Source organism: Gopherus evgoodei, unplaced genomic scaffold (assembly GCF_007399415.2).
Source record: "Gopherus evgoodei ecotype Sinaloan lineage unplaced genomic scaffold, rGopEvg1_v1.p scaffold_80_arrow_ctg1, whole genome shotgun sequence".
Taxonomy (NCBI): Eukaryota; Metazoa; Chordata; order Testudines; family Testudinidae; genus Gopherus; species Gopherus evgoodei.
In genome coordinates this window covers 99,375-160,322 of record NW_022060101.1, presented here as the reverse complement: position 1 = coordinate 160,322, position 60,948 = coordinate 99,375, and the positions used below count along the sequence as shown (strand labels likewise).

The 60,948-nt window shown below is 61.2% G+C and overlaps 4 protein-coding genes and 1 pseudogene across 6 annotated transcripts in view; 4 read left to right on the top strand and 1 right to left on the bottom strand.

Moving 5' to 3' along the window:
• Window positions 1-10,246: 10,246 nt before the first annotated feature.
• Window positions 10,247-13,520, top strand: LOC115643962 (antigen-presenting glycoprotein CD1d-like). The gene is made up of 6 exons (XM_030547987.1): window positions 10,247-10,292; window positions 10,526-10,804; window positions 11,825-12,106; window positions 12,447-12,743; window positions 13,033-13,132; window positions 13,217-13,520. Exons 1-6 carry the CDS (start codon window positions 10,247-10,249, stop codon window positions 13,518-13,520), a joined length of 1,308 nt encoding a protein of 435 aa, XP_030403847.1.
• Window positions 13,521-17,966: 4,446 nt separating this feature from the next.
• On the top strand, window positions 17,967-20,574 carry LOC115643961 (annotated as a pseudogene).
• An 11,004-nt stretch (window positions 20,575-31,578) lies between these two features.
• Window positions 31,579-37,708, top strand: LOC115643965 (antigen-presenting glycoprotein CD1d-like). 3 transcript variants are annotated; one of them, XM_030547991.1, is made up of 6 exons: window positions 31,579-32,188; window positions 33,295-33,552; window positions 34,667-34,948; window positions 35,615-35,911; window positions 36,373-36,483; window positions 36,557-37,708. In XM_030547991.1, exons 1-6 carry the CDS (start codon window positions 32,140-32,142, stop codon window positions 36,646-36,648), a joined length of 1,089 nt encoding a protein of 362 aa, XP_030403851.1. In that variant the 5' UTR covers window positions 31,579-32,139; the 3' UTR covers window positions 36,649-37,708. The 3 variants fall into 3 exon arrangements, with proteins under 3 accessions (XP_030403851.1, XP_030403852.1, XP_030403850.1); XM_030547992.1 differs by having other exon boundaries at window positions 31,580-32,188; window positions 33,274-33,552; window positions 34,667-34,889; XM_030547990.1 differs by having other exon boundaries at window positions 31,581-32,188; window positions 33,274-33,552.
• An 11,568-nt stretch (window positions 37,709-49,276) lies between these two features.
• Window positions 49,277-54,111, top strand: LOC115643960 (zinc finger protein 628-like). The gene is made up of 4 exons (XM_030547985.1): window positions 49,277-49,334; window positions 50,120-50,226; window positions 51,228-53,046; window positions 53,125-54,111. The coding sequence occupies exons 2-4, from the start codon at window positions 50,154-50,156 to the stop codon at window positions 54,071-54,073; spliced, it is 2,841 nt and encodes a 946-aa protein (XP_030403845.1). The 5' UTR covers window positions 49,277-49,334; window positions 50,120-50,153; the 3' UTR covers window positions 54,074-54,111.
• A 2,933-nt stretch (window positions 54,112-57,044) lies between these two features.
• LOC115643959 (class I histocompatibility antigen, F10 alpha chain-like) overlaps window positions 57,045-60,948 on the bottom strand; it is a 4,836-nt gene continuing 932 nt past the window's right edge. Inside the window, exons 2-7 of the mRNA XM_030547984.1 lie at window positions 59,884-60,177; window positions 58,638-58,916; window positions 58,120-58,239; window positions 57,998-58,039; window positions 57,426-57,464; window positions 57,045-57,140 (exon numbers count right to left, since the gene is read on the bottom strand). Of these exons, the coding sequence (XP_030403844.1) occupies window positions 57,439-57,464; window positions 57,998-58,039; window positions 58,120-58,239; window positions 58,638-58,916; window positions 59,884-60,177 (761 nt within the window). The 3' untranslated portion in view covers window positions 57,045-57,140; window positions 57,426-57,438. The remainder of the gene's footprint in view (window positions 57,141-57,425; window positions 57,465-57,997; window positions 58,040-58,119; window positions 58,240-58,637; window positions 58,917-59,883; window positions 60,178-60,948) is intronic.

The following is a 60,948-nucleotide window of genomic DNA, read 5'->3' as shown; positions in this document are numbered from 1 at the left end:
AAAGCCGCAGCAATGCTGGGCAGGCCCTGCAGAGTTCAGCTGAGAATTACCAGGGAGTCGCTGCCGGGCCAGAGGGCACCCCGCTCCTGAGCCCGAAAGCCGCAGCAATGCTGGGCAGGCCCTGCAGAGTTCAGCTGAGAATTACCAGGGAGTCGCTGCCGGGCCAGAGGGCACCCCGCTGCTGAGCCCGAAAGCCGCAGCAATGCTGGGCAGGCCCTGCAGAGTTCAGCTGAGAATTACCGGAGAGTCGCTGCCGGGCCAGGGCATCCCGCTGCTGAGCCCGAAAGCCGCAGCAATGCTGGGCAGGCCCTGCAGAGTTCAGCTGAGAATTACCGGAGAGTCGCTGCCGGGCCAGGGCACCCCGCTGCTGAGCCCGAAAGCCGCAGCAATGCTGGGCAGGCCCTGCAGAGTTCAGCTGAGAATTACCGGAGAGTCGCTGCCGGGCCAGGGCATCCCGCTGCTGAGCCCGAAAGCCGCAGCAATGCTGGGCAGGCCCTGCAGAGTTCAGCTGAGAATTACCGGAGAGTCGCTGCCGGGCCAGGGCACCCCGCTGCTGAGCCCGAAAGCCGCAGCAATGCTGGGCAGGCCCTGCAGAGTTCAGCTGAGAATTACCAGGGAGTCGCTGCCGGGCCAGGGCACCCCGCTGCTGAGCCCGAAAGCCGCAGCAATGCTGGGCAGGCCCTGCAGAGTTCAGCTGAGAATTACCGGGGAGTCGCTGCCGGGCCAGAGGGCACCCCGCTGCTGAGCCCAAAAGCCGCAGCAATGCTGGGCAGGCCCTGCAGAGTTCAGCTGAGAATTACCGGGGAGTCGCTGCCGGGCCAGAGGGCACCCCGCTGCTGAGCCCGAAAGCCGCAGCAATGCTGGGCAGGCCCTGCAGAGTTCAGCTGAGAATTACCGGAGAGTCGCTGCCGGGCCAGAGGGCGTCCTGCTGCTGAGCCCGAAAGCCGCAGCAATGTTGGGCAGGCCCTGCAGAGTTCAGCTGAGAATTACCGGGGAGTCGCTGCCGGGCCAGAGGGCACCCCGCTGCTGAGCCCAAAAGCCGCAGCAATGCTGGGCAGGCCCTGCAGAGTTCAGCTGAGAATTACCGGAGAGTCGCTGCCGGGCCAGAGGGCGTCCTGCTGCTGAGCCCGAAAGCCGCAGCAATGTTGGGCAGGCCCTGCAGAGTTCAGCTGAGAATTACCGGAGAGTCGCTGCCGGGCCAGAGGGCACCCCGCTGCTGAGCCCGAAAGCCGCAGCAATGCTGGGCAGGCCCTGCAGAGTTCAGCTGAGAATTACCGGGGAGTCACTGCCGGGCCAGAGGGCACCCCGCTGCTGAGCCCGAAAGCCGCAGCAATGCTGGGCAGGCCCTGCAGAGTTCAGCTGAGAATTACCGGAGAGTCGCTGCCGGGCCAGAGGGCACCCCGCTGCTGAGCCCGAAAGCCGCAGCAATGCTGGGCAGGCCCTGCAGAGTTCAGCTGAGAATTACCGGGGAGTCGCTGCCGGGCCAGAGGGCACCCCGCTGCTGAGCCCGAAAGCCGCAGCAATGCTGGGCAGGCCCTGCAGAGTTCAGCTGAGAATTACCGGAGAGTCGCTGCCGGGCCAGAGGGCACCCCGCCGCTGAGCCCGAAAGCCGCAGCAATGTTGGGCAGGCCCTGCAGAGTTCAGCTGAGAATTACCGGAGAGTCGCTGCCGGGCCAGGGCACCCCGCTGCTGAGCCCGAAAGCCGCAGCAATGCTGGGCAGGCCCTGCAGAGTTCAGCTGAGAATTACCGGAGAGTCGCTGCCGGGCCAGGGCACCCCGCTGCTGAGCCCGAAAGCCGCAGCAATGCTGGGCAGGCCCTGCAGAGTTCAGCTGAGAATTACCGGCGAGTCACTGCCGGGCCAGAGGGCGTCCCGCTGCTGAGCCCGAAAGCCGCAGCAATGCTGGGCAGGCCCTGCAGAGTTCAGCTGAGAATTACCGGAGAGTCGCTGCCGGGCCAGAGGGCGTCCCGCTGCTGAGCCCGAAAGCCGCAGCAATGCTGGGCAGGCCCTGCAGAGTTCAGCTGAGAATTACCGGGGAGTCGCTGCCGGGCCAGAGGGCACCCCGCTGCTGAGCCCGAAAGCCGCAGCAATGCTGGGCAGGCCCTGCAGAGTTCAGCTGAGAATTACCGGAGAGTCACTGCCGGGCCAGAGGGCACCCCGCTGCTGAGCCCGAAAGCCGCAGCAATGCTGGGCAGGCCCTGCAGAGTTCAGCTGAGAATTACCGGGGAGTCGCTGCCGGGCCAGAGGGCGTCCCGCTGCTGAGCCCGAAAGCCGCAGCAATGCTGGGCAGGCCCTGCAGAGTTCAGCTGAGAATTACCGGCGAGTCGCTGCCGGGCCAGAGGGCACCCCGCTGCTGAGCCCGAAAGCCGCAGCAATGCTGGGCAGGCCCTGCAGAGTTCAGCTGAGAATTACCAGGGAGTCGCTGCCGGGCCAGAGGGCGTCCCGCTGCTGAGCCCGAAAGCCGCAGCAATGCTGGGCAGGCCCTGCAGAGTTCAGCTGAGAATTACCGGGGAGTCGCTGCCGGGCCAGAGGGTACCCCGCTGCTGAGCCCGAAAGCCGCAGCAATGCTGGGCAGGCCCTGCAGAGTTCAGCTGAGAATTACCGGAGAGTCACTGCCGGGCCAGAGGGCACCCCGCTGCTGAGCCCGAAAGCCGCAGCAATGCTGGGCAGGCCCTGCAGAGTTCAGCTGAGAATTACCGGAGAGTCACTGCCGGGCCAGGGCACCCCGCTGCTGAGCCCGAAAGCCGCAGCAATGCTGGGCAGGCCCTGCAGAGTTCAGCTGAGAATTACCGGGGAGTCGCTGCCGGGCCAGAGGGCACCCCGCTGCTGAGCCCGAAAGCCGCAGCAATGCTGGGCAGGCCCTGCAGAGTTCAGCTGAGAATTACCGGAGAGTCGCTGCCGGGCCAGAGGGTACCCCGCTGCTGAGCCCGAAAGCCGCAGCAATGCTGGGCAGGCCCTGCAGAGTTCAGCTGAGAATTACCGGCGAGTCGCTGCCGGGCCAGAGGGCACCCCGTTGCTGAGCCCGAAAGCCGCAGCAATGCTGGGCAGGCCCTGCAGAGTTCAGCTGAGAATTACCGGGGAGTCGCTGCCGGGCCAGAGGGCACCCCGCTGCTGAGCCCGAAAGCCGCAGCAATGCTGGGCAGGCCCTGCAGAGTTCAGCTGAGAATTACCGGCGAGTCGCTGCCGGGCCAGAGGGCACCCCGCTGCTGAGCCCGAAAGCCGCAGCAATGCTGGGCAGGCCCTGGAGAGTTCAGCTGAGAATTACCGGAGAGTCGCTGCCGGGCCAGAGGGCGTCCCGCTGCTGAGCCCGAAAGCCGCAGCAATGCTGGGCAGGCCCTGCAGAGTTCAGCTGAGAATTACCGGGGAGTCGCTGCCGGGCCAGAGGGTACCCCGCTGCTGAGCCCGAAAGCCGCAGCAATGCTGGGCAGGCCCTGCAGAGTTCAGCTGAGAATTACCGGAGAGTCACTGCCGGGCCAGAGGGTACCCCGCTGCTGAGCCCGAAAGCCGCAGCAATGCTGGGCAGGCCCTGCAGAGTTCAGCTGAGAATTACCGGAGAGTCACTGCCGGGCCAGGGCACCCCGCTGCTGAGCCCGAAAGCCGCAGCAATGCTGGGCAGGCCCTGCAGAGTTCAGCTGAGAATTACCGGGGAGTCGCTGCCGGGCCAGAGGGCACCCCGCTGCTGAGCCCGAAAGCCGCAGCAATGCTGGGCAGGCCCTGCAGAGTTCAGCTGAGAATTACTGGAGAGTCACTGCCGGGCCAGAGGGCACCCCGCTGCTGAGCCCGAAAGCCGCAGCAATGCTGGGCAGGCCCTGGAGAGTTCAGCTGAGAATTACCGGAGAGTCGCTGCCGGGCCAGAGGGCACCCCGCTGCTGAGCCCGAAAGCCGCAGCAATGCTGGGCAGGCCCTGGAGAGTTCAGCTGAGAATTACCGGAGAGTCGCTGCCGGGCCAGAGGGTACCCCGCTGCTGAGCCCGAAAGCCGCAGCAATGCTGGGCAGGCCCTGGAGAGTTCAGCTGAGAATTACGGGAGAGTCACTGCCGGGCCAGAGGGTACCCCGCTGCTGAGCCCGAAAGCTGCAGCAATGCTGGGCAGGCCCTGCAGAGTTCAGCTGAGAATTACCAGGGAGTCGCTGCCGGGCCAGAGGGTACCCCGCTGCTGAGCCCGAAAGCCGCAGCAATGCTGGGCAGGCCCTGCAGAGTTCAGCTGAGAATTACCGGCGAGTCGCTGCCGGGCCAGAGGGCACCCCGTTGCTGAGCCCGAAAGCCGCAGCAATGCTGGGCAGGCCCTGCAGAGTTCAGCTGAGAATTACCGGCGAGTCGCTGCCGGGCCAGAGGGCACCCCGCTGCTGAGCCCGAAAGCCGCAGCAATGCTGGGCAGGCCCTGCAGAGTTCAGCTGAGAATTACCGGAGAGTCGCTGCCGGGCCAGAGGGCGTCCCGCTGCTGAGCCCGAAAGCCGCAGCAATGCTGGGCAGGCCCTGCAGAGTTCAGCTGAGAATTACCGGAGAGTCGCTGCCGGGCCAGAGGGCGTCCCGCTGCTGAGCCCGAAAGCCGCAGCAATGCTGAGCAGGCCCTGCAGAGTTCAGCTGAGAATTACCGGGGAGTCGCTGCCGGGCCAGAGGGCACCCCGCCGCTGAGCCCGAAAGCCGCAGCAATGCTGGGCAGGCCCTGCAGAGTTCAGCTGAGAATTACCGGAGAGTCGCTGCCGGGCCAGAGGGCGTCCCGCTGCTGAGCCCGAAAGCCGCAGCAATGCTGGGCAGGCCCTGCAGAGTTCAGCTGAGAATTACCAGGGAGTCGCTGCCGGGCCAGAGGGCACCCCACTGCTGAGCCCGAAAGCCGCAGCAATGCTGGGCAGGCCCTGCAGAGTTCAGCTGAGAATTACCGGAGAGTCGCTGCCGGGCCAGAGGGCACCCCGCTGCTGAGCCCGAAAGCCGCAGCAATGCTGGGCAGGCCCTGCAGAGTTCAGCTGAGAATTACCGGAGAGTCGCTGCCGGGCCAGAGGGCACCCCGCTGCTGAGCCCGAAAGCTGCAGCAATGCTGGGCAGGCCCTGCAGAGTTCAGCTGAGAATTACCGGCGAGTCGCTGCCGGGCCAGAGGGCACCCCGCTGCTGAGCCCGAAAGCCGCAGCAATGCTGGGCAGGCCCTGCAGAGTTCAGCTGAGAATTACCGGAGAGTCGCTGCCGGGCCAGAGGGCGTCCCGCTGCTGAGCCCGAAAGCCGCAGCAATGCTGGGCAGGCCCTGCAGAGTTCAGCTGAGAATTACCGGAGAGTCGCTGCCGGGCCAGAGGGCACCCCGCTGCTGAGCCCGAAAGCCGCAGCAATGCTGGGCAGGCCCTGCAGAGTTCAGCTGAGAATTACCAGGGAGTCGCTGCCGGGCCAGAGGGCACCCCGCTGCTGAGCCCGAAAGCCGCAGCAATGCTGGGCAGGCCCTGCAGAGTTCAGCTGAGAATTACCGGAGAGTCGCTGCCGGGCCAGAGGGCGTCCCGCTGCTGAGCCCGAAAGCCGCAGCAATGCTGGGCAGGCCCTGCAGAGTTCAGATGAGAATTACCGGGGAGTCGCTGCCGGGCCAGAGGGCACCCCGCCGCTGAGCCCGAAAGCCGCAGCAATGCTGGGCAGGCCCTGCAGAGTTCAGCTGAGAATTACCGGCGAGTCGCTGCCGGGCCAGAGGGCACCCCGCTGCTGAGCCCGAAAGCCGCAGCAATGCTGGGCAGGCCCTGCAGAGTTCAGCTGAGAATTACCGGAGAGTCGCTGCCGGGCCAGGGCATCCCGCTGCTGAGCCCGAAAGCCGCAGCAATGCTGGGCAGGCCCTGCAGAGTTCAGCTGAGAATTACCGGAGAGTCACTGCCGGGCCAGAGGGTACCCCGCTGCTGAGCCCGAAAGCCGCAGCAATGCTGGGCAGGCCCTGCAGAGTTCAGCTGAGAATTACCAGGGAGTCGCTGCCGGGCCAGAGGGCACCCCGCTGCTGAGCCCGAAAGCCGCAGCAATGCTGGGCAGGCCCTGCAGAGTTCAGCTGAGAATTACCAGGGAGTCGCTGCCGGGCCAGAGGGCACCCCGCTGCTGAGCCCGAAAGCCGCAGCAATGCTGGGCAGGCCCTGCAGAGTTCAGCTGAGAATTACCGGGGAGTCGCTGCCGGGCCAGAGGGCACCCCGCCGCTGAGCCCGAAAGCCGCAGCAATGCTGGGCAGGCCCTGCAGAGTTCAGCTGAGAATTACCAGGGAGTCGCTGCCGGGCCAGAGGGCACCCCGCTGCTGAGCCCGAAAGCCGCAGCAATGCTGGGCAGGCCCTGCAGAGTTCAGCTGAGAATTACCGGGGAGTCGCTGCCGGGCCAGAGGGCACCCCGCCGCTGAGCCCGAAAGCCGCAGCAATGCTGGGCAGGCCCTGCAGAGTTCAGCTGAGAATTACCAGAGAGTCGCTGCCGGGCCAGGGCACCCCGCTGCTGAGCCCGAAAGCCGCAGCAATGCTGGGCAGGCCCTGGAGAGTTCAGCTGAGAATTACCGGGGAGTCGCTGCCGGGCCAGGGCACCCCGCTGCTGAGCCCGAAAGCCGCAGCAATGCTGGGCAGGCCCTGCACAGAGTTTCGTCCCGGGCTCCTGTTTCCCCGCAGTGAATCTCATGCAGAAGCCAAGGTCCCTGCTCTGGATGTTTGCCACCAGGCCGGCAGTCACTGGAGTTGTCTAGAAACGCTCAGCTCCCATCTGCTCCCTTCCCGCCTTCCCAACCTCCTTCCTCCCCAGACAGCTGAACCCCAGGCAGACAAAACGCGCGGTGCACGGGCGACGGCGAGAATCGACGGGAAGTTCAGAGTGCAGAGCCAGCGCTTGCAGCAAAGCCCCTGGCGATCGCAGGCACGCTCTGGGGGGTTGCTGGCTGGGAGCTGAGCCCGGGATTTAGGGAGGGGTGACCCACTGGGGGGATTTGATCAGCACAAAGAATAACCTTTTCTATGGCTGGAGAGAGCAAATGGCCTCTCCTGGGCAGCGCGGGGCGATTTGCACCAGAGCTTTTCTCAAGGCAACATCTGCTCCGGGGGAAGCAGGTTCACTCTGCCTGGGGCAGCTCAATCCCGCTGGGGCCAAGGGAATCTGGGCCAAGCAGCCAGGGAGCGGAGCCCCGAAGGGAGGGCTGGAGGGGCAGCGAATGCCAGGCTAAGTGGGGTACCCAGCTCTGCCTCATGTAACCAGGCCAGCCAGAAACCCTTTCCCAGCCCCTACCAGCTGAGAGACACGAATGAGCTGCCCAGACTATGCAGCCGGAGAAGGGGCACCCAGCATGGCGGCTACTTTGTCCTCGGCCCGGCAGGGGGAGCACAAGCTAGTCCCAGGGGTGGCCCAGCAGAGACCCAAGGACTCACCCAACTAGACAGGCCGGCTCTCCCCACCCCACCCCCGGGAGCAGGTTTATGGGTTTTCCTGCCTCACCCTCGCCCAGGGCGCGGCACCTGCCTGGATCACGGATGGTTTTTACTAAGCAGAAGATCATAACTTTCCTCCCAAGGGCAGTTGTGGCCTCCCCTCTTCCAGCCTCTCCTGCCGCTAGCTCTGGCTTTTCACCTCCCTCCCCACCCCAGGGAGTCGAGGCTGAGCCCTCCCAGGAGCAGGAGTCAGACCCAGCCCCGGCCGTCCTCCCAAGAAGCCCGAGGAAGATGTAGCGCCACAGAGGAATGGCTTTAATCAACGCTACAGAGCAGCTGGAGAACGATTTAGAGACGAGACAAACTGGCAACGCCGCTCTCTGACCCCTGCAATTGGCAGGGAGAGTCACTAGCTCTGTCCCGTATCACCTGGACACTTAATTCCTCGCTAGAGACACCGAAAAGTCACTAACTCGAGGGAGAACATTGCTAAGTTGGCAACAGGGTTTACGGAAGAGCCCAACACCCGAGGATGAATTTGGGGGAGATTCTCTCTGGAAAAGCAGCGTCTCCTCCAGGGCCAAGTGGGGGAAAGCAAGCAGGGGGCTCCCCCTGCACAGTGAGGTCCCCCCGGCCCCAGAACAGCCGCACCTGATATGGGATCCCTCCCACCAGGGGCGATTTGCACCCATCACCAACCGGGCATGGTCATTGCATGTCTCTGTTATCCTGAGACCAGTGTTAGACAGCCCAGCGCTGCCCAGCAACCCTACAATAACAACCCAGCCTGTCTATAGCCCCAGCGCTGCCCAGCAACCCTACAATAACAACCCACCTGTCCACAGCCTCAGTGCTCCCCAGCAACCCTACAATAACAACCCAGCCTGTCCACAGCCTCAGTGCTCCCCAGCAACCTTACAACAACAACCCAGCCTGTCCACAGCCCAGCGCTGCTCAGCAACCCTACAATAACAACCCAGCCTGTCTATAGCCCCAGCGCTGCCCAGCAACCCTACAATAACAACCCAGCCTGTCCACAGCCCAGCGCTGCCCAGCAACCCTACAATAACAACCCAGCCTGTCTATAGCCCAGCGCTGCCCAGCAACCCTACAATAACAACCCAGCCTGTCTATAGCCCCAGCGCTGCCCAGCAACCCTACAATAACAAACCACCTGTCCACAGCCTCAGTGCTCCCCAGCACCCTTACAACAACAACCCAGCCTGTCCACAGCCCCAGCGCTGCCCAGCAACCCTACAATAACAACCCAGCCTGTCCACAGCCCCAGCGCTGCCCAGCAACCCTACAATAACAACCCAGCCTGTCTATAGCCCCAGCGCTGCCCAGCAACCCTACAATAACAACCCAGCCTGTCTATAGCCCCAGCGCTGCCCAGCAACCCTACAATAACAACCCAGCCTGTCCACAGCCCCAGCGCTGCCCAGCAACCCTACAATAACAACCCAGCCTGTCTATAGCCCCAGCGCTGCCCAGCAACCCTACAATAACAACCCAGCCTGCCCACAGCATTAGTGCTCCCCAGCAACCTTACAACAACAACTCAACCTGTCCACAGCCCAGCACTCCCCAGCAACCCTACAGTAACAACCCAGCCTGTCCACAGCCCCAGCGCTGCCCAGCAACCCTACAATAACAACCCGGCCTGCCTACAGCCCCAGCGCTGCCCAGCAACCCTACAATAACAACCCAGCCTGTCCACAGCCCAGCGCTGCCCAACAACCCTACAATAACAACCCAGCCTGTCCACAGCCCAGCACTGCCCAGCAACTCTACAATAACAACCCAGCCTGTCCACAGTCCCAGCGCTGCCCAGCAACCCTACAATAACAACCCAGCCTGCCCACGGCCTCAGTGCTCCCCAGCAACCCTACAATAACAACCCAGCCTGTCCACAGCCCAGCGCTGCCCAGCAACCCTGCAATAACAACCCAGCCTGTCTACAGCCCCAGCGCTGCCCAGCAACCCTACAATAACAACCCAGCCTGTTCACAGCCCAGCCCTCCCCAGCAACCCCACAATAACAACCCAGCCTGTCCCCAGCCCCAGCGCTCCCCAGCAACCCAAGAATAACAACCCAACCTGTCTACAGCCCAGCGCTGTCTCTCGCCCCGTCAAACTTCCCCCCCTTCAAGTTTGGGGTGCAAGGGCTAGGGCTGCTGCTGCTGCATGATGGGGGGCCCTCAGCGGGGTGAGGAGCAGGACTTTGCCCCAGGGCAGCACTAGGGGCTGGGCTGCAGGGAGCAGGAGGGGGCAGCAGGGGGCTCTCCCTGGGCAGTCAGGGCTCCCCATTGCCCCAGGGCGGCGCTAGGGGCTGGGGTGCAGGGGGTGGGGCAGGGGCAGCAGGGGGCTCTGCCCGGGCAGTCAGGGCTCCCCATTGCCCCAGGGCAGTGCTAGGGGCTGGGCTGCGGGGGGTGGGGCAGGGGCAGCAGGGGGCTCTCCCCGGGCAGTCAGGGCTCCCCATTGCCCCAGGGCGGTGCTAGGGGCTGGGCTGCTGGGGGAGGGGGGCAGCAGGGGGCTCTGCCCGGGCAGTCAGGGTTCCCCATTGCCCCAGGGCGGCGCTAGGGGCTGGGCTGGGAGCAGCGGCACCCCAGGCTGGAGGAGATGGAGGGGGGGCGTCTCACACACACTGACCCTGGGACAGGGCCTGGTTCTGACCTTGCTGCCGGGATCCCCCTCCCGCGCTGCCCCCGCTCCCCGACTCACCCTGCCCTGATTGGCTCGGGGCTGGCAGCTGCGGGGACAGGTCTGCGCAGACACAGACAGAGAGAAGTTGGCAGAGAGGCGTGTGCCCTGGGGCAGAACCAAGAGAAATTGGCAACTCGGGGCCTCCCGTCCCAGTGCCTGACACCCACCAGAGCCCGGATCTCCCTTCCCCTGCCAGGATGCTGCTCCCTCTGCTGCTCCCCTGGGCATGGGGGGCCCTGGCCGGTAAGTGGGGCCCCCCCCTGCCCTTTTTGCTACTGGGGTGGGGTGGGGATGGTGTAAAGCCATGGCCGGGAGGGAGGTGAGCACCACACGGGGCTAGTGACCCTTGCTGGGGTGAAGGTGAGGGGGGAGGCAGGTTAGGGGTCAGCACGGAGACGCTGGAGCCCAGCAGACTCGTTAATCTCTCCCCACCCGCTTTGTTCTCCACTTGTTTTCTCTTACTTCCTGCCCCCCAGCCTCCCCTCCTCTCCCCCCAGGGATCATCACCCTCCGGGTGCTCCTCACCTCCCAGTTCCACAGCGCCAGCTCCACAGACACGGTGGGGACGGCCCTGCTGGGCGACCTGGAGACCCACTCCCTGGCCTGCGGCACCTGCAAGATCCGCTTCCTGCAGCCCTGGGCCCAGCAGGGCCTGACCCCGAAGCAGTGGGGGGACCTGGAGCTGCTGTTCCATCGCTCCCTGGCCGACTTCATCCTCACTGTGAACACAATGGCCCAGCAGCAGGGAACGGGCTGTGAGTATGGAGCGGTTTGAGGGGATCCCCCACCCCACAACCTGGGGTGCTGAGAACTGACACTTAGTGTGTCACTGGGGGCAAGACAGCCAGTCCCTGGCCCTTGGGCTGATTGGAGCCGGCGTCCCCGAGGGGAAACACCCGTGTCCCATTCTCCACCCCAGAGTCAGCCAGCCAGGTCTGGGCCAGACTGTAGCCTGCACTCCCTAGAGGGGAAGGGCCCCGTGTCCCGCTCCCTGAGCCGAGGCTCCTGGTCTTTCCTGACATACCCTGAGCCTTGGAAAGCAGGTCATTTGGGTGGGGGTCTGTATCTCAGCAACCCCGTGACCAAAGGACTCCAAATTTGCACCAGAAGCTCTGCCTCAGGCCCCGATGTAACACAGCGATTTTCGAGCCAATCTGACTATGCACATGAACCTCAGAGCACTTTGAACAATCAATTTTAAACAAACTGTAACTTACCCTTAACTCCAGCCGGGGCCACCCCACAATCCTGCCGCCATCTTGTGGCCAAACATCCTCATTGCACCTGTCATGGACCTTTATTGCCCCGTCTCTCTGGGTATGTCTACACTACAGGATAAATTCAAATTAGCTTAAACCGATTTTATAAAACAGATATTATAAAGTCGATTGTGCGCGTCCACACTAGGCACATTAATTTGGTGGTGTGCATCCATGGTCCGAGGCTAGCGTCGAATTCTGGAGCGGTGCACTATGGGTAGCTACTGTAAAATAATGAGGCCAATAACGTCGATTTGCGTCCACACTAACCCTAAATCGATATAGTAATATCGATTTTAGCGTTACTCCTCTCGTTTTGTAGGAGTACAGAAATCGATTTAAAGAGCCCTTTAAATCAATATAAAGAGCAGTGTAGTGTGGATGGGTGCAGCGTTAAATCGATTTAATGCTGTTAAAATCGGTTTAACAGCGTAGTGTGGACCAGGCCTCTATTTCTGCCCCCCCCCCAGTGACCTCTGGACCCCCATCATCGTCCCCCTGCCCTTCCTGTCCCAGACCCCTTTGTTATCCAGGGCTCCCTTGGCTGCGAGCTGAGCCCCAACGGCACCTCAAGGGGATTCTATGACACTGCGGGGAATGGCGAGGACATCGTGAGCTTCGACGTGGACATGGGCACCTGGGTCGCTCGGTCGGAGGATAAGCTGGCACTCAACGCCCGGGACCTTCTCAACTGGGATAAGAGCGCGTCCACCAGGCTTCAGTTTTTTTTTAGAATAACTTGCATCTATCTGCTCAATAACTTTGCCCAGTACGGGAGAGAGTCTCTGGAGAGGCAAGGTGAGGCTGGTCACCACTTCCCGCTCACTGAGATGCAGCCACCTCTGGGGTGGGGCAGGGGGCTGTTTGTACAGGGACCCCTTGCCTGGTGTACAAATGCAGCTATAGCTGGGGTGCAGCGCAATAGCCGTTCATAGCCGCACTGCACAGCAGTTTAGGACAGGAAGTGAAAGGGGATCTGTCACTACTGGTAACAGCAGGGGATAGAATTGGGGTCTGGCCAGAAGAGCGGGGCCAACGCCTGACCCCGGGGAGCGGAGCTGGGCTTGGCTAGTGAGTCCCTGAGGCTCAGGCTGAATCGTCCCCTCTCCCCCGCCCCGTCTCTCTCCTCCTTTCTCAGAGCGGCCGGTCGCCGTGGTGTTTGCCCGAGCGCCTCCCCCAGCCGGGACCCCCGCGCCGGTACTGCTGGTTTGCCGGGTCACCGGTTTCTACCCCCGGCCCATCCGCGTGGCCTGGCTGCAGGACGGGGAGGAGGTGGCACCGGGCTGGTGGCTGAACTCCAGCGGGATCCTGTCCAACGCGGACCTGACCTACCAGCTGCACAGCTCCCTGGCTGTGGAGCCAGGCGCCGGGCACAGCTACGCCTGCCGGGTGCAGCACAGCAGCCTGGGGGGCCAGAGCCTGCTGATCCCCTGGGGTAGGTGCACGTCCCCGGGGGGTGGGGTGGTCGTGGTCTCTGGGGGCGTTTCCTGAACGTCCTGAGTGGGACACGGGTGGGTCCAGGCAGCGGGATTGGGGTGGAGGGAGGCAGAAGGGGAGAGTTGGGCAATGGATCAGGGGGAGCAGGATGGAGGAGCTGAGGGGGACGGGACAGGACTGGGACTGAGGGAGCAGGATGGAGGAGCTGAGGGGAGTGCGAATGGGACGGGGTGGAGAGATCTGTGTGGAGTATCCCTGTTCCCACTGTGTCATCCCCTGTTTTACAGAGCAGAGCAGGCCCTGGGGCCCCGGCCTGGCCGTGGGCATCACCCTGGGGGTTCTGGCCATAGCCGCCGTGGCCGTGGTGCTGTGGTGGACCAGACGCAGGTCAGTCCGCCTCTCTCTGGGGTGAGGTGGGGGTGGGGGGGCTGTTACACCCCCTAACCCATCCCCTCTGCTCTCTCCTTCCAGGAGCTACCAGGACGTTAGTCCAGGGGAGTCCAGGGCCTCAGGGGGCAGCACCAGCCCAGGCGTGGGGATCGGCCCCTCTCCTGGGGACATGGAACTCAGGGCTGGGTCTGTGCCTGGCTCCAGAGCTGAGAGCCCCAAGGGCAGGACTGGATCGGGGCCCTGGGAGATTGGGGCCCTGGATGGGGGGTGGGGGGATTCTCCTCCCTCTGGGATGTTCGGGGCACGTTGGACACTTGGGGGCACTGTGGGATTGCTGGGATCCAGGATCCGCAGGGAGCCGGCGCGGGCCTGTGCCCTTCAATAAACCCTTCAGGGAGGGGCTGCCCAGCGGGCCCCCCCGGGGCTGTAGGAGCCAGGCCTGGGTGCAGGGGTCAGGCCCAGCTACGTACATAAAGGGGGTGGGCATGCCTGGGGCGTGGGAACCAGGACGCCTGGGTTCTATCCCTGGCACTGGGAGGGGAGTGGGGTCTAGTCAGGGGCAGCACTCGTGTCCAGCATCACCAGGATCTGGAAAGTCCAGTCTCCGTTCTGGAGCAGCTCCGTGGCCACCACCCCGGCCATCTGCTCCTGCCCGTTCTTCAGCCACTTGATCTCGATCCCCGAGGGGTAAAACCCCGTCACGGAGCAAACCAGCAGGTGGGAGTGGGGCTTGGACCCCGATTTCGTGGGGGAAACCTTCACCTTGGGCTGACCTGGGGGGTCGGAGAAGGGTGGGAAAGGGCCAGAGACAGAATGGGGCCCTGTTCTCATCCCCCTGCCCCCCCATGCCCTGGTGTGGAGGCAGGGCCTACAGTGGGGGGAGGGGGGCAGGAGCAGGCAGTTTGGTGGCTGAAGAAGCCTGGCTCCCAGCCCCCCTGCTCTGACCCACTAGACCAGGTGGGCAAACTACGGCCCAGGGGCTGCATCTGGCTCCTCAGACCTTTGAATCCGGCCTTCGAGCTCCTGCTGGGGAGCGTGTGCCGTGGCCCCGCGCGGCTCCCAGAAGCGGCAGCACGTCCTCCCTCCGGCTCCTACGTGTGGGGCCAGCCGGGGGCTCTGCACGCCGCCCCCACCCCAAGCACGGCTCCTGCAGCTCCCAGTGGCCGGCAACTGCAGCCATTGGGAGCTGCAGGGACGGTGCCTGTGGACGGGGCAGCGCGCAGAGCCTCCTGGCTGCGCCTCCACGTAGGAACCGGAGGGAGGACGTGCCGAGCTTCCAGGAGCTGCTGGAGGTAAGTGCTGCCCGGAGCCTGCACCCCGCCCCCCTGCCATGCTCCAACCCCCTGCTGCAGCCCTGATCCCCCTCCCTCTCTCCAAACCCCTCAGTCCCATCCTCCGGCCCCCCAGAGCCCGCCCCCCAAGTCAGAGCCCTCACCTCCCCACCTGCACCCCAATCCCCTGCCCCAGACCAGAGCCCCCTCCCTCTCTCCAAACCCCTCAGTCCCACCCTGCGGCCCCCCAGAGCCCGCCCCCCAAGTCAGAGCCCTCACCTCCCCACCTGCACCCCAATCCCCTGCCCTAGCCCTGATCTCCCTCCCTCTCTCCAAACCCCTCAGTCCCATCCTCCGGCCCCCCAGAGCCCGCCCCCCAAGTCAGAGCCCTCACCTCCCCACCTGCACCCCAATCCCCTGCCCCAGACCAGAGCCCCCTCCCTCTCTCCAAACCCTCAGTCCCATCCTCCGGCCCCCCAGAGCCCGCCCCCCAAGTCAGAGCCCTCACCTCCCCACCTGCACCCCAATCCCCTGCCCCAGACCAGAGCCCCCTCCCTCTCTCCAAACCCCTCAGTCCCATCCTCCGGCCCCCCAGAGCCCGCCCCCCAAGTCAGAGCCCTCACCTCCCCACCTGCACCCCAATCCCCTGCCCCAGCCCAGAGCCCCCTCCCTCTCTCCAAACTCCTCAGTCCCATCCTCCGGCCCCCCAGAGCCTGCCCCCCAAGTCAGAGCCCTCACCTCCCCACCTGCACCCCAATCCCCTGCCCCAACCCAGAGCCCCCTCCCTCTCTCCAAACCCCTCAGTCCCACCCTGCGGCCCCCCAGAGCCCGCCCCCCAAGTCAGAGCCCTCACCTCCCCACCTGCACCCCAATCCCCTGCCCCAACCCAGAGCCCCCTCCCTCTCTCCAAACCCCTCAGTCCCACCCTGCGGCCTCCCAGAGCCCGCCCCCCAAGTCAGAGCCCTCACCTCCCCACCTGCACCCCAATCCCCTGCCCCAGCCCTGATCCCCCTCCCTCTCTCCAAACCCCTCAGTCCCACCCTGCGGCCCCCTAGAGCCCGCCCCCCAAGTCAGAGCCCTCACCTCCCCACCTGCACCCCAATCCCCTGCCCCAGCCCTGATCCCCCTCCCTCTCTCCAAACCCCTCAGTCCCACCCTGCGGCCCCCTAGAGCCCACCCCCCAAGTCAGAGCCCTCACCTCCCCACCTGCACCCCAATCCCCTGCCCCAACCCAGAGCCCCCTCCCGCACCCTGAACTCCTCATTTCTGGCCCCACTCAAGAGCCCACCCCCCCAGCTGGAGCCCTCACCCCTCCCACATCCTAACCCCCGATTTCGTGAGCATTCATGGCCCGCCAGACAATTTTCATAACCAGCTGTGGCCATCGAGCCAAAAAGTTCGCCCAACCCTGCACTAGACTCCACTCCCCTTCCAATAGCAGGGATAGAACCCAGGCGTCCTGGCTCCCAGCTGTAAGGTCTGAGACCATTTTCTGCAGCCACATTAGCACAGCAGCGCTAGAGAGAGGAGAGATCGGCGGTTAAGAAGGCTCCTGTACTAATAGGATCTATCATCACCAGATACAGAAACAGATCTCAAGCTGGTTAAAGAAAACTTTGTGTGGTGGCATCTGTCTGGCCAGAAGTCACTTACCAAGGGTTGTGGTTGTGAAATCTCTACCTCTTTCCTGTTTTGCCTGTACGGTCCCCACATCTCTAGTGTTTACCTGTCTGGTCTCTGTCTGGTTCTTCCATTGTTCCTGTCACTGCAGAATTAATTCTGCCAGTTGAAATCAGCTACGGCGGAGGGGTGTGACTGGGCAGAGAATTGCTTTGCAATATGTTAGGGTTGGTCAAAGAATTATTTTGTAAGGCTTGAGTACAATGGCTGGTTACGGTGCAGCTAAGCAGGACACAAGCTTCTCTGTATAAACTGGGTCCAAAGGAAGTTCTTTGGAACCAACTCCAGGACATGGCCCCAGATCAGGGCTGCCAGAGCTCAACTCTCTGCCCAGGGCCGCCCCTAGGGGGGTGCAGGGCCTGGGACACCCCCCCTCCGCCCCAGGCTGTGCCTCCTCTGCACCCCTCCTCCCAAACCCCCGCCCCGCCTACCCCCACTCCACCCTGATTCAATCAGCACTGGTTCTGCACCAGTCAGGTAACTCCCTTCTCATCATGTGTCAGTATATTTACACCTGCATCTGTCGTTTTCATGCCATGCAGCTGGAGAAGTGGGGTTTTACGCATGAAAGCTGATGCCCAAATCAATCTGTTAGTCTTTAAGGTGCCGCCGGACTCCTGGTTGTTCCAGGACAGACTCAGAGGCACTTACAGGGTGGGGGCAGCCCAGTGTGACACAACAAAGATCTGTCTAGCAGCTGGAGGAATGTAAAACGGGGACAGTGACATCCCCATGTGGCCTCTCTCCTCCCCCCTCCCCCAGCTCAGCACCTGGAAGATCTTTTGGAAAACAAAGACTTTTAACTATGGAGACGGTGTGAGGAAGTGGGAATGTTCTTAATGTTTTCTCTGAATACTGTGTGGGTGCCTCAGTTTCCCCTTCGCAGTTCGTAAGTCTCTAGGTGGTGGGATAAGGGGGTGGGATTGTTGCAGAGCCCTAGAGGGCAGGTGTGATGGTGTCTGCACAGAGAATGACCCACACTCTGTCTCCTGGCCACTGATGGCCTAGGCCCCTTCCCGTTAAGGTGCCAACGGAAGGGGTTGGGGACAAAGAGATCAGGTGGCCTCCTGGCCTGGGAAAGAGACAAAGGCCGAGGAGGGGCTGGAGGGTTTCAGTTTGGAGCTGGCTGGAGAAATGGAGGGGGGTCCAGCACCGGGGTCTGGGCTCCCCAGCCCCCAAGATGGACCCGACTGAGGGGTCCTGTTGTCTGTATTTGAAAGCTCTGCTGTGGAATGTGTTCTTGGCGGCTAATAAACCTTCTGTGTTCCTGGCTGGCTGAGAGTCACGTCTGACTGCAAAGTGGGGGTGCAGGACCCTGTGGCTTCCCCAGGACCCCGCTGGGGTGGGCTCGTTGTGGGAAGCGCACGGAGGGGCAGAGGATGCTGAATGCTCCAAGGAGAGACCCAGGAGGTGAAGCCGTGTGAGCTTCTTGCCCTGCAGACAGTCTGCTCTGAGGGAGAGGAGGCTCCCCAAAGTCCTGACTGGCTTGGTGGGGAGCAGTTCCAGAGCATCACCTGGGGACCCCATGACAACTTTCATCTGGGGAGACTGGTCCTAGCGGAGAAGGAAATTCCCCCTTGTACTAAGACCTGTAAAGTGCCTGAACCAGCCAGTTAGGTGAGAAACTGCTTGATTCGAATCTTGCTGAGTCTGTAAAATTTAGACTGCAAATTTGTCTTTATTTCTTATGTAACCAACTTTGATCCCAATCTCTGCGTATAATCACTTACAATCTGGCTTTCTGTGGTTAATAAATCGGGTTAGCTTTTATCTAAACCAGCGCGGTCTGGGGGAAGAGCTCAGAGAACCTCAGCTCAGGTTAACAAGGGGTGTCGGTCGCCTGTTCACTGCCCTTTGTCGACGTGGCGGACGAATTAACGATGTTGCAGTGTCGAAGGGCGTCTCGAGCCGTGTCAGAGGCTGGAGTGCTGGGCTGCAAGGCTGGTGCCTGTCTGCATATGATGCATGAGTGGCTCTGGGTGCATTCATGCAGTTTAGCTGGGTGTAGGCTCCACACGCCGAGCACTCGGAGGGGTTTGCTGCTTGTCACCGGCCCAGCTCTGTGAGAGACAGCCCAGGCTGGAGAGCGAAGGGGGCACAGTGGTCCCACATTCCGGGTTGTGCCCCAGGATGGCTCGTTTACAGGCCGTCAAGTACCTACAGGGGGAACAGAAATTGGATAATGGTTCTCCTCCATGTGCCAGACAAAGGCAGAACGTGATCCAGTGGCTGGAAGTTGAAGATAGACAGATTCAGACTGGAGATAAGGGGTGAATGTTTCACAGGGTAAATAACCAGTGGAACAAATTCCCAGGGCAGTGGTGGATTCCCCACCCAGATGGTGTTTATCTCACGACTGTTTTTCTCCGTGATCTGCTTGTGGGGCAGGTCTCTGGCCTGCGCTGAACAGGGTCAGACTAGAGGGTCACAAGGGTCCTGTTAGGCCTAAATAAAAATATAGCAAACAAAACCAGGTATGCCAACCTGACCAAAGTCAGGCTAACAGAGGTTTGTGGGTAATTCCTGAGTGGAAAACACTGAGAAGCAGCAGCATGTCTCACAAGCGCTGGGAAAAAGTAAAATAAAAAAAAAGCTGCATTCCTAGCTTAGTACCAAATGTGCCGTGTTAGGGCAGCTCCCTCAAAAAACTAATAAAAGCCCTAGTTTCCCAGCCTCCTTGTTTTCACTCCCTGGTTTTCTTCCTTGTTTGTTTTGAACTCCCCTACATTTCTAACTTTAGGCATGCATGTATACTAAAGGTGTCTAGTTTCTAGTTGTTAGAAGAAGGGGGTGGGTTGCTCCAGTGAATAATTTATAACGCAACAAAACTGTCTATACAGGCTTATACTAAAATGTAAAAAGCAAGGCTGGTTCTCTCTAAAAACAAGCTGCTCTCTATTGATGCGTGCACTTGTCAATAAAGAGCTTTTGATCGGACCTTGCTGGTGTTGCCTGTCTCTCTCGCGGTCAGACAACGAACTTTGCCGTCGGGGTTAAAGTCCCTGACAGTCCCTTCCAGCCTGGGTATCTAGGAGTCCGAAAGGGGCGTCTGGGGCAGGGGGCGTCTGGGGCAGGAGCCAGCCTTTCCTGGACAGGGGCAGCACCTTCATTCCCGAGACTGTCCACTGGGAGGCGCCCTTGCACCATCCGCTGGGCCCCCCTCTGCCCAGGGGTCTGTGCCCCTCGCCTGCATGCTGGCTTGCAAGGGGCAGAGTGGATCAGGCAGAGACAGCACCAAAAGGGTTAAATTAACCCAACTGCCTGGCATCTCCCCTGCTTCCCTTCACTCCTGCCCTGTCCATGCCTGACCCTGGCCCAGCTGCGGCTGCTGGGACCCTGTGTCCCCTCCTCTCCCCACTGCACTCGGGGAAGGGGGCAGCTGAGCCCGATGCTGCCTGGCCCCTTGCCTGGGGGTGCCCCCCAGGGTGATGAGCAGCATCCGGGGGGCTGGTGCTTGGAGCTGGGAAGGGACGATGGAGGGGGAAGGGGGAACGGCGGGAGAGGTAAGTGGGGGTATAACTTGTGTGGGTGCTGACAAACTGATTGCTTGATAATTTGTTCCGGTACCTTTCCAGGTACCAATTTACGAGGACTGGTCTGTAATTCCCCAGGTCCCCTTTGTTCCTGTTTATAAAGGCAGGTGCAAGGTTTGCCCTTCCCCCGTTCTGTGGGACCTCACCCCACCTACCCCAGTAGGTGTCCCCCAGACAGGGACAATGGGGGATACCAAAGGTTAACAATGGTACTTTCACCCGGCTCTGTGATGATCTCTTCATGCTCCGAAGGAAGATTGTAAAAATTGGAGCTGGAACCTGGTCTCCCCGAGTCTTGCTCTGTCTCTCACTCCTTTCCCATCTCTCTCTCTCCTGCTTCTTCCAGTTCGGCCCAAGGTGAAAGTTTCCCCCACGAAATCGGGGTCCCAGCCCCACTCCCACCTGCTGGTTTGCTCCGTGACGGGGTTTTACCCCTTGGGGATCGAGATCAAGTGGCTGAAGAATGGGCAGGAGCAGATGGCCGGGGTGGTGTCCACGGAGCTGCTCCAGAACGGAGACTGGACCTTCCAGATCCTGGTGATGCAGGAGATGAGCCCCCGGCGTGGGGACGTCTATACCTGCCAGGTGGAGCACATCAGCCTGCAGGGCCCCATCGCCGTGCACTGGGGTAAGAGCCTCTGGGTGTGGGGCAGCCCCTGAGCCCACAGGGGCACCCCTTGGGGAATGGGCCTGGGTCAGAGCCCTGCCCCACCCCTGGGGGCAGAGAGCGCAAGGGGAAGGAAAGGCTCAGCTCAGCCTAAACCAGCTGTGCTCTTCTTTCCACAGAGGCACAGGCTGACCCTGCCGGGGCAAGACGGTGGCGGGGTCGGGAGCTCTGCGCTGCATGGTCCTGGGATTGCTCGTCTGCCTGGGGACTAAGAAAGATGAATGGCCCCGGGATGGGGCCAGCAGCCCAGGAAACAAGTCCCCAGTGGTGGTTTCACTCGAATTTTGATTCACAGCAGTTTGCTTTAATTTTCCCTTCAGGCTCGAATCCAGTTTTCTGGTGACCCAGGAACTTCCTGCCCCTCTCTCAGCCCACGTCCAGGAAGTGTGGGGCTAATCCCAGCTCCTGGCTCCCCATGAACCTGAGTCAGACCATTCAGAGTCTGAGCTACAGTGTCCCTCCTGCCTCCCCTCCAGGTCTCCTCGCTAGTCCCACACACTCCTGGCGGCAGGGAGCTGCAGACACAGCGTGAAGTGCCAGAAAATCAGTCAGTGCCCCTCTCGTTCCGAAACAAATCCACTTCCCCGTTTCAAAATCCAACTCACTTGAGAAACGCAGCAGAAATCGATGAACTCCTGACCCGGAATTCTGACACTTCCTTGTGCTACCCACCGAGCTGCTGCCCTTTTCACCGAAACGTGCTACATTAAAAAGATGTTCTTAAAGTCTAGAACAGGCAGGGCACTTGAAAAGGAAACCTGTTTCTGTGCAGGCAGGGGTTAGGAGACCCCCGGCTGGTCATCGTGTATTGTGCTGTGATGGGCTGGGTCACAGAAAACCCCTTGGAAACTGCCAGCTGATGTGCTGAGACTACCCCGAGCCTGTTTCCCTGGGCAGCTTGGGACTTCAGTGCCCTGCCTGGTTTGAGCCAGACCCGCTAGCCTGCTGCAAACCCAGACCCAGATCTGAACCACGTCCCCTAAATGCTGCAGGCTTGACTGAAAACAGCTTAAGAAGTGCTCCTGTCTCCAACTCTTGGATGCCGAGCTCCCAGTGGAGTCCAAACACCAAATCAATCCGTTTTACCCTGTAGAAAGCTTATACAGGGTAAACTTGTAAATTGTTCGTCCTCTATGACACTAATAGAGAGATATGCACAGCTGTTTGCCCCCCCAGGCATTAATACATACTCTGGGTTAATTAATAAGTAAAACATGATTTTACTAAAAACAGAAAGTCGCATTTAAGTGGTTCCAAGTAGTAACAGACAGAACAAAGTAAATTGCCAAACAAAATAAAATAAAACACGCAAGTCTAAGCCTAATAAAGTGATTACAGATAAAATCTCACCCTCAGAGATGTTTCAATAAACTTCTGTCACAGACTGGACACCTTCCTGGTCTGGGCCCAGTCCTTTCCCTGGTACAGCCCTTGCTCCAGCTCAGGTGGTAGCTCGGGGATGTCTCATGACTGCAGCCCCCTTTGTTCTGTTCCTCCCCCTATTATAGCTTTGGCACCAGGCTGGAATCCTTTGTCCCTCTCTGGGTCCCCACTCCCCCTTCTCAATGGAAAAGCACCAGGTTAAAGATGGATTCCAGTACCAGGTGACATGGTCACATGTCCTGTGCGACCCCCCCAGCCTTCATTCCTCCCAGCCTGACCCACAGGAAGGCCTGTCTGCAAACAGAGCCAGCCACAGTCAATTGTCCTGGTTCATGGGAGCCATCAAGATTCCAAACTGTCAGCGCAAACATGAAACCGCGTGAGGAAATGGTGAGAAACCAGAATGTGCACGGCCCTGGTGCTAGCAAGTGATACTGCAGAACTAACCAGCCTGGGTCGTCTTATTGTCACTAATAGCCAGGGACCGAACACCTGGTGTGTTACAGGAGGGTCATTTGTGTGCTGCCTCCGAGCTCCAGTGTCGACCCTGAACCACACAAGGCAAAATAACAAAGCCCCTGCTGCAAAAGCAGACAAGCCCCATGTGATGAACTAGGAATGTTCTTAATGTCTTCTCTGAATACTGTGTTGGTGCCTCAGTGTCCCCATGGCAGTTCTTAAGTATCTGGCAGAGCAAAGGGCCAGTGCACCTAAATGCCTGACCCTCTGTCTCCTAGCAACTGATGGCCTGGGCCCCCCCTCTGCAAAGGTGCCAGCTGAAGGTGTTGGAGACAAAGGGATCAGGTGACCTCCTGGCCCGGGAAAGGGGCTGAGCAGAGAGGCGGGGCTGGGAGGGGTTGTTAGTCTGGAGCTGGCTGGGGACGAGGAGTGAAGTGCAGACCTGGGGGTCTGGCTCACTGCCCCCCAGAATGGACCCGGCCGAGGGGTCCGGTTCTCTGTACCTACAAGCTCTGTTTTAGACCCTGTTCCTGGCATCGAATGAACCTCTGTGTTACTGGCTGGCTGAGAGTCCCGTCTGACTGCAAAGTGGGGGTGCAGGACCCGGTGGCCCCCCCAGGACCCCGCTGGGGTGGGCTCGCTGTGGGAAGCGCACGGAGGGGCAGAGGATGCTGAATGCTCCAAGGAGAGACCCAGGAGGTGAAGCCGTGTGAGCTTCTTGCCCTGCAGACAGTCTGCTCCAAGGGAGAGGAGGCTCCCAGAGTCCTGCCTGGCTTTGTGGGGAGCAGTTCCAGAGCATCACCCAGTGACTCCGTGACACCCCAGCATCAGCATTGCAGAGCATACGCGGTACAACAGCTGCCGGCAAAACGGTGTGAAACCCATTGCAGTCACCTTGCTGCGCTCTCAGGGGGCTGCTCCCCAGTGTCTCCTGCTGTCTCGCTGTGCAGGGACCTGCTGTGCCTGCTCCACAGCGAAGATACAGGGACGGCACATGGTCTGTCTGCAGCTGTGACTGCCCGGCCTCCTTCCCTGTTACCACGGGGTCCCCAGGCGATGCTCTGGATCTGCTCCCCACCAAGCCAGTCAGGACTTTGGGGAGCCTCCTCTCCCTCGGAGCAGACTTGTTCAGGGCAAGAAGCTCACACGGCTTCACCTCCTGGGTCTCTCCTTGGAGCATTCAGCATCCTCTGCCCCTCCGTGCGCTTCCCACAGCGAGTCCACCCCAGCGGGGACCTGGGGAAGCCACCGGGTCCTGCACCCCCACTTCGCAGTCAGACGTGACTCTCAGCCAGCCAGTAACACAGAGGGTTATTCGATGACAGGAACAGGGTCTAAAACAGAGCTTGTAGGTACAGTGAACCGGACCCCTCGGCTGGGTCCATTCTGGGGGGCAGTGAGCCAGACCCCCCACGTCTGCCCTCACTCCTCATCCCCAGCCAGCTCCAGACTAACCCCCCCCAGCCCCTCCTCTCTGCTCAGCCCCTTTCCAGAGCCAGGAGGTCACCTGATCCCTTTGTCTCCAACACCTTCAGCTGGCACCGTTGCAGAGGGGGGGCCCAGGCCATCAGTTGCTAGGAGACAGAGTGCCAGGCATTTAGGGGCACTGGCCCCTTGCTCTGCCAGATACTTAAGAACTGCCATGGGGACACTGAGGCACCAACACAGTACTCAGAGAAAACATCCAGAACATTCCCAGTTTGTCACACCCCCACCACACAGCTCAGTGGGGCTGTTGTGACGGGGGCTGTTGTGACGGGTTCAGTCACAGAGACCCCCTTGGGATTCTCACCTGATGTGCTGAAACTCTGACCCTGTTTTCCCTGCCAGCTTGGGACTCCAGAACCCTGCCTTGTTGAGCCAGACATGCTAACCTGCTGCAACACACACCCAGGATGTGAACCATGTCCCCAAAGCTGCAGGCTTGAACTGAAAACCACTCAGCAGGTTACCTGTCTCCAGCTCCCAATGAGATCCAAACCCCCAGATAAATCCGCTTTACTCTGTATAAAGTTTACACAGAGTAAAGTCATAAATTGTCCGCCCTCTATAACACTGACAGACAGATAGGCACAGCTGTTTTCCCCAGGTATTAATCATTTACTCTGCATTCAAAAATAAACAAAAGTGATTTTAGTAAGAATAAAAAGTCGGATTTAAGTGGCTGCAAGTAATAACAGACAGAACAAAGTAAGTCACCAAGTAAAATAAAGCAAAACCATGCACGTCTAAGCCTAATACAGTAATAAAGTGATTACAGATAAAATCTCACCCTCAGAGATGTGCCAATAAGCTTCTTTCACAGACTAGCCTCCTTCCTAGTCTGGGCCCAATCCTTTTCCGGTACAGCCCTGGTTAGCTCCAGCTCGGGTGGTAACCAGGGGATTTCTCATGACTGCAGCCCCCTTTGTCCAGTTCCACCCCCTCATGTCGCTTTGGCACAAGGCGGGAATCCTTTGTCCCTCTCTGGGTCCCCACCCCTCCTTCTCCATGGAAAAGCACCAGGTTTAAGATGGATTCCGGTATCATGTGACATGATCACAGTCAGTGTAAGACCTGAGGGCTTGGCTACACTGGAGAGTTGCAGCGCTGTAAACCCACCACCAGCGCTGCAACTTACTCACCGTCCACACTTGCAGGGCACATACAGCGCTGCATCTCCCTGGCTGCCGCGCTGGCCGTACTCCTGCTCTGCCTGGGGTATAGGGATTGCAGAGCTGGTGATGCAGCGCTGCTCTGCAAGTGTGGCCACCAAAACGCTGTAATTGGCCTCCGGGGTATTCGGAGGTATCCCAGAATGCCTGTTCAGCCACTCTGCTGTTCTGTTGTGAACTCCGGGCTCCCTCCCGGCTGCGTAGTGTTAGGCCTGAATAAAGATATAGCAGACAAAACCAGGTATGCCAACCTGACCAAAGTCAGGCTAACAAAGGTTTGTGGGTAATCCCTGAGTGGAAAACACTGAGAAGCAGCAGCATGTCTCACAAGCGCTGGGAAAAAGTGAGATAAAAGAGAAGCTGCATTCCTGGCATAGTACCAGATGTGCTATGTTCGGGCAGCTCCTTCGAAGAAGTGATAAGAGCCCTAGTTTCCCAGCCTCCTTGTTTTCACTCCCTGGTTTTGTTCTTTGTTTGTTTTGAACTCCCCTACATTTCTAACTGTAGGCATGCATGTATACTAAAGGTGTCTAGTTTCTAGTTGTTAGAAGAAGGGGGTGGGTTGCTCCAGTGAATAATTTATAACGCAACAAAACTGTCTATACAGGCTTATACTAAATGTAAAAGCAGGGCTGGTTCTCTCTAAAAACAAGCTGCTCTCTATTGATGCGTGCACTTGTCAATAAAGAGCTTTTGATCGGACCTTGCTGGTGTTGCCTGTCTCTCTCGCGGTCAGACAACGAACTTTGCCGTCGGGGGGTTAGAGTCCCTGACAGTATCTAAAAAACAAACACAGCTCCTGTTTGCTGAGCAGAGGCAGGCAGGGGGATTGCTTTGGAATTTCACAGCTGTTTGCTTGAGGAGAGAAGCCACAGGGCGAAGGGGGAGGGGGGAGTCCGTGTTGGAGCTCGCAGTGCATAATTTGCATTTAGAGAATAAGAGAGGGGTGGGGGAAGGGGTCGAAACTTTTAAATTGATTGCAGGTTGCTGCTGTGTATGTTCCAGTCCTTAGAACTTGCAAGGCAGGGAGCTGACAGCTCCAAAAATCCACTCTCTCCCTCTCTCCCTCACGCTCCCCCTCAGCCCCCTCTTTTGAAAAGCACGTTGCAGACACTTGCATGCTGGGATAGCTGCCCACAATGCACCGCTCCCAACAGCGCTGCAAATGCTGCAAATGCGGCCACACTGCAGCGCTGGTAGCTGTCAGTGTGTCCACACTGCAGCGCTTTCCCTGCACAGCTGTACGAACACAGCTGTAACTCCCGGCGCTGCACATCTCCAAGGGCTTGTCTACATCAGAAAGTTGCAGCGCTGGTGAGGGAGTTACAGCGCTGCAACTTAGGAGGTGTACACATCTGCAGGGCACCACCAGCGCTGCAACTCCCTGTTTGCAGCGCTGGCCGTACTCCCGTTTTGTCTCGGGTGTAGAGGATCCAGCACTGGTGATCCAGTATAGACACTTACCAGCGCTTTTCTTGACCTCTGTGGAATAAGCAGGTATCCCAGCATACCTGAGGAAGCCTCTGGTAATCAAGCTGGTCTCCTTCCCTGGCTTGCTCTCGCGTTCCCCGAACCCCGAACAAGCAGGTCTCCTTCCCTGAGGTTTGCTGGGTGGTTCCAGGAACGCGAGAGCAAACCGCGGCGAAGCTGGTCTCCTTTCCCGGTTTGCTCTCGCGTTCCCCGAACCCCCGAGCAAGCAGGTCTCCTTCCCTGCGGTTTGCAGGGTGGCTCCGGGAACGCGAGAGCAAACTGCGGCGAAGCTGGTCTCCTTTCCCGGTTTGCTCTCTCGTTCCCCGAACCCCCGAGCAAGCAGGTCTCCTTCCCTGCGGTTTGCAGGGTGGTTCGGGGAACGCGAGAGCAAACCGCGGCGAAGCTGGTCTCCTTTCCCGGTTTGCTCTCTCGTTCCCCGAACCCCCGAGCAAGCAGGTCTCCTTCCCTGCGGTTTGCAGGGTGGTTCGGGGAACGCGAGAGCAAACCGCGGCGAAGCTGGTCTCCTTCCCCGGTTTGCTCTCGCGTTCCCCGAACCCCCCTTGAAGCCGCCCAACAGCGCTGCAGTGTGGCCACATCTAACACCACTTGCAGCGCTGGTTGCTGTAAGTGTGGCCACTCTGCAGCGCTGGCCCTATACAGCTGTACTAATACAGCTGTAACAACCAGCGCTGCAAAATTTTAGATGTAGACATGGCCCAAGTGTAGCCAAGGCCTTATTCTCCATTCTTTCAGGGTTGGCCTGCACAGATCCAGGAAGGTTTGTGAGTAAACAGAGCATTTACAGCCGATTGTCCTGGTTCATGGGAGCCATCAAGGTTCCAAGCCACCATTAACGGCCCACACTTTGCGTAACTACAATCGGCCCTCAGAGTTATAGTTCAGATTCCTGGTTTCAGATCCAAGAGTGGTACATTCATACAAACAGGATGATCACGCTCAGAGATTAAAAGCTCTGTAATGATCCCTTACAAGAGACCTTTTGCATGAAGCATATTCCCATTACGTTATATTCACACTTATTAGCACATTTCCATAATGATATGGAGTGCAATGTCACAGGGGTCACCCCAGGGGACTGCACCGCTTCTGCAGGTAGCAATCACCTGCTCCGTTATTCCGGGTTGGAGGAAATAGGGGACACTGAAGGGGACAGAGCCGAACACCCAGAGCTGCCCTGACCCCAGCAATGGGGTTGAGACAAGATGTTAGAGCAAAGGGTCAACTATTTGAACTATTTGCTTATCATCTAGGCTGCTCTCCTACTGCACATACTTGCTTTCTGCACGCACGTACTCAGGATAGTCGATAAACAGATGCATCCTGATTACCCCTAAAGAGGAATTCTTAAACAGATGCATCCTGATTACCCCTAAGGATATCCTAAGGAGGAATTCAAACAATGCATAGGCTAATGGAATGTACGCACGCTAAGTTGTTTGTTACAGAGTATAAAAAGGCTAACTACGAGCTTGAAAGGTGTGCCTCTCCCTCTGGCATGAGTCGAGGGGAGCACCCGCTCAGCTGACTGATAAATAAAGAACTTGGTAACCGTCTCTTGGTCTTCCGTGCCTCCTTGGGGTAACTGAGTAAGCTACAGGGGGAAACGAGCCCATTTGGCTAACAAGAGCTGGAACTCAGAGGATGAATTTGGGGGAGATTCAATCTGGAAATGCAGCGTCTGCTCCTGGGCCAAGTGGAGAAACCCAAGCAGGGGGCTACCCCTCCACAGTGAGGTCCCCCAGCCCCCAGAAAAGCCGCACCCCCCATGGAGTCCCACCCACCAGGTGGCAGTTTCCACCCACAACCAAGTGGGGAGAGTCATTGCATGTCACTGTTATGAGACCAGCATGACACAGCACAGCAATGAGGAGCAACCCTACAATAACAACCCAGCCTGTCCACAGCCCAGCGCTCCCCAGCAACCCTACAATAACAATCCAGACTGTCCACAGACCCAGCGATCCCCAGCAACCCTACAATAACAACCCAGCCTGTCCACAGCCCAGCGCTCCCCAGCAACCCTACAATAACAATCCAGACTGTCCACAGACCCAGCGATCCCCAGCAACCCCACAATAACAACCCAGCTTGTCCACAGACCCAGCGCTCCCCAGCTACCCCACAATAACAACCCAGCCTGTCCACAGACCTAGCGCTCCCCAGCTACCCCACGATAACAACCCAGCCTGTCCACAGACCCAGCGATCCCCAGCAACCCTACAATAACAACCCAGCCTGTCCACAGCCCAGCGCTCCCCAGCAACCCTACAATAACAATCCAGACTGTCCACAGACCCAGCGATCCCCAGAAGCCCTACAATAACAACCCAGACTGTCCACAGACCCAGCGATCCCCAGCAACCCTACAATAACAACCCAGCCTGTCCACAGCCCAGCGCTCCCCAGCAACCCTACAATAACAACCCAGCCTGTCCACAGCCCAGCGCTCCCCAGCTACCCCACGATAACAACCCAGCCTGTCCACAGACCCAGCGATCCCCAGCAACCCTACAATAACAACCCAGACTGTCCACAGACCCAGCAATCCCCAGCAACCCTACAATAACAACCCAGCCTGTCCACAGCCCAGCGCTCCCCAGCAACCCCACGATAACAACCCAGCCTGTCCACAGACCCAGCGATCCCCAGCAGCCCTACAATAACAACCCAGCCTGTCCACAGCCCAGCGCTCCCCAGCTACCCCACGATAACAACCCAGCATGTCCACAGCCCAGCGCTCCCCAGCTACCCCACGATAACAACCCAGCCTGTCCACAGACCCAGCGATCCCCAGCAACCCTACAATAACAACCCAGACTGTCCACAGACCCAGCAATCCCCAGCAACCCTACAATAACAACCCAGCCTGTCCACAGCCCAGCGCTCCCCAGCAACCCCACGATAACAACCCAGCCTGTCCACAGCCCAGCGCTCCCCAGCTACCCCACGATAACAACCCAGCATGTCCACAGCCCAGCGCTCCCCAGCTACCCCACGATAACAACCCAGCCTGTCCACAGACCCAGCGATCCCCAGCAACCCTACAATAACAACCCAGACTGTCCACAGACCCAGCAATCCCCAGCAACCCTACAATAACAACCCAGCCTGTCCACAGCCCAGCGCTCCCCAGCAACCCCACGATAACAACCCAGCATGTCCACAGACCCAGCGCTGCCCAGCAACCCTACAATAACAACCCAGCCTGTCCACAGCCCAGCGCTCCCCAGCAACCCTACAATAACAACCCAGCCTGTTCACAGACCCAGCGATCCCCAGCAACCCTACAATAACAACCCAGACTGTCCACAGCCCAGCACTCCCCAGCAACCCTACAATAACAACCCAGCCTGTCCACAGACCCAGCGATCCCCAACAACCCTACAATAACATCCCAGACTGTCCACAGACCCAGCGATCCCCAGCAACCCTACAATAACAACCCAGACTGTCCACAGCCCAGCACTCCCCAGCAACCCTACAATAACAACCCAGCCTGTTCACAGCCCAGCGCTCCCCAGCAACCCTACAATAACAACCCAGCCTGTCCACAGACCCACCGATCCCCAGCAACCCTACAATAACAACCCAGTCTGTCCACAACCCAGCACTCCCCAGCAACCCTACAATAACAACCCAGACTGTCCACAGCCCAGCGCTCCCCAGCAACCCTACAATAACAACCCAGCCTGTCCACAGACCCAGCGCTCCCCAGCAACCCTACAATAACAATCCAGCCCGTCCACAGCCCCAGCGCTCCCCAGCAACCCTACAATAACAACCCAGCCCGTACACAGCCCCAGCGCTCCCCAGCAACAACAACCCAGGCTGTTCACAGCCCAGCCCTCCCTAGCAACCCCGCAATAACAACCCAGCCTGTCCACAGCCCCAGCCCTCCCCAGCAACCCCACAATAACAACCCAGCCTGTCCACAGACCCAGCGCTCCCCAGCAACCCTACAATAACAACCCAGCCTGTCCACAGCCCCAGCGATCCCCAGCAACCCTACAATAACAACCCAGGCTGTCTACAGCCCAGTGCTCCCCAGCTACCCTACAATAACAACCCAGCCTGTCTACAGCCCAGCGCTCCCCAGCAACCCTATAATAACAACCCAGCCTGTCTACAGCCCACTGCTCCCCAGCAACCCTACAATAACAACCCAGCCCGTACACAGCCCCAGCACTAGAGGCAGGGATCAGGGCGGGGGGCAGCAAGGGGCTCCCCCCAGGCAGTCAGGGCTCCCCACTGCCCCAGGGCGGCGCTAGGGGCTGCAGGAAGCAAGGTGGGGGGCAGCCAGGGGCTCTCTCCGGGCAGTCGGGGCTCTCTCCGGGCAATCAGGGCTCCCCATTGCCCCAGGGCGGCGCTAGGGGCTGTGCTGCAGGGAGCGAGGCGGGCGCAGCCAGGGGCTCTCTCCGGGCAGTCAGGGCTCCCCATTGCCCCAGGGCGGCGCTAGGGGCTGCAGGGAGCAAGGTGGGGGCAGCCAGGAGCTCTCTCCGGGCAGTCAGGGCTCCCCATTGCCCCAGGGCGGCGCTAGGGGCTGTGCTGCAGGGAGCGAGGGGGGGCAGCAGGGGGCGCTGTCCCCGGGCAGTTAGGGCTCCCCATTGCCCCAGGGGGGCGCTAGGGGCTGGGCTGCAGAGAGCGAGGGGGGGCAGCAGGGGGCGCTGTCCCCGGGCAGTCAGGGCTCCCCATTGCCCCAGGGCAGCGCTAGGGGCTGGGCTGCAGGGGGGTGGGGGCAGCAGGGGGCTCTCCCCAGGCAGTCAGGGCTCCCCATTGCCCCAGGGCAGCGCTAGAGGCTGCAGGGAGCGAGGTGGGGGGCAGCCAGGGGCTCTCTCCAGGCAGTCAGGGCTCCCCATTGCCCCAGGGCAGCGCTAGGGGCTGCAGGGAGCGAGGTGGGGGGCAGCCAGGGGCTCTCTCCAGGCAGTCAGGGCTCCCCATTGCCCCAGGGCGGCGCTAGGGGCTGGGCTGCAGGGGGGTGGGGGCAGCAGGGGGCTCTCCCCAGGCAGTCAGGGCTCCCCATTGCCCCAGGGCAGCGCTAGGGGCTGCAGGGAGCGAGGTGGGGGGCAGCCAGGGGCTCTCTCCAGGCAGTCAGGGCTCCCCATTGCCCCAGGGCAGTGCTAGGGGCTGCAGGGAGCGAGGTGGGGGGCAGCCAGGGGCTCTCTCCGGGCAGTCGGGGCTGGCCCGATGCCCCAGGGCGGTGCTAGGGGCTGCAGGGAGCGAGGTGGGGGCAGCCAGGGGTTCTAGCGCTAGGGCTGCAGGGAGCGAGGTGGGGGGCAGCCAGGGGTTCTCTCCGGGCAGTCAGGGCTGGCCCGATGCCCCAGGGCGGTGCTAGGGGCTGCAGGGAGCGAGGTGGGGGGAAGCCAGGGGCTCTCTCCGGGCAGTCAGGGCTGGCCCGATGCCCCAGGGCGGTGCAGGGGGCTCTGTAAGGGAGCAGTGACACCCCAGGCTGGAGGAGATGGAGGGGGCGTCACACACACTTAGGTTGTGGCTAGTAAAGGGCGCGCCGTATAGCTGCTGTTTGTGGGCAGGGGAGAAGGTGGCAGAAAACACCCCCCACGAGCGGCAGCGGCTTTGTCGGTATGAGGGCTGTTCACACTGGCGCTTTTCATCGATAAAACGTGAGCTTCAGGCGTGTTCTCCTGACCTTGCTGCCGGGGACCCCCCTCCTGCGCTCCCCCGCTCCCCGGCTCACTGCCAGGCTTGGCTCGGGGGTGGCAGCTGTGGGCGCAGAGCCGAGCAAGCAGAGAAGCTGATGGTGTGAGGGGCGTGTGGGCTGCGGAGGCACTGAAAGCACGTGGGGAACCTGGGCCACTCATCTTGCAGCCCTGACGCCTGCCAGAGCCCAGATCCCTCTTCCCCTGCCAGGATGCTGCTCGCTCTGCTGCTCCTCCCCTGGGCATGGGGGGCCCTGGCCGGTAAGTGGGGCCCCCCCTGCCCGTTTTGCTTCCAGGGATGTGTGGGGATGGTGCAATCCTAGGGCCAGGGTCGGGAAGTACCACGCTGGGCTAGTGACCCTGGCTGGGGAAGTAGGGCGGGGGAGGCAGGTGTCACGGACTCCCAGGTCGTGCCCACACGTGGCCCCGAGCGGTCCGTGGGGGGTGCCCCTTTCAGTGCGACAGCCCTTCTCGGGGGCCACTCTCCCTCGGGGTCAGGCCCCTCCACCTCCTGGAGCCGCACCTCTCTGAGCCTCAGCACGTCTGTCTCTGCCGTGGGCCCCCCAGGGAGTCCCCTCGCTCTGGGCCCCCCAGGGCCTCCTCACCCCCAAAGGAGATGATATCCCCCCCCTCGCCCTGTTCTCTAGCCCGGAGCGACTCTCAGCCAGCATGAAACAGGAGGTTTATTGAGAGTTGAACCCAGCACAGGAAACTCTCAGGGCTCAGACCTGGCCTCCCTCAGCCCAGCACATCCCAGCCCCCTGCAGCCAGGTGGGCTCTGCCTGCTCCCCTTCTCCAGCCCCGAGCCCCCCTGCTTCCCAGCTGGGCCCCCGATATCCCCGGCCCCGAGCCCCCTCTGTCCATTGGCTTCTCTCCAGGGAAACAGGGTCGTAAACTGGGTCACTGGGTCTCCTCTCCTCTGGCCCCTCTGGCTGGAGCTGGCTGGTCAGGGCACCGGGGTCCTCTCCCCGCAGCCCATTGTCCCCACTGGCCAGACCCGGCTGTGACTCCTGAGCTGGGTCTCTGGGTCGTCAGGTCACCGGTCGCTGCGGTCTCCATCCTCCCGGCTATCGGCCGGGGTCCCACGTTCCCTCTCTTGTCCGGTGTAACAGCAACTTCCTCTCCCCTCCCCTCGTTAACCAGTAACAGCGGGGGACACTGAGTCCCACCCCCCTGCATGCAACCCACTGGAAACCCACAGAAAACAAGAAAATCCCCCACTTCATCACAGCAGGTTAGGGGTCAGCAGGGAGACCCCATAGTGCAGGATTGTTTACAGGAAAGAGACTCATTAATCTCTCTCCCCACCCGCTTTGTCCTCCACTTGTTTCCTGCCCCTGCCTCAGCCTCCCCTCATCTCCCCCCAGCATCTGTCACCCTCCGGCTGCTCCAAACCACCGTCTTCCACAACGCCAGCTCCACAGACACGGTGGGGACGGCCCTGCTGGGCGACCTGGAGACCCACTCCCTGGCCTGCGGCACCTGCAAGATCCGCTTCCTGCAGCCCTGGGCCCAGCAGGGCCTGACCCCGAAGCAGTGGGGGGACCTGGAGCTGCTGATCCATCACTACCTATTCAACTTCAACCGGACTGTGAAGAGAATGGCCCAGCAGCAGCGAATGGGCTGTGAGTATGGAGCGGTTTGAGGGGATCCCCCGCCCCCCAACCTGGGGTGCTGAGAACTGACACTTAGTGTGTCACTGGGGGCAAGACAGCCAGTCCCTGGCCCTTGGGCTGATTGGAGCCGGTGTCCCCGAGGGGAAACAGCCGTGTCCCATTCTCCACCCCAGAGTCAGCCAGCCAGGTCTGGGGCCAGATTGTAGCCTGCACTCCCTAGAGGGGAAGTGCCCCGTGTCCCGCTCCCTGAGCCGAGGCTCCTGGTCTTTCCTGACATACCCTGAGCCTTGGAAAGCAGGTCATTTGGGTGGGGGTCTGTATCTCAGCAACCCCGTGTGACGGAGAAGGGAGCAGGGCGGATGTGACCTGGGAAGGTTTTTGGGTTTTTTTGGTTTTGTTTTTTGGGTTTAGAGATATTTATTAGTCATACCATCACCTTTCGGAAGAATAAATATATCTCTGTATATCCTGGTTGCAGGGGAGTTACACTGGGCATGGGAAGGAAGCTCCCTGAGCTGTAACCTGAGCCAGAGGGGGTGGGAGAAGTGACTCCTGCCCGGAGACTGGACAAAGGGGGAGGGGGAGAAAGCGAGGGGAGGATTTTGTTAGTTTCAGTTTGGGCTGGGTGGGGCAGCGCAGGGAACCCCAAGCTGGGGTCTACGCTCCCTGAACCCCCAGAAGGATTTGATTGAGGGGTCCTGGTTGTGCCTCCAAGCTCGGCTGCAGCCTGTGTTCCTGTTGTCCAATAAACCTTCCGTCTTACTGGCTGGCTGAGTCACAGTGAATCTCAGGAAGAGGGGTGCAGGGACCTGACTCCCCGACACTTCGTGACAGCCCATGACCAAGGAACCCCAAATTGGCACCACAAATTCTGCCTCAGGCACCGATGTAACACAGCGATTTTCAAACCAGTCTGACTATGCACATGAAAAATCAGCTTTAAACAGAAACTGCAACTTACCCTTAACTCCAGCCAGGGCCGCCCCAGGATCACGCTGCCGTCATGTGGCCCAGCATCCTTCTGGCAGCTGACATTATGTCTTTACTCCCCCGTCTCTCTGTTTCTGCCCCCTCCTGGGGTCTCCGGACCCCCATCCTCATCCCCCTGCCCTTCCCGTTCCAGACCCCTTTGTTACCCAGGGCTCCATTGGCTGCGAGCTGCACCCCAACAGCACCTCGAGGGGATTCTATGATGCTGGACTGAACGGCGAGGACTTCATCAGCTTCGACGCAGATGCAGGGAAATGGGTCGCTCAGCAGGCAGACAAGCTGGCGCTCTACGTCCAGGATCTTCTGAACCAGGATAAGGGCACAGCCAGCACGCTTCAGTTTCTCCTGAGAACAACGTGTGTCAATGAGCTCAATACCTTTGCCCAGTACGGGAGAGAGTCTCTGGAGAGGCAAGGTGAGGCTGGTCACCTCTCCCCGCTTGCTGAGATGCAGCCACCTCTGGGGTGGGGCAGGGGGGCTGTTTATCCAGGGACCCCTTGCCTGGGGTGCAAATGCAGCTATAGCTGGAGTGGAGCACAGTAGCTATGTCACAGCCACACTGCACAGCAGTTTAGGACAGGAACTGAGGGGGGTTCCGTCACCACTGGTAACTGCAAGGGGTAGAATTGGGGTTTGACCAGCAGGGCCAGCTTTAGGAAGTGCGGGGCCCAATTCGAGCAGTTTCAGCAGGGATGACTTAAAAAAAAACACGTGAAAAATCACGTGGGGCTTGTACTCACCGGGTGGTGCTCCGGGTCTTCGGCGGCACGTCGGCGGCGGTTCCTTCACTCACTCCAGGTCTTCAGCGGCACTGAAGGATCCACCGCCAAAGTGCCACCGAAGACCTGGAGTGCTGCCAGCTGAGGAAAAATTCAAAAGGCGCCTCTAGCCAGGGAAGGGAATCTCACTGGGCGCGGGGATCTCTTAGGTGCGGGGCCCGATTTGAGGCAATTGGTGGAATAGGTCTAAAGCCGGCCCTGCTGGCCAGGACAGCGGGGCCTACGCCTGACCCCGGGGAGCGGAGCTGGGCTTGGCTACTGAGTCCCCTTTCCCCCGCCCCGTCTCTCTCCTCCTGTCTCAGAGAAGCCGGTCGCCGTGGTGTTTGCCCGAGCGCCTCCCCCAGCCGGGACCCCCGCGCCGGTACTGCTGGTTTGCCGGGTCACCGGTTTCTACCCCCGGCCAGTCCGCGTGGCCTGGCTGCAGGACGGGGAGGAGGTGGCGCCAGGCGGGCGGCTGAACTCCAGTGGGATCCTGCCCAATGCGGACCTGACTTACCAGCTGCACAGCTCCCTGGCCGTGGAGCCGGGCACCGGGCACAGCTACGCCTGCCGGGTGCAGCACAGCAGCCTGGGGGGCCAGAGCCTGCTGATCCCCTGGGGTAGGTGCACATCCCATGGGGGGACAGTCGTGGGCTCTGGGGGCTTTTCCTGAACGTCCTGAGTGGGACGTGGGTGGGTCCAGGTAGCGGGACTGGGGCTTAGGGAAGCAGAGCAGTTGGGTGGGAGGTGTGGAGATGGATCAGGAGGATGGAGGAGCTGAGGGGAACGGGACAAGACTGGGATGGGGGAGCAGGACTAGAGTGGGGGGAAGCTGAGGGGGTGGGAAGGTCGGGGGAGAAGGGGGGACTGTGGGAGAGGCTGAGGGAACAGGGTTGGGATGGGGGGGCTGAGAGCAGTGGGTTAGGTGAGATGATCGGGGGTGGGACTGTGGGGGAGGCTGAGGGAACAGGGCTGAGGTGGGGGGCTGAGGGCAGTGGGTCGGGGGGACTGTGAGGGAGGCTGAGGGAACAGGGCCCACACTCCTGTTCCCGGTCCCAGCACGGCACTCCCTGTTTTACAGAGCAGAGCAGGCCCTGGAGCCCCAGCTGGGTCGTGGGCATCACCCTGGGGGTTCTGGTCGCAGCCGCCGTGCCGTGCGCGCGGCCGTGGTGCTGTGGCGGAGCAGACGCAGGTGAGTCCTCCCCTCTCGGGGGTGGGGGGGCTGTTGCACCCCCTAACCCATCCCCTCTGCTCTCTCCTTCCAGGGGCTACCAGGACGTTAGACCAGGGGAGCCCAGTGCCTGAGGGGGCAGCACCGGCCCGGGCGTGGGAGTCGGCCCCTCTCCTGGGGACTTAGACCTGTGCCCTGCTGCAAGCGATTTGTCCTGAACCAGCACTCTCTGTTGAGTCCCACCAGAACCGCATCGTTACTGCAGCTGAGTCAGCGGGATCCGCAGAGCCAGGTCAGTGACGCTCTGGATCAGAACCCCACGCTACCCACATTGGTACTGTTGGTCAAAGATCAGTGGCCATGAGCCAGAAAGCACCAGCGGACGCAATGGAACTGCAGGCCCTGAGAGACGGCCTGCAACATCAACAAAAAGTGGCAGAAACTCGATTGAGAGAGAAGCAAGCCCTGGCCAAGCTGAAACAGAAGCTGCTGAAAGAGGAACGGGCTCGTAGGGAGCGTTTGGCTGCTGAGGAGGTTGGCCAGATGCGACAGAAACTGCCAGACACCAGCTCCACGTTAAAAGAGCAAGGGAAGAACAGCAGAAACTGAGAGTCCAGGTTCTAACAGTGGTGGTGTGTTTGTTACTCTGAGCAGTGTCTGTGCTGAACCAGTTTTGCTATGGCCAGGGAGAGGGTGACTGCTTGTTGGTGCCCCCAGGGCCGTCCCTAAGATTTACGGGGCCCTATGCAGTATTGTTAAACTGGTGCCCCTGTGCCTGACGGCAGCCTGGGCTTGCAGCCCGGCGGGACGGGGGCAGAGGGACAAGGCAGAAAGAATAACAACGTGCCCGGCCCACCTCATGGTGGCGGAGAGTCACAGTTCCCCACAGAGATCCCTGTACCCTCTCTGTCACGCAGAACGGACGTGCAGAAGGTACCTAATTGAAAGCACTACACTTGGGAATAAAAAATGTCAGTCACAGGTTTTTTGATCTGCCCTGAAGTTTGTCAGACATTTATTTGCAAAACCTTTGTAGTAAGGGCGAGGCAGCCGTCCCGCTGAACACGGCATTCAATATTCTGGAATACATGGTGCAGCTCTTCTCTGGGTTACATTTTCTTCATCAGTATTTCTAAGCTGATTTTATATTTAAAATGTGCTCTTATGCCTCATAAAGTAACCAGTCCAGATTGCTACATGTGTAACTCACTGAAACAGACAGTATTGAAATTAAAGAGTCACAGCGGTTTAGCGTGTTCATAATAATGGCCACGGCTTTCCGAAAAAGAGACACTGAAATTTCACCAACTTTAAAAAATGTGTTTCCAAAGATTGCAGGCATCACAGAGGGTTTTATATCTTACTGAGGTGTGGATTTTGCTTAAAACTAGTTGATCAGATAGTCAGAAGTAAAGAAAGGGAAACTCTTTGTCCAGCTATCTGGAAGCAAAGGGCTGTGGCTTCCTTCAGTGGGGGGCAGGGGGAGAGGGGTGAAGGGAGAAACGGATGGACAGATAGGACAGGAAGACTTTGGAAGTAAGTGTTTTTACTATAGTCATTAAAATGTGGATTTTAGATCAGGTCTTTTGAAGGATTTATTTAAAAAATCGTATGTCTGAAGATCCCAGCATTTAAGGCTAAAGATGATTGTGCATCTAAAAATCTGTGCAAGGATTTTTTAGAGATGTAATTTTGTAATCTTCACCAACTCGCTAATGAAATATTTTAAAGCAGATTTTAAACTAAGGTCCTGTAGACTGACATGTTCTGAGTAAATATTACAGCCACACAACTGTACCGATAGGAGATATCTGGGGGGTGGCAAATGCCTGTGAAATGTCTTCATTACCCCTTGACTGGCTCTCGAACAGTCTCGGTGTCGTGCTAATAGGGCTGGCAGGCTGGAGACTTTTTCTCTTTTAACTACTAGGTCCCCTTTGCAGGAAGACTCTGAGCCTGCAGGAAGGGTCAGAACAGGGATAGGAAAAGCAGGGGGATAAGACCCAGTGGTGCCCCAAATTTTCAGGTGCCCTACCCAGCTGCCTGTGCCTGAGGACAGCCCCAGGCACCCCCAACCACTTGCCGCCTAGGACTGCCCAGTTCGCCTAGTGGTTGCACTGGCCCTGCATGTGTATGTGTGTGTGTGCGTGTGTGTATTAGCTACTGGTTATAGATCAACCTGTGTTCTCATAACAAACGTAGCATATATACTGCCTTGTCCCCTGAAAAGATCCTGTGTGTTTTTATCAGCATAACACTAGGGTGCATCCAGTTAGTGTCCTAGCAAAATCCTGGAGACCAGACAATTCTGCTGCTTGTATTTTGCCTGTTGCTTCTGTGTTGCTGGGAAAGGGTGTAGCAACTCGGTCTGATCAGGGTGATCCCCTAGCCAGGGCACAAGGAGAGTAGGAAGGTGATTTGGTTGCATTACCCACTAACAGTGTGCAAACTTGCAACCAGGAGGAAAGTTGCAGAGGGAAAGAGAGGACCTCTAACCTTTTATCTAGTAAGTCTGTGACCTTGCCTGAAAGGAGACAGTGTAAAAATCATGTGGGTGGGCCAGAGGTGATTGTGGATGTAAGTGAAACCCAGAAAGAGTCTGTTGTTGCTCAGAAAAATAATCCTTTAGAGGAAGCCCTAGGTGAAGAGGGTGAGGGCAGAATTTCTGTGAGGGGTGAATTGTTGCTCAAAGATGCTCCTAAGGGTAGTCTTTGCAAGCAGTCTGCTGCAACTGAAGGGTGTGCAAGTGAGTTAATCAAGGAAGCTTCAGTTCCTAACAGTCAGAAGTTGTCTGTGGTGAATGGATCCACTGACCTTCCTTGTGAAAGATCCAGTGTGGGGAGCTCTGAGAAGGTCTCAGATGGAATGAAAATTGTTAAGAAAGTTGAACAGTGCTATGACCAAGTGGCTGTGCTTGGCCAGGGCTGCCCAGAGGATTCAGGGGGCCTGGGGCAAAGCAATTTTGGGGGCCCCTTCCATAAAAAAAATTGCAATACTATAGAATACTGTATTCTCATGGGGACCCCTGTGGGGCCTGGGGCAAATTGCCCCACTTGCCCCCCCACACCTCTGGGTGGCCCTGTGCTTGGCCAGCTTGTTGGAAAGACAATGATGTTGGAACAGGAATGTCTCCATGCTGATTCTGTGAGCGACCAGGCTGTGTCTCAGGTTCAGAGGAAGGACTGGGCAGCTGAGTCTGCAGAGCAGGACAGCTGGGCAGGTCATCTCTGGAGAATGCAGGGAGGGCAGGTAAACTCTCAGCTCTGTCGTGGTCTCTCAGTGAATTTAACATCTGAGCCCATGTGGAAGCAGAGGTTGGGAAGGGAAGGACCACAGAACTTAATCTAACTCGCTAGTGAAAAGGACGGTATCTCTTTAAGACAGAAGTGGTCCCAGTTGAGGATCTGAAAACCAGTGAGGAGGCTAGTTGGTGTGCTGGTGAACATGACCTGGCCAAGACTTGCCAGTAGCCGTTAGCACAGAGAGCACAGCCACTCAGCCCGTGGATTCTGTTCAGCAAGAGAAATGAGGGTTTGATCCTTCAGGACAAGAGGACAGAGAGACCTTCCTTTTTGTCACGGAGTGTGGGGGGCACCAGGCCCTGCACCCCCGGCTGCCTGCAATTCCCCAGGACTCTCAGCCAGCCAGTAAAACAGAGGGTTTATTTAGACGACAGGACACAGTCCCAGACAGGTCTTGCAGCCACAGACAACAGGATCCTCCCCAGTTAGGTCCATCTTGGGGTCCCAGCGGCATCACAGCCCCCTTGTGGGGTCAGAACCCTGTCTGGGCTCCCCTCCATTCCCCAGTCGGCTCCTGAACCTCCTCTCCCTCCTCAGCCTTTGTTCAGCTTCCCAGGCAGAGGTGTCACCTGGCCCCAACCCCCTTCCTGGGGTCTCACTTTACCTGCTCAGGTCTCCTCCCTCCGGCCAGTCTCCATCCCCCAGTGCAGATCGTCCTCCCAGGCCAACCCCCCCCCCAACACTCACAGCCCCCAGTAAGAACAGTCCCAGGTCGGCACAGGTGGTTAAGAGGTTCCTGAGAGAGTCTCCCCCAAGGACCTTAGTGCTCCAGCACCAGACGCCCAGGCAGACCCTGGGCTGAGCTGCTGAGCAGAGGGGAGCTGGGTCTGTCCCATGCCCTGGGGCAGCGCTGGTTGGGGAGGGGGCGGCACTATCTTAGCTCTGCATTTCCTGCGCTTGTGTGGGGTGTTTCATGGCTTGCAGAGTGTCAGTTTTCAACGTTCGGGAGGACAGGTGGCACCGGGAGCCGCTTACACGCTCCTTTGCTGGGACACGTGGCCAAGGGGCTGGGACGTGGGGCCTTTCCCCTCCAGGGCGCACAGGTTACAGCCTGGCCTGTGGCAGGGGGCTTTCCCTGCTCCTGCCCTGAAGGGTTAAACCAGCCCTGGGGGAAGGTTGTGGCTGGGAGCTGCTGAACTGGGCTGGTTGGGAAGTGGCTGCAGCTGGGCCATGCCGCAGTCAGGCCCCAGCCGGCCTGGAGAAGGAGGCTGGGAGCCAGGCACCCACTCAGTCTCCCTTTGCCTGTAGAGGGAGAAGGGCCTGGCTGCAGGAGCTGGACACAGGGTACCTGGGTGGAGCAGGGCTGGGGAACGGCTGGGGAGCTGGGGAGCCTGGAAAGCCCCAGGCTGTGGCCTCGCACAAGGCCAATAGGTGCTGGTGGTTGTAGGGGGCAGCCCAGGGACAGGCCAAGGCAGCAGGTTTGAACCCCCCTGGCCAGTGCTGAGTGGCTGGTACTGCAGTCTGCCCCAGGGCGCGGGGCGAGATGGAGACTGGCAGCAGCCTTATACTGAGGTGAGCTGGGGATAGTGGGGGGGGGGGGTCCCTGAGCGGGGAGACCCTAAGACTGAGGGGGTTACTGCCAGGGCAGCACCCCATGTAAGAGGGACACGGGGCCAGAGGACAGGCGGATCACCGGCCTGCAGAGGGCGCTCCGGAGCTGAATCGAGCTAATTCCCGAGAACGACCAGCAGGAGGCGCTGCAGGGGTGAGTCCGCTTGTCTACATGGCCCCAGACGGGCGGATTAGGGTTTTGTGGGGCTCTGGGCCAGAGCAAGGGGGGCCCCCCTTTGCCTGCAGTCCCCCCATGCTCCTGCCAGGGAGTGGCGATTGCCCCCGCTCCACCCCCCGGGCGCTCCAGCTGCTCCCCGGCAGGACCGCCAGGCGAGCAGAGCGAGAAAAGCCCCCACTTCTGGCAGGAGCTCTGGGCAGGCAGGCGGAGCAGGTTGGGGTGTGGGGGGACACATTTTTCTGGGCCCCCCAATGGCTAATCTGCCAGTCCCCCCAGAGTGGGGGGACTGGCCAGCTGAGTGGGGCGAGAAAAGGTCTTTCCCTTTAGGGGGCACCTGCCCCAAGGCAGGAGACTGGCTGGCTGGGGCGTCAGGGAATGGCCAATCAATGCATCATATCCGTCACCCCGTCAGGACCCACTCAGACGCTGCTGTGAGCATATCGGTTCTCAGCTCCCCACTGGGTTTGGGGACCGACCCCCTCAGCCCGCACCATCCTCAGCCCTCGCCTGCATCCTTACCCGCCTTGCTCATCACACGGATGAAGTCGGCCAGGGAGCGAGGGATCAGCAGCTCCAGGTCCCCCCACTGCTTCGGGGTCAGGCCCTGCTGGGCCCAGGGCTGCAGGAAGCGGATCTCGCAGGTGCCGCAGGCCAGGGAGTGGGTCTCCAGGTCACCCAGAAGGGCCGTCCCCACCGTGTCTGTGGAGCTGGCGTTGTGGAAGAGGGTGGTTTGGAGCAGCCGGAGGGTGAGAGATGCTGGGGGGAGATGGGGAGGCTGGGGGGTGAGGGGGGGAGGATGGAGCAGGGCAGGGAACACGATGAATCAGTCCCAGTCTCCTGAGCACCCCTCATCCCTGGCATCAGGTCTCTCCCTGCTGAACCCATCTCCCCCTGCACCCCACTCTGACCCTACGATGACATCCCCTACCCCCAGTAGTGAAAAGGTCCAGGTGGGGGGTCCCCACTTACCAGCCAGGGCCCCCCAAGCCCAGGAGAGGAGCAGAGGCAGCCGCATCCTGGCAGGGGATCTGAGCTGTGCCGGGGTTGGGGCCGCAGGACAAGGGGCTGGGGTCACCCACATGTTCTTGGTTCTGCTCCGGACCACACGTCTCGTCAAACTTCTGCATTTGACTGGCTCTGCTCAGATGCTCCTCCCCCCCCGCCCCAGCCCCAGGCCAACCAGGACAGGAGCAGAGGGGGGATTCCCCCCTTGTGCCAGGTTTCGGGTCCCAGGCTCACCTCAAAGGCGTGAAAGCAGCAAGGGCAGGGGGGCAGATGGAGCACAAACAGGATCTGGTCCAGGAGCTGACGCCTGCTGATTCGCTCAGGAATAGTGACCACCATCTACTTACACGACATCGGGGGGAGGGAGGGGCACACCCAGGGCCGCTGTACCACCAGACGAACTAGGCGGCCGCCTGGGGCACCAAGATTTGGGGGTGCCAAAAAGTGGGGTGCCCAAAGAGCAGCAGCCAGCTGAGCGCAGGGCTCTGTGGGTGATTCCATCTCCCCAGCCGGGGGGATGAGAAGTGCAGCCCTGTATTCCCCGCTGGAGGTCGCGGTGGCTAGCTTAGGACATCTGCGGCTTTACCGAGTGACCAAGACACAGATCCAAATCTTCCATGGGCCGTTGGGTCAGGCCTGAAGGACGGAGAGCCCCGTCTCCAGATTAATTTGGTTATAAACACTTTGGGGCAGAGGAGAGAGTCAGGGCCTGCTCACCAAATAACCCAGCCACAGCCCTATAGCTGCAGTGGAGAGACCAAGGGGAAAGCAGCAGCTCACCTCCCTCATCCCAGCGCTGTACCCAGGGGGAGCAGGCAGCAGGAGTCAGTGGAAAGAGGACAGACCTGGGAATATGCAGAACCTGAGTTCTGGGTCCAGCTCTGCCACTGACTTACTGTGTCATCTCGAGCAAGTCAGGGTGGCTCCATGCCTCAGTTTTCCCATCTGTAATACGAGTATAATGAAACTTTCCTGCTTTTGTAAAGCATTTGAGATCTATGGATAGAGCTCGCTACATACATGCTCTGCGGGGTGTGGGGGAGCAGCCACCCCCGGAGTGAGTCATTGCAGAAAGGGGAACTACACAGAAACCAGGAAGCTCGTTACACGGAAATCAAAAGGCACAGTCCCAAAACCGAGGTGCCTGCAAGCTGCATGGAAACCTTTTTGAAACGCTGCGCTAGTGGCTCCAATTCAATGTGTGTCCCAAAGCAAAAACCATGGGAAGAGGCCCAAAAAGAGCCACCGTGGCTGGCTGACAAAGTAAAGGAAGCAGCGAGAGGCAAAAGGCCCCTTTAAACAGTGGAAGTTAAATCCTGGTAAGGAAAATAGAAAGGAGCAAAAACTCTGGCAAGTGAGGTGTGAAAATTCAATTAGGGAGGCCAAAAAGGAATCTGAAGAACAGTGGCAAAATTTGCAGATGATACAAAACTATTCAAGATAGTTAAGTCCCAGGCAGACTGCGAAGAGCTACAAAGGGATCTCACAAAACTGGGTGACTGGGCAACAAAATGGCAAATTAAATTCAATGTTGATAAATGCAAAGTAATGCACGTTGGAAAAAATCTCAACTATACATACAAAATGATGGCATCTGAATTAGCTATTACCACTCAAGAAAGATCTTGGAGTCATTGTGGATAGTTCTCCGAAAACATCCACTCAATGTGCAGGGGCAGTCACAAAAGCAAACAATGTTGGGAATCATTAAGAAAGGGATAGATAATAAGACAAAAAATATCACATTGCCTCTATATAAATCCATGGTACGCCCACACCTTGAATACTGTGTGCAGATCTGGTCACCCATCCTAAAAGAGACATACTGAAAATGCAAAAGGTACAGAGATGGGCAAGTAAAATGATCAGGGGTATGAAACAGGAGGAGAGATTAAAATGACTGGGAATTTTCAGCTTAGAAAAGAGATGACTAATGGGGATATGACAGAGGTCTACAAAACCTTGACTGGTGTGAAGAAAGTGAATAAGGAAATGTTAATTAATCCGTCACATAACAGAAGAACTAGCAGTCACCCAATGAAGTTAATAGGCAGCAGGTTTTAAAAAAACAAAAGGAAGTACTTCTTCACTCAACATAAAGTCAACCCAGGGAGCTCTTTGCCAGGGGATGCTGTGAAGACCAAAACTATAACAGGATTGATAAAAGAACTAGATAAATTCCTGGAGAATAGGTTCCTCAGTGGCTATTAGCCAGGATCGGGAGGGATGCAACACCATGCTCTGAGTGTCCCTAGCCTGTCTGCCAGAAGTTGGGAATGGGCAGCGGGGGATGGATCACTTGATGATTCCCTGTTCTGTTCATTCCCTCTGGAGCACCTGGCCTTGACCACTGTTGTAAGACAGGGTACTGGGCTATATGGACCATTGGTCTGACCCAGTATGACCATTCTTATGTAAAAATTAATAATAATAAAAATGTTTAGTACAGAAACTCCCCAACATAATGACCTCCCAAGATAACAACAATGTGAGAGAACAACCTTGGCAAATAATTCATTTTAAAAATCTTGGCCTACTAGGAAACATATTTATGTAAATTTCCATTCCTAGTCACAAATCTAGCATTCTGGAGCAAAGTGACTAAAATATAGTCCAACAAACAAATGTTTATTTAACGTGCCCCTCACTTTTCCCTGCACCGCACCCCACTCACCGGTGTGGTCCTTGGTCAGTGGAGACTCAGAGTTCAGAGGTGCTTTCAGGTGAGTTCACCTCCCAGGTGGGGGACAAGAAGGCACCTTGCTCATTCCTCCAGCTGCTCACTGCTCGCTCTGGCCATGGCTGTTTGTTGTGCCAGTTTTCACTCCACCGCTCTGTTGCCAATGGCCCTGCACAGTCACCTTCGGCTGCCACCTGCCCCTGTGACCTCTGCGAGTTGGTCTCCTGAGGTTCCACCAGCTCTCAGTGATTTCAGCTGAGCTCTCAGTGTGGGAACCTCGCTCGCTGCTCGTGCAGTCTGGGCTGTCTCTTCCACAAAAACACTGTCCCACAGGAACACTGGCCCCACCACAGGACTAAGCACTTCGACCTGATTGTCAGTGATTTCAGCTGCAGTGGTCACTTAACAGAACAAAAGACTCTCTATGGAGCCTAGTCAGCTCTGCCTCTAAACAGTGGAGAGGGACAGGTCCCCACTCTCTCTCTTGATGCCTTCAAATCACCACAGGCTAAGTACAGTTCTGCTGCCCTTTACTCATACAATAAGAACAACATTTCATCCCCCCTTCCCCCCATTCAAGTGGTTTGTACCCCAACCCCAGCCAAAATCTATCACTTGGACAACACAGCTCTGTTTGCTGGATCCCTAGGTAGATTAGGTGTGAATCTGGCCCTGAAGCCTTTCCCCGCAGCCCCAGCTCATCACTAGCTGTCAGGGAGAGCTCATTTAGACTTTGCTTACAAATCATCATTTGGAATTATTAGGTTGGCCAACATCACCGAAATGAATGCACTGACATTGTCATAAAAAACAGCTGTAGAAGGAAGCAAGGAATCTATCTATGTTCATACTTTTCAAATCTATGATACTTTTTCAGATACACATATTTTATCATACACTCTATAAGCTTTTAAAGTGTGTATTAATGTTTCAGTTTAAATTCAGATTTCCAAACAGTCACTAAATTGGTATGTAACTAGCTCACAAAACTGGGGGGGGGGGTGTTGGGGAAATTCAGGGGGGGGTAGGGAAACCACTGGTGGGGCCAATGGACAATCGAGGTGCTAAAGCAGCACCCAGGGACGACAAGACCATTGCAGAAAAGCTGAATGAATTCTCTGCATTGGCCTTCACTGCGGAAGAGGCGAGGGAGATCTCCACACCTGAGCCGTTCTTGTTGGGGGGCAGATCTGAGGAGCTGTCCCAGATCGAGGTGTCCTTAGAGGAGGGTTTGGAACAAACTGATAAACTGAACAGTAAGAAGTGAGTCACCAGGACCAGATGGTGTCACCCAAGAGTTCTGAAGGAACTCAAATGTGAAACTGCAGAACTACTAACTGTGGTATGTAGCCTGTCATTTAAACCCGCTTCTGCTCCAGGTGACTGGAGGGTAGCCGATGTGACACCAATTTTTTTAAAAGGGCTCCAGAGGTGATCCTGGCAGTTACAGGCCAGGAAACCCAACTTCAGTGCCCGGCAAACTGGCTGGAACTCTCGTGAAAAGCAGAATTATCAGACACTTAGATGAACACGAGTTGTTGTGTTTCGTGCAGTTTTTGTAAAGGGAAATCGCGCCTCACCAATCTACTAGAATTACTGTCATGGAGTAAGAGGAAAGGTCCCTCTCCTGGACTGGTAACTGGTTACAAGAGGAAACAAAGGGTAGGAAGAAATGGTCAGTTTTCAGAATGGAGAGAGATAAATAGTGGTGTCCCCAGGGGTCTGTACTGGGCCCAGTTCTATTCAACATAGAAAGGATCTGAAAAAAGGGGTAAACAGTGAGGTGGCAAAATTTGCAGATGATACAAAACTATTCCAGATAGTTAAATCCAAAGCAGACTGTGAAGAGCTACAAAAAGATCTCTCAAAACTGGGTGACTGGGCAGCAAACTGGCAGATGAAATTCAGTGTTGATCAATGCAAAGTGATGTACGTTGGAAAACATCCTCCCAACCATGCATACAAAATGATGGGGTCTGAACTGGCTGTTCCCCTTCAAGACAGATCTTGGAGTCATTGTAGATGAGGGGTGAAAACGTTATCTAAGTTTTAGCAGTTCTCTGAAAACAGCCACTCAATGTGCAGCGGCAGCCACAAAAGCGACCAGGATGTTGGGAACCGTTACAAAAGGGACAGATAATAAGACAGAAAATATCATGTTGCCTCTGTATAAATCCATGGTACGTCCACACCTTGAATACCGTGTGCAGATGTGGTCATCCCATCTCAAACAAGATCTATTGGAATTGGGAAAGGTTCAGAAAAAGGCAACAGAAATGATGAGAGGTGTGGAACAGCTGCCGTATGAGGAGAGATTAATAAGACTGGGACTTTTCAGCTTCAAAAAGGGATGACTAAGGGGGGGGATACGATTGAGGTCTGTAAAATCAGGACTGGTGTGGAGAAAGTAAATCAGGAAGTGTTATTTACTCCTTCTCATAACACAAGAACTAGGGGTCACCCAACGAAACGAACAGGCAGCAGGTTTGAAACAAACACAAGGCAGTATTTCTTCACCCAACACACAGTCAGCCTGTGGAACTCCTCGCCAGGGGATGCTGTGAAGCCAAGACTATAACAGGGTTTAAAAAAGAACATGGTAAGTTCCTGGAGGACGGGTCCATCAATGACGATTAGCCGGGAGGGTCAGGGACGCAACCCCACGCTCTGGGTGTCCCTGGCCTCTGCCTGTCAGAAGCTGGGACTGGGCAACAGGGCATGGATCCAGGGCCGTCCTTACCCGTATGCAAAGTATGCAGCTGCGTAGAGCACCAGGAAATTTGGGGCACCCCTGCCCCACCTCTTCCCCAAGGCTCCCGCCTCTGCTCTGCCCCAGCCCTGCCCCCACTGTACCCCTTTCCCAAAGCCCCACCCCTGCCTCTTCCCTACCCCAAGGACTGCAGCAGGGCTGGGCCTGCACTCGCCGGAGGTGGGAAGTGCAGCGACCTGGCCCGAGCTGCGCCGCTGGTGAGTGCTGGGGGTCGGTTCCCCCCTGTCCCCCAAGCCAGCCCCACCCCCCCGCGGGGAGCTGCATAGGGCCCCAGAATAGCTAGGGGCGGCCCTGGATGGATCACTGGATAATTCTCTGTCCTGTTCCTTCCCTTGGGGGACACCTGGCACCAGGCACGGCCAGCAGACAGGACACTGGGCTGGACGGACCTTTGGTCTGACCCGGTGTGGCCGTTCCTATGCTCTTCAGTTCTCATGTGTGCCAGGGCTGTGGTCACATGGGTTTGTTATTGTAGGGTTGCTCCCAAGTGCCGGGGCGGCAGTCACACAGGATCGTTATCGGTCACAGTTTAGCCCCCATGTAGGGAGAGGCTGTTCTGTGGGGCTGGGGCACCTGGTCACTGTTTGGGGAGACATCCCCGAATTGCTCAGCTTCCTTTCCCCAGTTCTGCCCCAGAGCGGAAGCTGCTTTGTGCCCCAATTCATCCCTCAGGGGTCGGGCTCTTCTCAAACCCCATTGCTGGGGTCAGGGCAGGTCTGGGCGTTGGGCCCTGCCCCCCTCAGCGCCCCTATTTCCTCCAGCCCAGAGCGAGTGAGCAGACGGCTGCCCCCGCAGCAGGCGACCCCCTCGGCACGACACCCCACTGGGCCGTGGGGTGGAGGGCAGGGGGCTGGGCAGTGGGGGCTGCAGACCCTGGAGAGAGGGAAGGGGCCGCAGGCTGGTGGCACAGCTGGCCAGTCCTGGACGGCTACAGGTCGGTGTCTCTGCCCCCCGAGGACGAGCCCGGGCTGGTGGGAACCCCTGGTGGGGTGCCCCAAATTTCCTGGTGCTCTACGCAGCTGCATACTTTGCATACGGGCAAGGACGGCCCTGGATCCAAACCCCTGGGCAGTGGTGGGAACTCAAGGGACCCTTGAACCCCTGGGAGCGTCTTACAGAGCCCCCCACCCCGAGCCCGGCGCCTCCCAGCCGGGACCCCGGGCCCGGGAGAGGCGGGTCGGGGGGCGGGCCCATGCCCCCCCCATCCCGGGCCCGGTCTCCCCGCCCCGCCCCCCCGGGGGTTGGGCTTCCTGGGTCAGCGCCGCTGCTGCTCCCGGCCCGGGCGGGGAGAGCCCGGGGGCCGCGCTGGGCTGGAGCTGCCCCTGGGCCGGGCAGCGCCGAGCGCCGAGCGCCGCCGGGGGAGGGAGCTGCTGCGCGGGCCGGCAGGTGCGGGAGGGGCCGGGCCGGAGGCGCTGCGGGACCGCGGGCGGGGGGGCGAGGTGTGGGAGGGCAGGAGGGGGAGTGGGGGCTGGAAGGGAGGAGTCGGGAAGGTGGGGGGAGGGCAGGAGGGGATGGGGGGCAGTGCGGGAGGGGCCGGGCCGGGGGCACTACGGGACCGCGGGCGGGGGGGCGAGGTGTGGGAGGGCAGGAGGGGGAGTGAGGGGCTGGAAGGGAGGAGTCGGGAAGGTGGGGGGAGGGCAGGAGGGGATGGGGGGCAGTGCGGGAGGGGCCGGGCCAGACGCTGCAGGACCGCGGTGGGGGCTGGGAGGGGCGGGAGGAAGTGGGGCGGGGGCTGACCCCCATCCAGACATGGGGCAGGGGTGTGACTAAGATCCAAACACCCCAGAACCCCCCTGGTATTCCCAGAGCCCCCCCGCCCCATCCTGGGTGTCCATAGTGGGGACAGTGAGACCCCAGGGACTGTGGTACCCCCTGGGGTGGTATCCCCCTCCCTGCCCCCCAGTCAGCCCCACAGGCCCATCCCGCCCGGTATCCTGCCCTCTCCCTGCCCCCTGGGTCAGCCCCACAGGCCCATCCCGCCCGGTATCCTGCCCCCTCCCTGCCCCTGGGTCAGCCCCACGGGCCCAACCCGCCCAGTATCCTGCCCCCCAGGTCAGTTCCTGCCCCCCGGAGCAGGCCGGGGCTGGGTTCACATCATGGGCCGTTCCCTGTAGCAGATATTCTCCTGCTGCGTCGCACGCCCTGATCTCACCTGTCCCGGCCCCGAGCAGGATTTCTGACCCTGGGCCGGACGCGCTGTCCCGGATGGAGCGAGGGGCAGAGCTGGGGGTCCCAGGTGCCCAGGGCGCTCAGGAGACCCCGAGAGACGCCCACACAGGTGAGGAGTCACTTAAACCGGCTCGGAAATCCCCCCCCTCCCCTGGCTTCCTGGGCAGTAACAGAAGGGGCTTTATGGGCCGGCCAGGGGCTGCCCCGGCCCCCGCGCGTGTCGTAATTTTACAAACTCCATTTAGTGTGTGTTCCCTGCTACTTTTAGAGTCTGTCTGTCCCTGGATGCCTGTCGGTCTGTCTGTCCAGAGACCTCTGTCCTGTCTGTCTGTCTCTGTCCCTGGATGCTGTTTTCAGGCCTAGAAGCGCTGGGACCAGGCCCCACAGACAGCCCGGGCTGGGTCCTGACTACACCACCGCGTCCGTCTGTCCCTCTGCTCCCCCCAGCCCCAGGGCTGCCTCGGCTGCTGCTCAGAGCTTGCCCAGCCGCAGCCCAGAGACACCAGCCTGGCTGGGGTCAACCTGCCGGCAGCTCTGTGGTCACTTTGCCCCCTTGGGAGGCGCTGAGCAGCAGCAGAGGCCCCAGGTCCATGTCTGCAGGCTCAGGAAGGCAGCACAGCGAGCTGGTTCAGACACTAGCGGTGGAATCCTGCGGGGGTTCCTGGCTCAGGATCCTCCCCGACCAGGCCCCGAATCCCCACAGTGAGGGGATAATTCTTGGTTGAGCTCTCTGGTTTGTTGCCTTTTCCGAGCAGGGATGGCTCGGGTCTGAATCCCTCTCTGTCCCACGGGGCTCCGGGGGGTTCCCAGACAGACCTGGGACTGAGCCGAGAACTTCGCTTCACCGAAGAAGGTAAAACCCATCTCCCCTGGGAACCCGTGAACTATGGAGAAAACGACCGCTCAGGAGGGAGTAAATGAGAGTCAGGGGAGGCGGAGGCTGTGCAGGGCGCACGGCAGGGCAGTTAGTCCTGGGTTACCCTGTGGCTGTACAGTTCACCCCAGTCAGAGTGAAAATACAGCTCAGTGGTTAATAAACCCTGCAGGGGGGAGGGGAGGGGCAGATTTTCCGCACCGTGAGAATACTGACCGTGATCCTTTCCCCCGCAGGCGATGGGCCGGCCAGCGAGGCCGAGGAGGGGGATCCCCAGCCGGAAGGGCACGAGCGAGCAGGGCCACACAGGATGGTACCGGGACGACACCAGGAGAGTGATCTGCCCAGCCCAGGTGCCTGCGAGCACCAGCGGGAAAACCCTGCTGGGGAGAGAGACGCAGACCCGGCTCCCCGTGGGGCAGGCGACGAGGGGCTGAATGAATCCACGATCCGGGCGGCGGGGACGCCCCACAGCTCTGTCCCAGCTCCCCGTGGGACTGGCGAAGGGCTGAACGAATCCACGATCCAGGCGGTGGGGATGCCCCACAGCTCTGCCCTGGCACTGAACGAATCCATGATCCGGCCAGTGGGATCACCCTGCAGCTCTGCCCCGGTGCTGAACGAATCCACAATCCGGCCGGTGGGGACGCCCCACAGCTCTGTCCCGGCGCTGAACGAATCCACGATCCGGCTGGCGGGGACGCCCCACAGCTCTGTCCTGGCTCCCCGCGAGGCCGGCGAGGCGCTGAACGAATCCACGGTCCGGCTGGCGGGGACACCCCGCAGCTCTGCCCCGGTGCTGAACGAATCCACGATCCGGCCGGCGGGGTCACCCTGCAGCTCTGCCCCGGTGCTGAACGAATCCACGGTCCGGCCGGCGGGGACGCCCCACAGCTCTGTCCTGGCTCCCTTCGGGGCCGGCGAGGCGCTGAACGAATCCACGGTCCGGCCAGCGGGGACGCCCCACAGCTCTGCCCCAGCGCCCCAGCCGGGGATCGGCGCCCCAGCGAGAGCTGTCAGGACCCCGGCCCCCAGGCGGCAGTACGCCTGCCCCGAGTGCGGCCGGGCCTTCGGGCAGAGCTCCCACCTGACGCAGCACCTGCGGATCCACACGGGCGAGCGGCCCTACGTCTGCCCCGACTGCGGCCGGGCCTTCAGCGCCAGCTCCAACTTCCTGGCGCACCGGCGCACGCACACGGGCGAGAAGCCCTACGACTGCTGCGTGTGTGGGCGCAGCTTCCGTGCCAGCTCCACCCTGCAGCGGCACCGGCGCCTGCACACGGGCGAGCGCCCCTACCGCTGCGGGCACTGCGGCCGCGCCTTCTCCCAGAGCTCCTCGCTGGCCAAGCACCGGCGCCTGCACACAGGCGAGCGCCCCTACCGCTGCGGCCACTGCGGGGAGGCCTTCGCCGTGCAGTCGGGGCTGGCTGCCCACCGCAGCCGGCACACGGGCGAGCGCCCCTTCGCCTGCCCCGACTGCAGCAAGCACTTCCGGCGCAGCTCCGACCTGGTGCAGCACCAGCGTGCCCACACCGGGGAGCGGCCCTTCCGCTGCGGCCACTGCGGTGCCGGCTTCAGCCTGGCCTCCACCCTGCTCAACCACCAGCGTGGCCACACCGGGGAGCGGCCCTACCGCTGCCAGCGCTGCGGGGCCAGCTTCGCCCGCAGCTCCACCCTGGCGCGCCACCGGCGGGGCCACGGGCCCGAGGGCGCCAGGCGGCAGGAGGCAGAGCCCGCCCCCCAGCCGGGCCCCCTGAATCAGGGCTCCTGTCCTCTGCCCCAGCCGGGCCCCCTGGGTCACAGCTCAGAGCCCCTCTCTGGCCAGGGCACCCTCACCCAGCCGGGCCCCCTGGGTCACAGCTCAGCTCCTGTCACCCTGCAGCCCCCCACGGGGCATGGGTCAGCTCCTGCCCCACAGCAGCCCCCCATGGATCATGGGTCAGCTCCTGTCCCCCAGGAGCCCCCCATGGGTCACAGGTCAGATCCTGCCCCCCAGCACCCCCCCATGGGTCATGGGTCAGATCCTGCCCCCCAGGAGCCCCCCATGGGTCACAGGTCAGATCCTGCCCTGCAGCACCCCCCCATGGATCATGGGTCAGCTCCTTCCCCCCAGGAGCCCCCCATGGGTCACAGCTCAGCTCCTGCCCCCCAGGAGCCCCCCACGGGTCACAGGTCAGATCCTGCCCCACAGCAGAACCCCCTGAGTCACAGCTCAGCTCCTGCCCCCCAGGAGCCCCCCATGGGTCACAGGTCAGATCCTGCCCCGCAGCAGACCCCCCTGAGTCAGGGCACCATAGATCATGGCCCGGGCCACCAGCCTGGCACTGTGGATCATGGGTCAGAGCCTGCCCCCCAGCAGAGCCCCCCGGCTCAGCCCCCCGCCCCCCAGCCGGGCGAGCGCCCCTACCCGTGCCTGGTGTGTGGGAAGCGGTTCTCCCGCAGCTCCAACCTGGTGGCCCACCAGCGGATCCATGCGGGCGACAAGCCGTTCCGCTGCCCGGAGTGCGGGCGGGGCTTCCTGCGGGGCTCCAACCTGCGGACGCACCGGCGCCTGCACACGGGCGAGCGCCCCTACCCCTGCCCCGAGTGCGGCAAGCGCTTCGGCGACACCTCCGTGCTGGTCAAGCACCAGCGCATCCACACAGGCGAGCGCCCGCACCGCTGCCCCGACTGCCCCCGCCGCTTCAGCCAGGCCTCGGACCTGGTGGCCCACCGGCGGGTGCACACGGGCGAGAAGCCCTACGTCTGCGCCGAGTGTGGGCGCGGCTTCAGCCGCAGCTCCAACTTGCTGACACACCAGCGGCTGCACCGCGGCGAGCGCCCCTACCCCTGCCCCCAATGCGGCAAGAGCTTCGGCCAGAGCTCGGACCTGCTGCAGCACCAGCGCAGCCACACCGGCGAGCGGCCCTTCGCCTGCGCCCAGTGTGGCAAAGCCTTCAGCAAGGGCTCCACCCTCACCGGGCACCAGCGCATCCACACGGGCGAGCGGCCCTTCGCCTGCCCCGCCTGCGGCAAGCGTTTCCGGCACAGCTCCCACCTGACGGCCCACCTGCGGGTGCACGCCCGGGAGCGGCCGCTGTGAGTCGGAGCCCTGGCCTGCCCCCCGGCTCTGCCCCCAGCTCCCACCTGCGGGTGCACACCCGGGAGCGGCCGCTGTGAGCCGGAGGCCCGGCCTGCCCCCCGGCCCTGCCCCCCAGCTCTGCCCCCGGCTCCCACCTGCGGCTGCACGCCCGGGAGCGGCCGCTGTGAGCCGGAGCCCCGGCCTGCCCCCCGGCTCTGCCCCCGGCTCCCACCTGCGGGTGCACGCCCGGGAGCGGCCGCTGTGAGCCGGAGCCCCGGCCTGCCCCCCAGCCCTGCCCCCTGGCCCTGCCCCCCGGCTCCCACCTGCGGGTGCACGCCCGGGAGCGGCCACTGTGAGCCGGAGCCCCGGCCTGCCCCCCAGCCCTGCCCCCCGGCTCCCACCTGCGGGTGCACGCCTGGGAGCGGCTGCTGTGAGCTGGAGCCCCGGCCTGCCCCCCGGCTCTGCCCCCGGCTCCCACCTGCGGGTGCACGCCCGGGAGCGGCCGCTGTGAGCTGGAGCCCCCAGCCTGCCCCCCGGCCCTGCCCCCCGGCTCCCACCTGCGGCTGCACGCCCGGGAGCGGCCGCTGTGAGCCGGAGCCCCAGCCTGCCCCCCGGCTCTGCCCCCGGCTCCCACCTGCGGGTGCACGCCTGGGAGCGGCTGCTGTGAGCTGGAGCCCCGGCCTGCCCCCCGGCCCTGCCCCACAGCTCTGCCCCCGGCTCCCACCTGCGGGTGCACGCCCTGGAGTGGCCGCTGTGAGCCGAAGCCCCAGCCTGCTCCCCAGCCCTGACCCCCGGGTCCCACCACACCGCCCACCTCTGTGCATGCCCGTGAGTGGCCGCTGTCAGATGGAGACCCCCGGCCCTACCCCCCGGCTGCGAAGAGAGGGGGGGCTGGGGGTGCAGAGAGTCTGAGCCCGGTGCTGTGAGGGGGGAGCTGCTCTGTGTGTGATGGACGCAGTGACGCTGCTTGAGTCTGCACAGAGCCTGGGCCTGTCACTGCGAGGGGTGGGAACTCCTGCCCCACTGCTGGGCCCCCAGCGGACGGGGAAGCAGCAGGACCACGCGGCTTTCCCTGTTCCCCTTGGGTGACGCAGGAGAGGTCCCGGCTGTGGCGCGGGGGCCGAACGGCTGCAGAGCGGCTGAGTGCGTGCAGGCCCCTGTGTGGCGATTCGTGCCCAGCCCCACAGCAGCTCATTCCCCACCAGGGAGTCTGCACAAAGGGGGGTTCTGGGGGGGGGGGGGGATTCTGTTGATTTTCCCCCTTGTGTAAATAAATGTGATGTGCAGAATTCGGCTTCGGAGTCGGGACTCCTGACTGGTGAACATGGAGCCTGCCTGGGGCAGGGAATGGGACACGGGACCTGTCCCCTCTGGGGGGCGCCGGCTCCCACCGGCCCCAGGGGTGGGACTGGCTGGCTCAGGGGGGTGGGGAATGGGGCAGGGGACTGTCTCTTGTGGGGGGCGCTGGTTCCGATCCAGCCGCAGGGGGGGGACTGGCTGGCTCGGGGGGGGGTTGGGGAATGGGGTAGGGGACTGTCTCTTGTGCGGGGCGCTGGTTCTGATCCGGCCCCAGGGGGGGACTGGCTGGCTCGGGGGGGGAATGGGGCAGGGGAGCGGGTAGGGGACTGTCTCTTGTGGGGGGCGCTGGTTCCGATCCGGCCCCAGGGGGGGACTGGCTGGCTCGGGGGGGTGGGGAATGGGGTAGGGGACTGTCTCTTGTGGGGGGCGCTGGTTCCGATCCAGCCGCAGGGGGGGACTGGCTGGCTCGGGGGGGGGTTGGGGAATGGGGTAGGGGACTGTCTCTTGTGCGGGGCGCTGGTTCTGATCCGGTCCCGGGGGGGGGGGACTGGCTGGCTCGGGGGGGGAATGGGGCAGGGGAGCGGGTAGGGGACTGTCTCTTGTGGGGGGCGCTGGTTCCGATCCGGCCCCAGGGGGGGACTGGCTGGCTCGGGGGGGGAATGGGGCAGGGGAGCGGGTAGGGGACTGTCTCTTGTGGGGGGCGCTGGTTCCGATCCGGCCCCAGGGGGGGACTGGCTGGCTCGGGGGGGTGGGGAATGGGGTAGGGGACTGTCTCTTGTGGGGGGCGCTGGTTCCGATCCAGCCGCAGGGGGGGACTGGCTGGCTCGGGGGGGGGTTGGGGAATGGGGTAGGGGACTGTCTCTTGTGCGGGGCGCTGGTTCTGATCCGGCCCCGGGAGGGGGGGGACTGGCTGGCTCGGGGGGGGGGAATGGGGCAGGGGAGCGGGTAGGGGACTGTCTCTTGTGGGGGGCGCTGGTTCCGATCCGGCCCCAGGGGGGGACTGGCTGGCTCGGGGGGGTGGGGAATGGTGCAGGGGAGCGGGTAGGGGACTGTCTCTTGTGGGGGGCGCTGGTTCCGATCCGGCCCCAGGGGGGGACTGGCTGGCTCGGGGGGGTGGGGAATGGGGTAGGGGACTGTCTCTTGTGGGGGGCGCTGGTTCTGATCCGGCCCCAGGGTGGGGACTGGCTGGCTCGGGGGTGGGGGAAATGGGGCAGGGGCCTGTCCCCTGTGGGGTGCTGGTTTCGATCCGGCCCCAGGGCGGGGACTGGCTGGCTCAGGGGGGTGGGGAATGGGGCAGGGGCCTGTCTTCTCTGGGGGGCGCTGGCTCTGATCCGGGCCCAGGGCAGAGAATGGGGCCAGGGCCTGCCCCCTGTGGGGTGCCAGTTCTGCCAATCCACCAGCCTGTTGGGTTTTGCTGCTGGGGGTGGTTTCCCCGCCGAGCCCTGGCGCTGGGGGAGGCACCGACACGAGGGACGATTAGAAACGGTTCTTTATGATCCATATTGCAGCAATGGCCCGGCCTCGGGTGCTCGGCGCTGCACGGCCAGCGAGGGAAAGGGGCGATTTCCCACAGCCCTTAGCTCCCTGCGTTGGTGTGCGGCCCTGGGTGGGACGGCGCGGGGGGTGTGAGGGGAGACAGCAGGGTTGGGGGGCAGCAGGGTTGGGGGCAGAAATCAATTGGCAATCAGTGGGGCCCCCAGGTTCTCAAGGGCCAGGCGCGTTTCCAACTCCATTCACGTGTCCAGCCTTGGGTGGCGAGGAACCCAGGCATCCGGGTGGAAAATCCGACCTGGGGGAAAAACAAGGGAATGAGAGAAGGGGCGGGGGGGGAGTGGAGGGAAAATCTGCTGGTGTCGGTAAAGGCATTAGCTGGGGGAAAGGCGGGGGTCACCCCCCACAGAAACCCAATGGGGGGCGGGAGGGGTGGACTGGGAGCTGGGGAAGTCAGGGCTGGAGTACCCTCTGTGGCCACGGGGGGGCGGATCTGCCCCCCCTAGAAATCCCCAGGTGCGGAGTGGGGACTGTGATGGGGGGCAGGAGGCTGTGATGGGGGGCAGGGGGTCGCTGCACTTACCAGACCCACGGGATCAGCTGAGTTCGGGCGCCTCTTCCTCTGGGGGAGGAGAAGGGGGGCAGGTTACTCAGTGCATGGGGGTGAGGGGTGCATCTCCCCCAGCCTGGTGTCAAGGGGGTTTTCGGGGTGGGGGGATGCCCCAAGGGGGGTGCTCCCAGAGTCATGTCTCCCATGGGGAAGGGGGTGCATGGCGGTGGGGCAGGGAAGTGCTGGGGTGGAGCCCCAGGGGGAGGAGGCCCCAGGAGGTGTATCCCCAACAGGGAGGGGGCAGGGGGAAGCAGAGGGGGGCCTCCTGGAGAGGGTATCCCTGCGGGGGGGAGATCCTGGGGGCATATCCCCTGGGGGGGGCAGGGAGGAGGCCCTGGGGGCAGGGCAGGGCAGGGGGTCCCAGGGGGGTATCCCTGCGGGGGGGAGACCCCGGGGGCATATCCCCTGGGGGGGGCAGGGAGGAGGCCCTGGGGGCAGGGCAGGGCAGGGGATCCCAGGGGGGTATCTGTGGGGGGGAGACCCCGGGGGCATAGCCCCCAGGACCCCACTCCCTGTCTAAGGGGGGCACCGGGGGGGTCTCTCACCTGAGCCCAGGTGCAGCCTGGACTGTCCCAGCTTCCAGCGAGCTGTGGAGACAAGCGGTGGGTGAGGCCAGGAGACGAGTTGTGCCCGTTCTCAGCCCAGCTGCGCCCCCCACCCCTCTTACCTCGCCTCCTGCACAGCAGCAGCGCCCCCGCCAGGCCGGCCAGGCCCCCCAGCGCCCCCAGAGTCGCCCCGGCCACGGTCCCGGGGGAGACGCCCCCTCGGTACGACGGGCTCCTGGGGGCTGGGACAGAGCCATGGGGAGAACGGTTAGAAACTGGGGTGGGAGTGTCCCGGCAGCGGGGGGCTGGCAGGGCTGGGGGGGGGGAAGGGGCAGTGGGGGGATCCCAGTGACAGGGCTGTGGGGGGAAGGGGCACTGGGGGTCTCTGGGAGGTCTCTGGGGGGATCCTGGTGGCAGGGCAGTGGGGGGGGAAGGGGGTGCTGGGCGGTCTCTAGGGGGATCCCGGTGGCAGGGCTGTGGGGGAAAGGGGGTTCTGGGGGGTGCCGGGGGGGTCTCTGGAGGGATCCCGGTGGCACGGCAGTGGAGGCTCTGGGGGGTGCCGGGGGGGTCTCTAGGGGGATCCCGGTGACAGGGTGGTGGGGGCAAGGGGGCACAGGGGGTCCCTGGGGGGCACACCTACCCCACGTAGTCTCCAGTGGCATCTCCAGGTCCCCGTGCCTGGCCCGGCACCGCACCCCCTGGGCCTCTCTCTCGGGCACCCGTAGGTGGCTCTGGCGTTGGTAGCACCCATCCCCGCTGGGCAGCCCCGCACCAGCCTCGGCCCCCGGCAGCATCGCTTCTCCCCGCAGCCAGGACACCTCGATGTCCCGCGTGGGGAACCCCCAGGCCTGGCACCCCAGAGTCAGCCAGCCTGGGCGCCCGGGGGTCGGGCGGGACCAGGCCTGCAGCTGGGGGGCGGCTGGGGGGGAGAGACAGTGAGACCCCTGCCCCCCATCTGTGGGGTCACCCGTCCCTCTTTCCTTGGGGTCACCCCAGCCCCTGATCTGGGGGGTCACCCACTGTCCCCCTTTCCTTGGGGTCACTTGAGCCCCTGATCTGTGGGGTCACCCCAGCCCTAGATCTGGGGGTCACCCCAAGACCCAATCTGTGGATCACCCCTCCCCCTTTCCTTGAGATAACTCCTGTCCCCAATCTGTGGGGTCACCCCAACCCCTGAGGTCACCCCCTCCAAACCATGGAGTCACCCCTCCTCCCAGCCCCCTAATCCATGGGGGGATGACCCCAGCCCAGATAGGCCCCGTTCCATGGGGTGACTGCCACCCCGACCCCATTCCATGGGGTGACCCCTTCCCAGACCATGTTCCATGGGGTGACTGCCACCCTGGCCCCGTTCCATGGGGTGACCCCTCCCCAGACCATGTTCCATGGGGTGACTGCCACCCTGGCCCCGTTCCATGGGGTGACCCCCCTGGCCTCGTTCCATGGGATGACCCGCCCTGGCCCCGTTGCAAGGGGTGACTGCCCCTCCCGCAGCCCCATTCCATGGGGTGACAGCACCGCCCCCGGCCCTGTTGCAAGGGGTGACTGCCCCTCCCGCAGCCCCATTCCATGGGGTGACAGCACCGCCCCGCGGCCCTGTTGCAAGGGGTGACTGCCCCCCCGGCCCCGTTCCACGGGGTGACTGCCCCGCCCCCCCGGCCCTGTTGCAAGGGGTGACTGCCCCCCCGGCCCCGTTCCACGGGGTGACTGCCCCCCCGGCCCCGTTCCATGGGGTGACTGCCCCGCCCCCCGGCCCTGTTGCAAGGGGTGACTGCCCCCCCGGCCCCGTTCCATGGGGTGACTGCCCCCCCGGCTCCATTGCAAGGGGTGACTGCCCCCCCGGCCCCGTTCCACGGGGTGACTGCCCCGCCCCCCCCGGCCCATACCTGCCCTCCTGGCCCAGGCTCGCCGGCTGCGCAGGAACCGGCCCAGCCACTCCACGCAGGTGTCCCCCAGGTACCGGTGCAGCCGCTCCCCGAACTCGGGCTGGGCGTCCCAGCGGCGCCGCGTGGTCTCGGCCCAGGACAGAGCCGCCAGCCAGCGCCGGTTCCCCCGGTCGAACACCACCAGGTCCTGCCCGTCGTAACCGAACTGGTACCAGCCGCGAACCACCCCCCCGGGCTCCCGCTCGCAGCCCAGCGCCCACTGCAGCGTGTGGCGGCCTGGGGGCAGAGCCAGGGGTCAGGCCACGGGGGGCCATGGGGCCACAGGGTCAGGCCATGGGGCCACAGGGTTAGACCATGGGCCATGTGGGGGCAATGGGGCCACAGGATCGGGTCATGGGCCATGGGGCCACAGGGTAAGACCACGGGCCATGGGGGGGCAATGGGGCCACAGGGTCGGGCCATGGAGGGGCCATGGGGCCACAGGGTTAGACCATGGGCCATGGGGGGGCAATGGGGCCACAGGGTGGGGTCATGGGCCATGGGGGGCCATGGGGCCACAGGGTCAGGCCATGGGCCATGGGGCCACAGGATAAGACCATGGGCCATGGGGGGGCAATGGGGCCACAGGGTAGGGCCATGGGGGGGCCATGGGGCCACAGGGTTAGACAATGGGCTATGGGGGGGCAATGGGGCCACAGGGTTGGGCCATGGGGGGGCCCTGGGGCCACAGGGTTAGACCATGGGCCATGGGGGGGCAATGGGGCAACAGGGTCGGGTCATGGGCCATGGGGGGGCCATGGGGCTACAGGGTCAGGCCATGGGCCTGGAGGGGCATTGGGGCCACAGGGTCGGGTCATGGGCCATGGGGGGCCATGGGGCCACAGGGGGCGGCTTGGGGAGGTCAGGGTGTTGGGGGGCTCGGGGCACTCAGGGGTTGGGGGGGCAGAGCTGGGGGGCTCGGGGCACTCAGGGACCTGGGGGCAGAGCTGGGGGGCTCAGGGCATGGGGAGCCAGGGGGGAAGGATCTGGGTGCTGGGGGCTCAGGGCACAAGGGGCCAGGGGGGA

What these genes read in the sequence shown, in the direction of transcription:
- LOC115643962 (XM_030547987.1), top strand. Translation starts at nt 10,247, where the DNA reads ATGCTGCTCCCTCTGCTGCTCCCCTGGGCATGGGGGGCCCTGGCCG. An exon ending in AGAGTCTCTGGAGAGGCAAG is followed by an intron (nt 12,107 to 12,446) that starts GTGAGGCTGGTC and finishes CTCCTTTCTCAG; the next exon opens with AGCGGCCGGTCGCCGTGGTG. An exon ending in GAGCCTGCTGATCCCCTGGG is followed by an intron (nt 12,744 to 13,032) that starts GTAGGTGCACGT and finishes CCTGTTTTACAG; the next exon opens with AGCAGAGCAGGCCCTGGGGC.
- LOC115643960 (XM_030547985.1), top strand. Translation starts at nt 50,154, where the DNA reads ATGGAGCGAGGGGCAGAGCTGGGGGTCCCAGGTGCCCAGGGCGCTCAG. An exon ending in CCCGAGAGACGCCCACACAG is followed by an intron (nt 50,227 to 51,227) that starts GTGAGGAGTCAC and finishes TTTCCCCCGCAG; the next exon opens with GCGATGGGCCGGCCAGCGAG. An exon ending in GAGCCCCCCATGGGTCACAG is followed by an intron (nt 53,047 to 53,124) that starts GTCAGATCCTGC and finishes CATGGGTCACAG; the next exon opens with CTCAGCTCCTGCCCCCCAGG.
- LOC115643965 (XM_030547990.1), top strand. Translation starts at nt 32,140, where the DNA reads ATGCTGCTCGCTCTGCTGCTCCTCCCCTGGGCATGGGGGGCCCTGGCC. An exon ending in GGCATGGGGGGCCCTGGCCG is followed by an intron (nt 32,189 to 33,273) that starts GTAAGTGGGGCC and finishes CCCCTGCCTCAG; the next exon opens with CCTCCCCTCATCTCCCCCCA. An exon ending in GAGCCTGCTGATCCCCTGGG is followed by an intron (nt 35,912 to 36,372) that starts GTAGGTGCACAT and finishes CCTGTTTTACAG; the next exon opens with AGCAGAGCAGGCCCTGGAGC.